Source organism: Apodemus sylvaticus, chromosome 7 (assembly GCF_947179515.1).
Source record: "Apodemus sylvaticus chromosome 7, mApoSyl1.1, whole genome shotgun sequence".
NCBI classification, from domain to species: domain Eukaryota; kingdom Metazoa; phylum Chordata; class Mammalia; order Rodentia; family Muridae; genus Apodemus; species Apodemus sylvaticus.
Window position 1 is genome coordinate 63,414,193 of NC_067478.1, and position 62,013 is coordinate 63,476,205.

Sequence of the window (62,013 nt, forward strand, 5' to 3'; positions counted from 1 at the left end):
TCACTCTGTAGACCAGGCTGGCCTCAAACTCAGAAAGCCGCCTGCCTCTGCCTCCCAAGTGCTGGGATTACAGGCGTGTGCTACCACCGCCTGGCTGATTTGTTTGTCTGTTTGTTTGTTTGCTTTTTTGTTTTTTGTTTTTTGTTTTTGTTTTTGGTAGGGCCTCTCTTCTCTCTGCTGCTGTGCTGTGTGCTTCAGGCTACTTGGCCCGTGAACTTTCAGACAGCTCTGTCTCTACCTCCCATCTCGCATAGGAATTCTGGGATTATCCTACATCAGTGTGTCTAAGGATGTGCTCTTCCTTGCTGAGCCAACTCCCCACCCCTTTTGCTTTTTGATGTAGTTTCATTGTGTTGCCCAAGCCGGGCTCAGCTCTCCTTTCACTTAAGCCTGTCCAGTAGCTGGGGCTCCCGGCATGCTCCCCTGTACCTAGTCTTGCCATTTTGTGTGTGCGCTGATGAGGTGCCAGGCATTGTGCTAGTCAGTTTGTATGCATCATTTGACTCTCATGTCCTTGGATAAAACCATCCCTTTGTTACTGATGAAGAAACCGAAGCTTCAAAGCATGACTCTTCAACATCTTGTCATTTGTAAGCAGTGTTCAGATTCCGCTGAACATTGAGGTTCTGGCTTCTCTCTTAACAGTTTGAATAGCTTCTATTCCATGCCAGCTTCTCCTCCCTGGGCCCTGGGGTGGGCTGTCCTGAGAGTCCAATTGTTCAGTCACTCCATTCCTACAGTAAGTGCCCTGCTAGTAAGGTACTCAGGAAGCCCCAGTTCTGCATTCTCATGGGATGGGAGGAGTTGCAGGTGGAGGCACAGAGGTGGATCTCTCTCTCTCTCTCTCTCTCTCTCTCTCTCTCTCTGGTCTACAGAAGTACTGGGGCTTAAGCCAAGCCAGCTTGAGTGAAGAAGACTTGGGAAGGAGTGGGCAGCTATTTTTGCAATAGAGAAGCTAGGCCACAGGCCAAGCACCCAGCAGGCCCAAGCTCCTCAGGGCAGAGTCTTCCTCCTAAGCCCTCCACGTGAAAGGTTGGATTGTTTGTTTTGTTCTGTTTGAGATTTATTTTTATTTGTGTATGTTGGGAGTGGGGAGCTACATGAACACGTGTCCAGGAATGAGGTGCTCTCGAAGGCCAGACGAAGCTATCCGCTCCTCTGGAGCTGGATTTACAGGTGGCTATAAGCGGCCTGATGTGGGTATTAGGAGCTGAACTCAAATCCTCTGAAAGAACTGAAAGTGCTCTTAAATGGTGCAAGTCCATCTCCAGACCCCAAGCAAGGGGCCATTACTGCCCCCTGGCAGGAGAGGAAATTAAGTCTAGGAGAGCAGGCTAGATGCCGGGTGCTGAGGTGGACTGTTCTGAAGCAGGCTTTGAGAAACCTAGAAGGCGCTAAAGCTTCGGAATCTAAAGCACAGGGTCATGTGTGGGGCAGCTTGTCAGAAGGAAGGGTGTAGTAGCTAGAGATACCAGGGAAATTTCTGGGCTCTGAAGGCAGCCTAGGCACTGTGAGAATATGGCTGGGCTAATGCTAGAAGGACTGCACAGGATCTCTGGCTCAGTGGGAAGAGGGCTTGCCTAGCATGCGTGGAGCACTACGTTCAGTCTCCACTGCCTTATTAAACCGAGTGCCTTGATGCAATCCTGTAATCATAGAATACTGGGGAGGTGGAGGCTGAAGAATCAGAAGTTCAAGGTTGCCCTTCACTACCTACAGAGTTTGAGGCCAGCCTATGCTATATGAGATCTTGTCAAGTCAGTTGTGTTAGATGGTGTTTTGCTGGGGCAGACGTGTAAAGGAACTTTTCGCTGAAGTGAACACAGATGAAAGGCTAAGGCAGACTCATGAAGGAACGTTTTGCTGAAGCAGACACAAGTGAAGGGATATTTTGCTAAAGCAAGCACGTGAAAGGACAGGCGCTAAAGGATTCTTCGCTAATGACATGCATGTATTAGTTCACCTTACAGGAGTTGTTCAGCTCCACTTGTTGAGACTGGGAGAAACACACCAAAAAACTTCTGGGGTTGTGCTGTGGCTTCCTGCTGCTTCCTCAGACTCAAGCTGATTGGCAGAGTGGTGTCAGCTGAGACAGACTCACATGGAGTTTTGCTAAGTCAGACTCACGTGCCGAGGGAAGACCCGTGGGGGACACTCGATGTTTGGAGGGAGTATAAGTAGGACTCGATGGCCTGTGAGAGGAGCTTGCTTGACTCGCTTGCAGAGCTGAACACTTCTTGCTCTCACATCTTCGCTTTGAAAGAGGCACAGCTGAGAACTTTCCCTGGTGTTCCTGTTGACCCTGGTCACTCCCACTGGCTCCTGCTCATTTGGCGGAAGCCTGGCTCTTCCTGCTAGGTGGTGCCATCTTGAGAGCTCACCCCAGAGACATGGGTGCAGGACTGCTGGCAGGCGACCAACTTAGCTATCATCCCGGCCCAGATGCGGGCATTTGAGTTGGCCCACCCCTACATCTACCCATCTATGAACCACTGGAGCATGGCTGGTCTTGCAGATCCAAAGCTGAAGATCTCCATTACACAGGGCAACAACAGGATGTCCAAGAGGAGTTCTAGTGAGGGTCCAGTAGCAGAAGCCAGAGGCCTCACTTTATAATAAACATTTAGGGGCTGGAGAGATGGCTCAGTGGTTAAGAGCACTGACTGCTCTTCCAAAGGTCCTGAGTTCAAATCCCGGCAACCACATGGTGGCTCACAACCATCTGTAATGGGATCTGATGCCCTTTTCTGGGGTGTCTGAAGACAGCTACAATGTACTTACATATAATAAATAAATAAATCTTAAAAAAATAAAATAAACATTTAGGAGTAAAGATGTTTGGATAGAAAGATATACTGTGAGACACTGCAGCTTCCACTATGAGATTTTTGTATTTTTTTAAATTTCTTTTTAAAGTTTCTTTTCAGGAGGGGTTTGCAAGGGCAGAAGGTAGATAATGGAGGAACAAGGTGACTAAGATTATGGGGCATGATGTAAAATTCACACAGAGTAAAGTTAAATAAAGAAAGAAACCCTTATAATCCATCTGTGTGACAGAGACCCAAAGAGGTTTGACCAAGGATGTAAGTAGCTCATAGTAGAGCCAGACTAGAAAGACCTCACCAAAGCACTGGGCAGTGGTGGTGGTGCACGCCTTTCATCCCAGCACTCAGGAGGCAGAGGCAGATGGATCTTTGAATTTGAGGCTAGCCCGGTCTACAGAGGGTGTTCTAGAGCAGCTGGAGCTACACAGAGAAACCCTGTCTCAGAAAGAAAAATAAAATGAAAGAAGAAGGAAGGAAGGAAGGATTATCACCCCTCCTTGACATAGGCACTGAGATTGGCTGAATCTCCTTCAGTGGACCCAAGGGATTAAGGCTCACCTGAGGTTATCCGTGGTTCTAATCAGACCCACCTAAACTTCTTTCTCACTTTGGACCCCAAGGGTTTTCCTCCCCATTCTCAGGGGTACAGCCTGCCCATGAGTACTCCAAAGCCATTGGATTGGACCACTACGACTCTTCAACTTCAAGTATCCAGAAGAAAGCCAAGCAGGGCCTCTCTTCCTCTTGTTCCTAGCCCACTGGGGCTTGCACACCTGTGGAGTTCCTAGTACCTAGAAGGCAACATGATCTGTAAAAGATTCCTGATATCTCCTTTTGAACACTGGAAAAAGTATCTCAATCATTCAAGTACCCTAAGGGTTTAGAAATGCAGAGATGGGGGAAGGGGTGCTGCCTGGGAGTTAAAATATATCAAGAGCAAAAGGGGATAAGAAGGAATTCAGGTAGCGTCAGGCAGCCTGGTTTCAGGAAGAGCAATGACTTTGAACCCCAGAGATCCAGTGCGGGGTGGCTTCTACCTCCCCCTTCCCAACTTAGGACCAGCTAATACCTTCCCTTTCTGCCCTAGGATTCAAGATAGTCCCTCACAAATCTAACTTATTCTGCCCATTACATTTTTAGGAACATAGATCTCCCTTACCCAATACACCCCCTCCAACCCACCCTCAAAAATTAACCGTCACCTCCCTCCAGAGCTTTCTGGGCAACCACAGTTTGCTTTGGCCCTGGCTCCCCCTTCCCACAAGTACCCTTCAACCCCTTTTCAACCTCCTTCATGGGCTCTGCTGCGTGTCAGAGTTCTCTCCTTTGCCGGACCTGCTGTGCCGCTGCACCCCCACCCCACCCCCGTTCCTTTTTATTTTTTTTCCCACAAGTAGTCTAGGGCAGAGATACAGGCAAGAGAAACTGTGGTCGGCTGGGCCCACAAGGTGGTATAAAGACAAAGGTGGTGTGCCAGTGGGCTTTAAATGGTGCCTGACCTGGAATAGGACTACTGTCATGTATCCCAAACAAAAGAAACCTGTCAGGGCAGGGAAGAAACATTAATCCTGTGTTCACTAGCTGTGTTGTCCTTGGCAGGTCTCCTGCACTCTCTAAGCCATGAGTTACAGAATCAATAACAGTTGTCTTTCATAAACTGAGCTGTCGGTGAGAGCCATCAGTCAGTGGTCAGTCCTAGGGCAGACTCCCCCACTTCTCTCTGCTGGCCATGCTGGCTGTGTTTCTTCACCCAGGGGCTAGCTGTGCATACATCCCTCCTGCATCCAGAGTCCTACCTCTTCCCTCCTGGACACCCCCACCCCCCAACCCCCGCCCCAGGGCTAGGTTACATTGTAGCATTCTAGGAGGGCCTCGCTCCAAGATTTGAGCCAATCCTGAGAACCAAATGGAATGCTGGAAGTGGAGCCTCAGATCTTCTCAAGACATCCCGTGGAAGAGAGAAATGCACATCCGCACCTCCCGACGCCTGCTCTGCCCCACCCCATCCTCTGAGAGGTTAGTGTCCCACCCCCTCTTCTTAAGTTCTGGCCTGGCCTGCCTTCTTCACAAGGAGCGAATGTTATTTAAAAGATCGGGAGATTTGCCTTAAATAGGCATGGTGTGTAATGCCAGGGCTGAGGGTGAGGAGTGGGAGGAGGCAGCTCTGGTGGAGGAGAGAGTGTCCCCAGGGCTGTGAACAGCCTTTTTATACAGAGCACAGCCCCACGGTTTGAGTCGATAGCATGATCTTTAAACCCAGGGATGGAAAAAAGTATAGAGGGCAAAGCAGACAGTGCTATGGCGCCCTGACACCAGTTCCTAGAGCTTTGATCCTGCCCTTGGGCTGCCTGCCCCCTGTCTGTGCTCCCTGTCCCAGCTTGTAACTGGATGCTTGCCTCACTCTGAATCTCCCTCAGGTGAGCTGGTACTCTGCTTACTGAACCCAACGCCAGTGAGGGAGGGCCACCCTGGGGGTGTGGCAGGCATCTGCTGGGATGCTGAGAGGCGAAGGGGCAAGGGGGTGAGGAACGAAAGGTGGGTTGGCCTGTACAGCTGCACATGCGCAGCTAGCCCCTGGGATTCTTTCACAGCGCAGCCCCACTGTTCCGATCTCGGCTTACTGAGACTCCATAATGCACCAATGGGAGTCTTAACTGGGTGTGGTGATATACACCATTGATCCAAGCACTTGGGAGGCAGAGGCAGGTAGATTTCTGTGGGCTTAAGGCCATCCTGGTCTACATAGTAACTTGTAGGCCTACCAGGGAGACATAGTGAGACCCAATCCAATAAACAAGAAAGAAAGGAAGGAAGGAAGGAAGGAAGGAAGGAAGAAAGAAAGAAAGAAAGAAAGAAAGAAAGAAAGAAAGAAAGAAAGAAAGAAAGAAAGAAAGGAAGAAAGGAAGGAAAGAAGGGAGGGGGGATGGCATGGTGTCCTAGCAAACACCTAAGATAGAAAAATAGCATCTTGGGGGTGCTGGAAAAATGGCTCAGTGGTTAAGAGCACCGACTCAGCCCACCAGTGGTGGTGCACGCTTTTAATTCCAGCACTTGGGAGGCAGAGGCAGGCAAATTTCTGAGTTCGAGGCCATCCTGGTCTACAGAGTGAGTTCCAGGTCAGCCAGGACTATACAGAGAAACCCTGTCTTGAAGAACCCCCCCCCCCAAAAAAGCACTGACTCTTCTTCCTGTCATGAGTTCAATTCCCAGCAGCCACATGGTGGCTCACAACCATCTGTAATGGGATCCAAAGCCCTCTTCTGGTGTGTCTGAAGACAGCTACAATATACTCATATACATAAAATAAATCTTTAAAAAAAGAAAGAAAGAAAAACAGCATCTTACCCTAGAGACAACACCAGGGGACAGGAACCTACTCTGTATTAGGTCCTTTTTGTGGGTGCTCATCCCGGCTCTGCCATTTACGACCTTGTCCCTATGGACTACCCAGCCTCAAGCTGTAAACTAGGTCAGAGTCTCTACTCAGTGGTGTTCTGGTGGGAAAGTGGCCAGAGGAAAAAGGGACTTTAATATATAGGACCTCCCATTTGTTGGGGGAACAGGGGTGGGGGAGAGCAACTGGCCCTGCTGGAGGCATGTGGGAGGGAAGGTTTTGTGGGGGATGGCTTTTCTTTACTTCAGGCTGCTGTTAATTCTTTCTGTTATTCCCGAAGCCACCCGCCCGAGCCCGAGTGGTGTTTGAGAAGGGAAGCTGATATAGGTGGGGTAGGAAGTGCCTAGGAAGTGTAACCCTTGTAGTAATGAGGCCAATAGGAACCGGTCTGGTGGATGGGTTTGCCTCCGGCTGGGTTGTCCCAATCTGGCCCTCCTTCAGCCTTTCAGGAGTCTATGTAGTCCTAGCTGGCCTTGAACTTTCACAGACTTATCTGACTCTGCTTCCAAAATGCTGAAGTTAAAGGGTACACTCGCAGTGCCTGCCCTGGTAGCACACGCCTGTAATCCCAGCACTCTGGGAGGCAGAAGCAGGCGGATTTCTGAGTTCGAGGCCAGCCAGGTCTACAGAGTGAGTTCCAGGACAGCCAGGGTTATACAGAGAAACCCTGTCTTGAAAAAAACAAACAAACAAACAAAACAAAACAAAAAAAATCCCAAACATGAATTCCTGTGCACACACCCAGTGGAGGCTTCTGAATTAAAAAAAAAAGAAAAAAGAAAAAAGAAACAAAACTTTTGTAGCTCAACATTGACTCTGCCCCCAGCTCCTGAGGCAAGGGTGTGCCCACTCAGACTGGAGACTTTGGGACAAAGGATTTGCAGGCTTCACACTAGTGTTGGATGACTCCTTGGTGCCCTCTAGTGGTATAAGTGCTTAGAGTAGGAGGGCCTGGCTACAATCTTGGACCAGTGGGGATGAGTAAGATATACCAGGGTCTTACCAGGCATAGCATCCTAAATAGCTGATTGCACCATCCATGCAGGAGCTAGGATTATACTCCCATAGTCCATGAAACGTTCAGAGTGTCTCCCTTATTTATTTATTGATTGATTGATTGGTATTGTTTTTTATGTTATTTTATTTTTGACACATGCTTTCTCTGTAACTGCCCTGGCTGTCCTGGAACCTGCTTTGTAGTCCAGGCTGGTCTGGAACTCGCAGAGATCCACCTGCCTCTGCCTCCTGAGTACTGGGGTTAAATGTGTGTATCACCATTGCCTAGTTATTTTTTTGTTGTTTGTGGTTTTTTTGTTTGTTTGTTGATTTTTTTTGTTTTTGTTTTTTGTTTTTTGAGACTGGATTTCTCTGTATCACCCTATCTATCCTGAAACTTACTCTGTAGAACAGGCTAGACCCAAACTCAGATATCCACCTACCTCTGAGTCCCAAGTGCTGGGATTAAAGCCGTGCCCAGCTGGAGTGTTCACTTTTTAAAATGGTTGAGCTGACAGCTATGAAAATACAAAACGGCCTAAGGCAGTTAGTTCTCTTGGGACCAGGAGATCAGCCCCATCCTGTGGCAATTTATTTGTTTGTTTGTTTGTGTTTTCAAGACAGGGTTTCTCTGTGTAGCCCTGGCTGTCCTGGAACTCACTCTGTAGACCAGGCTGGTCTCCAACTCAGAAATTTGCCTGCCTCTGCCTCTCAAGTGCTGGGATTAAAGGTGTGCGCCACCACCGCCCAGCCTGTGGTGATTTATAAAAGGTTAGCCACTTCAGATGCAGATCCCAGGGTCACCAAGGCAAGGGAGCAAGCAGACAAAAGTGGGGCTCCCTCTCTGCCAGAGGTTCTTTTGAGAAGCACCAGGGACTGTGGCAAGCGAATCTCCTGCTTGCTTCCTGACTGACTTGCCTTGTGAGTTTTCATGCCACCCTCTTAAGGACAGGTCTGCTTGAAAGCAGACCATCCCCCAGCTAGGCACATAGCTCAGTTGGCATTTAGCAGCCCCGGTGTTCCATCCCTAGACTGCATACGCTCAGCATGGTGGTGTACCCTGTAATCCCACCACTCCAGAGGGGGGTGCAGAGGGATCAGAAGCTCAAGGGGTGGGGGGAAGCTGGAGAGATGGCTCAGCCATTAAGAGCACTGACTGTTCTTCCAGAAGTATGTAATAGGATCCGATGTCCTCTTCTGGTGTGTCTGAAAACAACAACAACAGAGTACATAAAATAAATCTTAAAAAACAAACAAACAGAAGTTCAAGGGGATCCTACATAGGGAGTTTGAGGCTAGCCCCAAACTCTGAGATCCACCTGCCTCTGCCTCCCAAGTGCTGGGATTAAAGCCAAGCCCAAGATGGGCATGGTGGCGCATGCCTGTAATCCCAGCACTTGGGAGGCAGAGGCAGGTAGATCTCTGAGTTCGAGGCCAGCCTGGTCTACAGAGTGAGTTCCAGGACAGCCAGGGCTATACAGAGAAACCCTGTCTTGAAAAAAACAAAAAACAAAAAAAGAAAAGAAGTGGCTCTTTTTTTTCTCTCTCTCTTTCGTTCCTTCTTCCCGCCCGCTGCGCCTTTCCCTATCTTAAATAAAGTCCCACGCGGAACTGTTTAAAAAAAAAAGAAAAGAAAAGAAAAGAAGAAGTGGACTGGAGAGATGGCTCAGCCATTAAGAGCACTGGCTGCTCTTCCAGAGGCCCTGAGTGCAATTCTCAGCAACTACATGGTGGCTCACAACCATCTGTAATGGGATCTGATGCCTCCTCCTCCTTCTCCTTCTTTCTTCTTCTTCTCCTCCTCTTCCTTCTTCTCATCCTCCTGGTGTGTCTGAAGACAGCTATAGTGTAGTTACATTTGTAAAATAAATAAATCTTTAAGAAAGGATTCTCTCTCATCCACCTGACATTGTCTAGCCCTCCTATTGGAGAGTGGGACTGGGAAACCTGCTAGTAGGATAGAGACAGATAGGAGAGGTGTCCCCTAGAGGCAGCAGCATTCTTAGCAAGTGTAAGCTCAGATTGCATTCCTCCACCCTTTCATTCATTTATTCCCCTGCTGTTGTCCTACTCCGAATTCTACAGTCACTTTGTGCTGCTGAGAGGCTGGTGCTCTACCTCTGTCCTGAGATGCTTTCAGACGAAGGAAACAGTCCTGTGGCTGAGGACAGCCCAGTGCATGTGCTCAGACTCAGACCATTCTGCCTAGAAAGCTGAAATGGAGCATAGTGCTTGAGCCAAGGCTGGAATGGCTAGTCTGGCTGTTCAGTCTAAAAGCAAGTCCAGACCAGAGAGAGCATCCAGGACACAGGCTCCCTCTGTGATAACAACTCTTGATTTTCAACTTGACTCCATCAGGAATTAACTAAAACCCAAGTGGCTGGGTACACCTGTGACAGATTTTTTTTTCCTTCCTAAGTTTGATTATTTGAAGTGGAAGGCTCACTTTTAACTTGGATCTTTTAAGGTAGTAAGATCCACCTTAATCGGGGCCATACCTTCTGCTGGCAGCCTATGTAAAGGATATGGAAGAAGGAAACTTCTTTGTCTGCTCTCTTTCTGGCAAGACCATGCCTTCGCTGGCATTAGAGTCTACTTCAAGATCCCGGCATATACTGAAAAGCAGCTGAGGCATGCAACTTCATATACCGAACAACTACAGGATTATTGGGCCTTCTATTGTTGGATTAGCTGAACTTCAGCCTGTAAGCCATTCTAATAAATACTCTTCATACATATTCATATTCATATACATATACATATTCATTCTCTCAGTTCTGTTCCTGTAGAGGGCCCTGGACTCTTTTTCTGGTTGTGAAGCATTGTTATGGTTTCTGGGGCCGTCTTCCACTTTGTACCACTGTAGTAGCTCTCCTTCAGCACCCTGAGGTGGGCTGGACTATGTAAGCCTTGTGTACTGTGGGATCGACAGTGCAGAGCCTAGCGCCGAACACATGAGGGATGGCTGATCAATATTTATTAAAAAAGAAACGATGATCTCCCAAGACGGACAGGTAGTGCGGTTATCATCTGGGTCAGAGGAACACTGGGGATGCGTTTGCCTCTGTGTGGCTTTTGCTTGCTCTCCTCCTTCCCCCATTCTAAACCAGTCCTCGCTCACACTGGCTTTCTCTGTTTAAAATCCTGAAGCTGCCCAAGGCTTAGCTGGATTTGCTTTCTAGACCCACATCCTTGAGATGATGCTGTGGGAAAGAGGCAGAAAGGAGGGTCCTCAAGATTGGGGAAGGGGTCTTCTGGAAGCATCCATGAAGGTGACAGGATTACCAGGGTGTAAGGCACCTAGATAGGCTGTCCGCCCTTCTCCCTATACACCATAGATTTTGTGTGTGTGTGTGTGTGTGTGTGTGACTGACTGACTGTTGCGTGTGGGTGTTGGTCACTGCATGTGTCAGCATCCACTGAAGTCCCGTGCTGTGGTCTTCAGTGCAGACAGTCTTGATTCCTGACCCAGGTGAGGTTTTACTAGAGCCCCCAAGGATATACATTCCAGGACAGATCAGATTAGATGCCCCCAAAATACAGAGCTGCTAGGTTTCTGCATCCCTGCCTCGGGGCATGGATATCCATCGGCAGGTCCCCAGGGAGCACACCTGCCTTTGTTGTCCAGGCCTTCCAGGAGCAGCTTTACAACAAGAGTACTCAAGGAGAGGACCTCCGGGCACGCAGGTGCTCTAGGCAGATGTCTTCTCCTGATGTGACTTCTTGGAAGCAAGGAAACTCACTTCAGGGTGAGAGGGATAGCTCTATGGTTAAGAGTGTGTACTGCTTGTTCTAAGATATTTGATCACACTATGAACCCCGAGATTGTGTTATTTACTGGAAAAAAATGTTTTTAGTTGTAGTGTAGCTCAGCCTTAGCACACACTTTTATTTATTTATTAAAAATTTATTTAAGCCAGGCAGTGGTGGCGCACGCCTTTAATCACAGCACTTGGGAGGCAGAGGCAGGCAGATTCTGAGTTGGAGGCCAGCCTGGTCTACAGAGTGAGTTCCAGGACAGCCAGGGCTATACAGAGAAACCCTGTCTCAAAAAAAAAACAAAAAAAAACAAAAAAAAAAAACAAAAAAAACAGCAACAACAAAAAAAAGATTTATTTATTTTATGTATATAAGTGCACTGTAGCTGTACAGATGGTTGTGAGCCATCATGTCCTTGGTGGGAATTGAACTCAGAACCTCGACTTGTTCTGGGCCCCACTCACTCCAGTCTCACTAGCTCCGGCCCCAAGATTTGTTTTTTATTATATGTAAGTACACTGTAGCTGTCTTTAGACACACCAGAAAAGGGTGTCAGATTTCATTACAGATGGTTGTAAGCCACCATGTGGTTGCTGGGAATTGAACTCAGGACCTTTGGAAGAGCAGTCAGTGCTCTAACATGCTGAGCCATCTCTCCAGCTCTAGCACACACACTTAATCCAACAACTTTATGTTTGAATATTGTAAACAGGATTAAATAAATTCAACCACAGTCAAGAGGCAGAACAAGCAAGCAAGCAGTTGACAGGAAGTCAACATAGGATTATTAGGAAAAAAAACAGAGACTAAGAGGGCATCAAGAAGATGGATAGAGAATAGGAAGTAGAAGGGAGGGACATTCAGTTTGAAGGAGACTGAGACAGCGTGAGGGAGGAGATTCCTGGCTGGAGAGGAAGATCAGCTGGGTGCTTTCTCTGCCTCTCTGAGCTAGTAGGCTTCTGTCCCAGCATCTGGCTCCTGAGTCCTCATTGGTAAAAATCAAATGATTGAGATTTAGGAAAAATAAAAGCTGGGCGGTGGTGGCACACACCTTTAATCCCAGCACTTGGGAGGCAGAGGCAAGCAAATTTCTGAGTTTGAGGCCAGCCTGGTCTACAGAGTGACTCCAGGCTACACAGAGAAACACTGTCTCTGAAAAAACAAACAAACAAATAAAAAATTAAATAAAAATAAATAAATAAATGTTGGCACACAACGTGGTACCAATTTGAAACCCTTTGCGACCAGGATGTACCAGCAAGGGGGGGGGGGGTCTGTGCCTTCCGGCACTGAGGAAATTTCCTCAGTTGCCTAAACAGCTCACCCCTCTCCCAAAGAGTCCCCTATTGAACTGTATGGACTGATGGAGTGACCACAACTTCTGGCTAACACGTGGTTTCCTGATGCTTCATCAACCACTGATGGAACCAAAACTAACAGAAAATGGCAGACTCTGGACCAGAAAAAAACATTTTAAACGCTATATTCAGTAGATCTCTCAAAGGTTTGGCCAGGTAGTGGTGCGCACGCCTTTAATCCCAGCACTTGGGAGGCAGAGGCAGGCGGATTTCTGAGTTGGAGGCCAGCCTGGTCTACAGAGTGAGTTCCAGGACAGCCAAGGCTACACAGAGAAACCCTGTCTCATAATAATAATAATAATAAGGCTGGGTGGTGGTGGCGCAAGCCTGTAATCCCAGCACTCTGGGAGGCAGAGGCAGGTAGATCTCTGAGTTCGAGGCCAGCCTGGTCTACAGAGTGAGTTCCAGGACAGCCAGGGCTACACAGAGAAACCCTGTCTCGAAAAAACCAAATAATAATAATAATAACAACAACAATAATAATAATAAATTCCCCTAGGAAAGATATAAGCTGCCAAAAAATAACCCCTGAGAGGTAGGGTGGGAGCAGGGTTTTGCTTTTATCTTTCCAGGAGAATAAAAGCATCTACTTAAGGAATCTTGAGATCACTAGACAAATAAAACATGACGGAAAAAGAAAATGTCCCAAGAAAAAGGGTAAACTGGCCAAGTGGAATCACCCACCTCCAGCTGACTGCTCTGAAATAACTCGGAGCCCCAGACTAGCACCGGTACCACTGCCACCATCTTGCCCGAGTAGCTGCCCCTTCCCACTCGATAGCCCCCCAAGGCGGTGTTGGCAGTGGGGTGTGAACCCTGCCAAAGCTCAACGCGGTCGGGGGAAGGGAGCGGGACAGCCCCGCCGGCACTACTTTTTTCCTGCCATGCAGCTGGCCTATGGAGGATTCCCAAAGCTTGTCTCTGTGCTGCCCTCTACAGACCTAAGTGGCAAATGGTTTTTATGTGGTCCCCATTCAATTAAAAACTAAAGCTGGCTTTGGGGTTGGAGCGTGCTCTCTCCTTCTCTAAACCCACTCATGCTTGTTAAAGGAAAATCCAAAATCTCTGTCTCAGAAGAGCCACCTGGTATGGGACAGAGGAAAACAAGAAATAATGGACTGACTATTCTTTTGCCACTAATCTCTTAATCTTTTGATTTTCATTTGACTCTTTAAAACTTTTCAGCCGGGCAGTGGTGGTGCACGCCTGTAATCCCAGCACTCTGGGAGGCAGAGGCAGAGGCAGGTAGATTTCTGAGTTCGAGGCCAGAGTGAGTTCCAGGACAGCCAGGGCTACACAGAGAAACCCTGTCTCAAAAAAAAACCCCAAAACAAAAACCTTTTCCTTTTTTTTTTGAGACAGGGTTTCTCTGTGTAGCCTTGGCTGTCCTGGAACTCACTCTGTAGACCAGGCTGGCCTCCAACTCAGAAATCCACCTGCCTCTGCCTCCCAAGTGCTGGGATTACAGGCGTGCGCCACCACTGCCCGGCAAAACTTTTTTCTTTTTTTAAATTTTTTTTTATTGAATATTGTCTTCATTTACATTGCCAATGGTAAAACCTTTCCCAATATCTCCCCTCCCCTAAAAACTTTTCTTAAGGTATAAATATTACCTCAATTTCTATAAGATTACTTTTTTTAAAAAAAAAGATTTATTTATTTTTATATGTAAGTACACTGTAGCTCATTTCAGACACACCAGAAGAGGGCATCCGATCTCATTACAGATGGTTGTGAGCCACCAGGTGGTTGCTAGGATTTGAACTCAGGACCTTTGGAAGAATAGTCAGTGCTCTTAACCACTGAGCCATCTCTCCAGGCCCCAATCTATAAGATTATTATGTATATATAAATTTTCTGCCATCACAGAGTACTAACTTTAGAAGTAGTCTTCATCGAGCTTTCTGTAGATGTTTTCAGGTTTGAGTCTGAAGCAACTAGGAACAAAATTTGTGTATCTCACATGTGGTCCTCAAACCTTTTATTTTTATTTTTTTATTTTTGGTTTTTTTTTGAGACAGGGTTTCTCTGTGTAGCCCTGGCTGTCCTGGAACTCACTCTGTAGGCCAGGCTGGCCTCGAACTCAGAAATCCGCCTGCCTCTGCCTCCCAAGTGCTGGGATTAAAGGCGTGCGCCACCACTACCTGGCCAAACCTTTGAGAGATCTACTGAATATAGCGTTTAAAATGTTTATGTTTTCTATCATTCCTAACAGTAATCTTCACGGTTTCTGAGAGGATGGGGCCCTGCAATGAAATCCACCTGGATTGTGGGAACACTAACTGTTGGACAGAACTGCCCCATGCCTCTTCTACCACCAGGCTCTGTGCTGACAGTGGACACCTCTGGGTTGACTGCTGTGTTCTCCCTAGCCAGGACTGCCACTAAGCTGACAAACACCACCCAAAGATCAGCTTTGAACTACAAACTGCTCAGGACATTCAAATTGCCGGGCGGTGGTGGAGCACGCCTGTAATCTCAGCACTCTGGGAGCCAGAGGCAGGCGGATTTCTGAGTTTTAAGGCCAGCCTGGTCTACAGAGTGAGCTCCAGGACATCCAGGGCTATACCCTGTCTCTGAAAAAAACCAAAAAAATAAATAAATAAAAAATAAAGGACATTCAAATTGCTGAGCTCATATGAGACTGACACAGACATTGAATGGAACTTTAATGTCAAAAATACTTACACCTAAGACTGCCAAATACAGCCATGCTGGACTTGGTGGAAAGCTTGGCAGAAACAACTTCATTATTTTAAATATTTTTTTTTACTGTATTAGAGTTAAAAATCTTTCCTTTTTATTTAGACAAAAGGGGAGAGATGTTGCAGAATATTTGATCACAGTATGAACTCTGAGATTGCATTGTTTGCTAGGAAAAAAAAAACCTCTGTTTCTAGTTGTGGTGTGGCTCAGCCTTAGCACACACCTGGAATCCAAGAGCTTTCTGTTTGAATATTGTAAACAGGATTAAATAAAGTCAACCTTAGGTCAAAAGGCAGAGCACACAACCAATTGACAGAAGATGAACATAAGATTCCTAAGGAAAAAAGCATTGAGAGTAACAGAGTCAGGACAGATAGAGAGACACACAGGAGGTAGAAAGGAGGGGCATTCCATTTGAAGGAGGTTTTTTGAGACAGTGTGTGAGAGGGTGTTCTTGATGAGTCTGAGGAGGAAGGTCAGCTGGGTGTTTCCTCTCTGGGCTAGCAGGCTTTCACCCCAGCATCTAGCTCCCAAACAATTGAGATTTTGTAAAAAAAACAAAACAACAACAACAACAACAACAAAAAAAAACCCAATTGCTATTGGTAAGGCCCTGAGTTCCATGTCCAGAACCCAGGTCAGGTGCCTCATAGCCATCTGTCACTCTGGTTTCAGGGAGAGCTGATATCTCTGGTCTTACTGGCATCCTGGACCTGGCATTACAGTGACTCTATCTATAACCAGCTTGACATAGGTCCTGGGAAGCCGACTGCAATCCTCTGCAAGAGCACACTAGCCTGTTAGCCACCAAGCCATCTCTCCAGCCCCTCCACCATGGTCGTCGATGGCCCCTTCCCTATCAGAACTCAGGGGGAGCTGGAACCTAGGCCTGCTCTAGAGCAGCTCTGTCTTAACTTGTGGGTGACAGTTACTCTCCTGGGTGATCCATTGTTTGTCTCCACCTTCAGAAAACTCAGTTTTCCAAATGACAGTTGCTACAAAGAGAACCTCCTCACATCAGGTTGCCGTGATCTGGGCCCTTGAGGTGACTGGACAAGCATCTCTGTGTGCACTCCCTCCATGAGGGAGAGAGACCAGGCAGGAGGCAGTTACACAGTTCACAGTTTTATTTGGCTTCAATAAATACAACTGAGAGCATCTATCTCAGTGTCCTAAACATGACCTCTCCCCCCAAAACAGCCCATTCTGCAGTGTCTGTTCTCAGTCGGGCTCAGAATGATGTTTACTTGGGGCTGTGGTAGGCTGAGCTCAGCTGTGAAGGTAATTAAACTTCTATCTTGGGCTTGTGTCTGGCCTAAATCCCCTCTAGGCTCCTGCCATAGTTTGGATGGTTTTCCTTATAGGTTTCTGTGCGGGAAGCTTTGTCCCTAGTGTCGCAGTGTTAAGATGATGTAACTCCTAAGAGATGGATTTCATGGGAGGTAACTAAAGCAAGGGGGTCCTGTCTTCATGGATGGATTGATGCTGTTCCCCAGAAGCACTATCTTCTGTTGCTTGTCTCACATGATCCTGCCTGCACGTGTGCCCGCCACGTGGTGCCAGCTACCGTCAAACCCCAGCAAAGCTGAGCCTGGGCTGGTTCCATGCTCTTAATCTTATAGAACTATGAGCTTATATTAATTAAAAATAAATAATTTTTTCAGAAAGTACTCAGCCTTACATATTTTGTTATAATAACACAAAGAAAATTAGAACTGATCGTGGTAGCAAGATTGCTCTTCAGGTAGAAGTGCCGGCCACCAAGCGCTGTGACCTGAATTGAACCCCCAGAACACGCATGGGGAAAGAGAAAACCAACTTCCTCAAGTTGTCCTCTGATCTTCACATGTACTGTGCAAGCACATGCACACAACATAAATAAATGCAGACAAATAAATAAGACAGGCCCTGATGGGGGAGGGGCTGCAGCCAGCTCTGCCTCTCCAGTCTGCAGCTAAGAACTCTGTGCCTGTTGTGTTCCAGACTTGTAGAGAGCTTTGTCTTCTGGTAACCATTACCATTTCTAGTTTCTAACCCTGGAAGTCATTTCTCCAGGGAAACAGGTGAAACTGAGGCAAAGCTAGTTAAGTAGATGGGAAACGGTGTCCCTTGACTGTACCAGAGCTAAATGAGGGACAAAATACGGGCCTCTTCCCAGTTAATTCCTAGGGCCTTGACCCAAGAAAAAGCTAAAAGCTTGTCTTCTCTTTCAGCTGAGGTTAGAGGTTTGGGTCCATGTTCTCCAGATCTGAGTTTGCCTCCTCCTCGTCCTGGGACTCCTAGGTCAGAACCAGAAAGCCGGTCACAGGTTTGTGCCAATCCTCAGGGCCACAGCCTGAGGACCAATACCTCTTTCCTTCTGCCTCCACCCGAAAGGAGTCAGTAAAGATTCACTGCTAGGCCCCCTCTCAGTCTGCCCACACCTGGGAGGTCCATCTTTAGGTGACTCCTTACCAGACTGAGGCCCCTGCCCTGCCGCAGGGTGGCATAGAAACGCAGCACTCGGGAGTCACATCGAACCATCGTGGGGTCAAAGTCCAGCACGCGGAGACCCTGGAGGCTACGGGCCCGAGAGAGGGCCACATAGGCTTGACCACTGGCAAACACACGCCCCAGAGAGATCTCCACACAGTCCAGAGACATGCCCTGGGTGATAGAGGGACAGCTAAAGCCAGCTTTGCCTGAAGTTTCTCACATTCAAATGACTTTCACCAACCCAGCTACTGTACCCGGATAGCCTCGCCTATCCAGAGTATTTTTTTTAAAGATTTATTTATTCATTATGTCTACAGTGTTCTGCCTGCATGTATGCCTACCAGGCCTGTAGAGGGCACCAGATATGATTATAGATGGTTATGAACCACCATGTGGTTGCTGGGAATTGAACTTAGGACCTCTGGAAGAGCAGCCAGTGCTCTTAACCTGAGCCATCTCTCCAGCCCCTATTCAGAGTCTTAAACATCGGAGAGCTTGAGGGACAGAGTGTGAGAAAGAGCTCAGAAAATGGCCAGACAGGTACAGAGCTAAACTCCGCCTCTCCCCTCGCTGTGACTCCTGGGAAGCTTTCTCAGCACCATTTTTTCTGCCTGTATATCACCAACTATTACCAATTGTTATCTACACTTCATACAGTTGCTAACCTGTTCTGGTCACAGTCAGGAAATGGCAGAGGAGGGTCTAGAAAGGGAGAGAACATACAGTAGGAAGTACGTTAAAGAACTAAAGAAGAGTGTAGGGCGGGGGCGTGGCCTGGCTGGGAGCATGCTTGTGGAACAGGTGGGAAGCCCTGGGTTCAGACTGAACCGCAGCATCCACATAAGCCTGGCACTGTGGTGCATACGCGTAATAACAGCTTGCGGGAGACAGAGGTAGGAAGATCAAGGCTGACGTCCTCTACAGCTACGTAATGATGAGTTTGAGGCCCACCTGGACTCAGCATAGCCTGCCCACTCTGTCCCTATTTTTGCTCACCCTTGCACTGGAGAGTCACCTGGCTTTTGTGGATGGACATCGCCCAGGCCAATTGTAGAGGAAGCTGCTGCCGGCTGAGGTACTGGCCCCCAGTTACCTGTACTGTCCAGCGGTCAGTACGGATGACCTCAGTGACGCCACACAGGAACCGTACCCGGGGAAGCCCTGAGGAAGGCATGGAAAAGCCCCGCCTTTTAGCCTACGAACGGTTTGTCCTGTTGTGAGATAACCCCAAGCTGAATGACCCCTCCCTTCACTGCCACTCACCTCTCCCTTCTGACTCAAACCCAACTATTACCCCTCGGGCACCATTCACCAGGCCCCGAGACACTGCCAAGTTCTTCACCAGCATGACCTGCGGAGGAGGAAGTGCAGGGATGGAGCGGGACCCTCCCCGGGCCTGACTCCTCCAGCAGTTTAGGGTTCAGAGAGAGGGTAGGGGCTTCTTAGCCCAAGCACCACTGTGGTGACTGTGACTTCTGTGACAAGTTACCTTATTTTCCTGTTAATATCTTGGTCTTATCTTGTGTCAAAGGGGCTTAGTAGTCATCAAATTGCCCAGAAAGAGCCGGGCAGGGGTGGCACACACCTTTAATCCCAGCACTTGGGAGGCAGAGGCAGACGGGTTTCTGAATTCGAGGCCAGTCTGGTCTACAGAGTGAGTTCCAGGACAGCCAGGGCTACACAGAGAAACCCTGTCTGGGGGGCAGGGGCAACACAAACACTGCCCAGAAAGAAGGTGGTAAAGCCAAGAGTGTAACCTGCATCACAGGACTTTGAAAAGAGTTAGACCTAGCTGGGTTTCTAAACCAGCACTCAGGAAGCAGAGGCACATGGATCTCCAGAGTTCAAGGCCACCCTAGTCAACATAACAAGTCCTGCCGGGTCAACATACTTATCCTGCTTTAAAAACAGCGGTGGGGAATTAAGGGATTATGTCTGTCTAGAAGACCACAACATTTGAGGGATGACACTAGCACCTCCCACGCCTGTCTCTTTCAACCACAATGCCTGCATTTCCCACATGTGCCCAATGGACCCTGAGGAGAGTCTACCATTCTTGGCCATCCCCACAAAGGAGGAGTCAGAGTTGCCCATCTAGGTATACTACTATAGGGGTAGTATACCTCATATCATGGGGGATGTTACTATGGGGAGACATTTCACCTAGGAACTGAGCTTCAATAAAGAAGAGACTTGTCCAAAGTGGTGTTGCTTGACAGGGTTCTCGATGTTAAAAGAAGAAAAGAAGGGAAAAGCTGAAGACAGGAAAGGGGGCAGGGAATGGTCACAGGGGTCACAAGGGGCCTTGGTAGAGTGTTACTAATCGGGAACCCCACACACACCCATTTCCCACTCACCTGAGCCCCCAGTTTTAGCTGAAGGACACGGCTCACAGGACACTGGGCATCCAGAATCTGGCTTAGCTCAGGGTCACTGTCTACAGCCTCAAAGCTGTGTACATCACCTGGGAAAGCAAGAGTTGAGAAAACAAGTTATATATTGACTTGTGACTCATCTTCCACAAAGGTTATTAGATCAAGATGGCTATGGGGGATGAACTGGAGACAGACAACTCAGCTTTTGGGTTATAGTTTCATCTGTCAATGTACATAGAGCTTGGGCCCAGTTTGGTAGGGATGTGTGTGTGTGTGTGTGTGTTGTGGGGGAATTGTCACACCTGTTTGATGGCCCCTCCCGGCTGGTTTTGTCAAGCCCACGGGTTCTATTTACCTGGCAGTTCCCTCAGCCGCTTCTTGTTGGTAAGGGCCACATCATCCTGATGGGTGCATAGTCTTGTGGCTACGATTCCATCTCGTCCCACCTTATGGGCAGCTGTGGCCCTGAGCTGGCGGGTCACTTCATCTGAACATCTGTGGGGGCTGCAGTGTCAGACCAGAGAACCCTGGACACCAGAAAAGGTGGGGGCAGTATGGCCTGCTGCACAGGCCAAGTCTTGGGACCCCAAAGGGACACTAGGGAGAGATTTGCTGCTACCTAACCCCCAGCCAGTCTACTTGTCCCTCAGATGTGAGTATGGAGATAAGGATGCTGAACTCTGAATACAGGCAGACTTCCTGTTGTGTCTGCCTGAGGAACTGGCCACCTCGGAACTCAGTGTTCCTGAAGAAGCAGGAGATCATGAGTGACCTCGGCCAGAGGTTTGCAGGCCTGGGATAGGATGCTGGCGTTGATACACCAGAATACCGTCCTGTCATCAGATTGGCCTTTAGGGTACAATCTTCTAGCCACTTGCCTACTGCTTCGGCTGAAATAGCTAGCCCAAGTATTTTTTTCTTCTTTTTCTTTTTCTTGTGTATGTGTGTATCTGTGTACTACTACAAGTTAGAAGTCAAGGCTGAGTCTTCCTTGGTTACTTTTAGACTTTGTTTATTTCTTTGTTTGTTGTTTTTCGAGACAGATTCTCACTATGTAGCCCTGGCTGTCCTGGAACTATGTAAACCAGGTTGACCTTGAACTCACAGAGATCCACTTGCCTCTGCCTCCAGGGTGCTGATTTAAAGGCATGTGCCACTACACCTGGCACTTTTTACCTTTTTATCTCTTTGTTTGGTTTTGAGACATTCTCTTACTGAACTTGGAGCTTCTCACCAGACCAGAAAACCCAAGAATTCTCCAGTTTTGACCTCCCCAGTACAGGGATTTGCAGGCATCTGCTGTTACCCTCAGCTTTTTACACGGGCACTGGGGAATCCTCGTGCTGGTGTAACAAGCACTTCCCTGACCAGCTAGCCTGTGTTTCTATGTGAGGTATGGTATAAGGAGTGAGATAGTGTCTTCCTAAACAGCCCAGGGTACCCTCACACTCACTATCCTACACCTCAGCCTCTTGAGTCCTGTGGTTGCTGTTGTGTGCCACGTGCCCAGTGCCATAGCATGTATTAATTGATTGATTGACTGACTGATTGATTGGCATTATAACATTCTTGACTATACTCTATCCTAAGTTGTCCCAAACCTTGTTTTCCTGTACAGACTGCTCAATTCTGAGGACACACATCTCTCTCTCTCCCCTGGACTAGGTGTGGTTACCAAAAGCCTGCAAATCTTAGGACTGAGGAGGTAGGGGTAAGAGGATCAGGAGCTTAAGGTCATCCAAATTCCTGACCAGCCTCAGCTACATGAGGCTTGCCACCCCCCAAACATAATAATGTAGACCCATGCATACATCCTCATCCTACGGCGCCTTTTCCAGTACCCACCTGCCTAACCTCACAGCCTGCAGCAGAGAGATGAAGGTCTGATCCGCTTGCCTCCACACCTCAGTCAGCTCCAGAGTCACCGGCACACACCTCCTCCAGCTCTTGGCCTGGTGGGGAAAGGGTAGGGGTGAGTTGGGGAGCAGGGAAGGCTCCTCCACAAGCATAGGATCAGAATCAGGGCGTAGGTCCCTCACAAGCACGGTGTGGGTCAGGGTTACGGTGTGACCAGTACCTGAAAGCAGAATCGAGGCTGCTGGGAGCCTTTGGTCACTGGTGGCAACTGCAGGAAGTCCCCACAGATGATGAGCTGGATCCCTCCAAATGGCTTCTTCTGTTGCCGGATGGCTCTGGATGGGAGCAGATGCTGGGTGGGAAAACCCCGTGGGGAAATAACCAGACTCGGACCTCAGGGACTGCCCTTGCTGTACATACTGACCTGGCCACAGCTTCCAATTTGTCAAAGAAGTCTGCCTCTACCATGGAGATCTCATCAATGACCAAACGCTGGCAGTTCAGCCAGCCCTGTCGCACACCTGGCCGATGGGCCAGGGCCACACACTGGGCCAGGGGAGCCTGGCCTGAGCCGATGCCTGTGAGTGACACTATTCAGTGTGTGCTGAAATCCCAGCCCCCCTCCTTTGCCACAGGTCTGGCTTTCTCTTAACCCAAGCCCAGGGGCTCACACTAACCTGCAAAGGCATGAAGGGTGGTGCCCCCAATGTGGCAGGCTGCCACCCCAGTGCTGGCAGTGGCCACAGTGCCAGTAGGGGGCAGGGACCGCAGGATATGTTTCAGCAGGTAGGACTTTCCTGTCCCTGGGTAGTAGTAGGCAAAGTCAGAGCTGCCTGCTCCCCCTGGCACCCTAGGGCTGGCCACCACCTTATTCTTCCTGTTACCTGCACTCCCAGTAAAGAAAAGGCTCTGGCCTTTCAGGACCATCCTCAGCACAGCAGCCTGCTCTTCAGAAAGCTTCGGTTTGGTGGAGGGCATTCGTAGCTTCTTCACGGGCAGGGGCCACCTGGGAGCTTCCTGGGAGGAACAGGGCTGGCTCAGAACCTCCTGCCATGCTGCTTGGTCTGTATGCATTGCCAAACAGCCCCTTGCTTTGCCTGTGACTTCACTTGGAACTTTGAGCAGGTCTGGGTCATCTGAACTTAGTCCCGACAGATACTAGCCTCCATTTCTGGCTTTTCACCAGTTCAATGTCAGGCATCTTGGATTGGTTATCACACCTGATTGAATCTAAAAGCTCTGTCAGACCCACCTATGGTTTTCTCCATTGGGTTATTGCCTGTCCCTTTCTATTCTTTCCAAAAGTTCCTCTCTTCTGGGACTTTTTGTTTTGTTTTGTTTTTGTTTTTTTGTTTTTTTGAGACAGGGTTTCTCTGTGTAGCCCTGGCTGTCCTGGAACTCACTCTATAGACCAGGCTGGCCTCGAACTCAGAAATTCGCCTGCCTCTGCCTCCCAAGTTCTTATGGAACTTAATACCTGTTCTTCCTTCTTAAGTGTCCTTGCCTTGTCTCCACCGCTGCTGTTTCTTTGGATGTGGCCTGGATCCTAGTTTCCTGTTCTCAGTTTATCTAATCTTGGGGATTACTGGTGGGGAAGCATGGTTGATTTACACCTCACTGTCACCATACTAAAGTGATGTACGATGGGCATTTCAAATCACCAGCTGTCCTCCTTAATACTACCGACTATCTTCCCCAACCTTAGGCCTCTTGGGTTTCTCCTTACCTCAATAATAGCTCGCTCATTCCCTTTCTGGTTCTTACCGTACTAGGCTGGGATTCCATTGGCCGCTTTTCCAGAGCAGAATCTAGAGCCTTGGTGGCCGCGGCTCGCCGCAGTTCCTCTGGCTGCACCGGACTGATGGTGACAAAGTCTCGGGGCCGAGGACCGAGCAATTGTGCGCGGGCGGAGGCGGGTCCTGGTCCAGGGGCGACCGCCAACTTCAGGCGCAGCGTGCGCAGGAAGCGGCGCAAGCGCTCCGGGGGACAGTCGGAGAGCAGCAGCTGCACTGAGCCAGCCCCAGGGACGCCATCGGCGGGGAGCCGCAACGTGCTGCGCCCAGCTGCGGCGAAGCGGGTGAAGAGGCGCACAGCGCGCAGAGGAAAACAGCGTGGCCGCCCTGCGGGTCCCGGTGCCTGCAGTCGCAGCATTAACTCGCGACGTTCGTTTCGACCTAGGTTCAGCTCTGCGGTGCGCAGGGCCTGGCGCTTGCGAGGTTGCCCTCCAGGACTCAGCTCCTCCACGGCTACCCTGCACCGGAGCTCCGTGTCGTCACATTCGTCGGTCGCCGCCTCTGTGCTAGAAGGCATCTCCAGTGCCTCTGCAGGCGCGCAGAGACGGAAGCACACAAGTCACAGAAAGTCAGGATGTAACGGGGTATGGCTGCCGTGACAGAAAATCCTGTCCAGACCTCTTAGGGTCAACAGGTTGTCACTGGTAACAGAAGATGCCCCCAAGATATTCCAAGTACTCTGGAGCGAGGAGAAACGTCCTCTGCTGCAGTTCTCGGAGCAGTGGAAGGCGGCGTCAAATGCACTTAGGACTGGCGAGCAATTGTCCTGCAATGGCCACATTAGAAAAGTGTTCCTACTCAGAAAAGAATCTTGTTGAGGAGACCCTCCCATGCCAACTAGGGACTCGTCAGGGACTTCTACCCAGGAAGCAGAACAATAATCACACGTTGGGCGATGGGAAGGAGACTAGCTGGAAGTGAAAACAGCCTGAGACAGACACAACCCCTTCATAAACCAATTAGTAGGTATCAGGGTCAGTGTGATTCCAGTGCTTTGGAAAAGGTGAATTATTAGGGAATGTATGGAACCTCCCGGCCCAGGAATCTATTGTCCCTCCATCTGACCCCACGAATCTGTACCTCTCCCAGCGAGGATCACTAAAATAATCACGTTCTTTGCCTCGCATCTCAAGGATCCGATATACTCGTTGCCTACGGATGAAAAAACCGATCGGAACCGACCGGCAGCAAAGCTTCAGCATTAAGAACATTCAAATACTAGGAATAGAAAAATCACCCTATCACCGGCCTGGTCTTTAAATTCTCTAGCCAATCAAGGGTCAGGGTGGGGGCGTGTCCATGGGCGGGCGTTTCTTCGGCTTTCCTACTCTCTGAGGACCCGGTTGTACAGTTAACCAGAACCAGGCTTTTTGAGTTGGGGCTGCGTGCGTTTAGAGTTCCACGAGTAGGCGTGGTGGGGTAGGGAAAGGGCTGCGGCTCCGCGGCGCGTGGCCGACTCACCCAAGGCGGCTCTGAAGATTTGAGAACGCTGTGTGCTCTTCTCACTCCCACCGCCACCACGTGACTGTGCTTGGCCTTGGGGGAGAATCTACCTAGTCCTTTGCACACCCTGTTCCCACCCACAGAACCACTGTCTCTTATTCGGGCCTTTCCCTGGTCTAGCCAAGTCCGCTTCCCTGTTCCCTAATTCTTTTCCCTTCCCTTCCTGCCCACCCTACACTTGTCTCTTCTATCCAGCTGAGACCAGTGTCAGATGTCCAGTGGTTATAAAGGAAGCCAATGAGCCCTTGTTCTCAGCGAATCTTTACTCCTCTGGTTGCTTTGACTACTCAGAGAATTTATTCTTTTTAGTTGGGGCCTTGTTACATTGTGTAGGCTGGTCTTAAATTCCTGGCCTTCAGGGATCTTATTCCAAGCTATTCAGACCCCTAAATAGCTGTGACTACAGGTACCTGACAAGATCCAGCTTTGAAAACTTACTTTTAATTATTATTTTTCCTTCACTGAAGTTTGAAATTATATATCTTCTGGGTGGGTCCAGCCACCTCATTTTATAGATTATGATAGCCACTACAGACTAAATTCTCTCTTTTTCTTCTTTTCTTCCTTCTTCCCCCCTCTCTCCTTTCTTCCTGTCTGTCTGTCTGTCTGTCTCTCTCTCTCTCTCTCTCTCTCTCTTTCTCCTCCCCCTTACCCCTCCAAGATATCATGTATCCAAGGCTGGCCTCAAATATCTCTAAGTTGCTACTTACAGGGACATAACATTGAGTTTCTGATCTTTCTGCCTCCACCTAAATGTTACAATTCCATGCATCTAGCACTGTGGCCAGTCAGTTATGAAGATCAGAGTGTACAACCCTCAGATTTCTCAGATTTGATATTCAAAATAAGAATTATAAGAATTGTTTTACTTTGTGTATATGAAAGTTTTGTCTACATATGCACCACTTGTGTGCCTGCTGAATCCCTTGGAACTGATGCTCGTGAACCTCCATGTGGGGTCTGGGACGCGAGGGTTCTCTGCAAGCCCCACATGTGTGCTTTACTGCTGGGTCGTCTCTCTAACCCTGAAAATGTTCTCACTGGAACTGGGGAAATGGCTCAGAGGCTAAGAGCATTTGCTCTCAGCCCTCACAGTGGCTCACAACCTTGTGTTCCAGGACACACAACAACTTCTGGTACCCATTCAAGCATGTAGGCAAAACTCTCATGAACATATAGGTGTGTGCGCATATACATATATGTTTAAATAAATATTAAAAATTTAAAAACTATTCACCTCACATAAAAACTCTGTACTTACTAAGAATTTGCAATTCTTTATTCTCAGTCCCTGGTACCTAACATTTTATTATGAAAATATTCAGGCAAATACAATACAGAAAGGTTAAAAGAATTTTACTGTAGGACCTAAGCGATCATTCAGCAGTTAAGGCACCTGCCACCACTCCTGCCAACCTAAATTTGATCCTACAGACCCATTTGGTAGATGGATAGAACCTACTCTTCTAAGTTGTGTTCTGACACACATTTGTACCTTGTCTCTGTGTTTCTGTCTCTCTCTCTCTCTCTCTCTCTCTCTCTCTCACACACACACACACACACACACACACACACACACACACATACACACACACACACACACACACACACACACACACACACACACACACACACACGTTTTGTTTTTTTTTTTTCAAGACAGGATTTCTCTGTGTAGCCTTGGCTGTCCTGGAACTCACTCTGTAGGCTAGCCTCACCTGGAACTCAGAGATTTGCCTGTCTCTCTGCCTCTAGCTTCTTTTGGGTTTTTGAGACAGGGTCTTGCTAGACAGTTCAGGCTGGCCTAGGACATGCTATGATATACGTCTTGTACTAGCAATTCTCCTGCCTATGCTTTCTAAGAGCTGGGAATACATGATGCCAACATGCCCGGTTATGGAGTATGTGTGTATGTGTGTGTGTGTGTATGTGTGAAATTTTGGGTTTTTTATTGGAATGATTAGATTGATTCATTTTATTTTGTGTGGGAGGGTTTTGTTTGCATGTATGAATATTCACCATGTGTGTGCCAAGGTCAGCAGAGGACTTTGGATCGCCTGGAACTAGTTACAGATGGTTGTGAGCCACGTTGTGGGTGCTTAGGATGGAATCCAGGTCCTCTGTAAGAGTCATCTCTCAGCCAGGAAGGGATGGTACATGCTTTTAATCCCAACACTCAGGAAGGCAGAGGCAGGCAGATCTCAGAGGCTGAGGCTGGTCTTCCTCCAGGTAGCCAGGGCTACCCAGAGAAACTGTCTTTTAAAACAAACAAACAAACAAACAAAAACCAGCCATCTCTCCAGTTTAAGCATCTAAGTTCTCTGACTTATATTTTAATTTATTTTAAATATGCACATGGGCAAGGAGTTCTAAACTACAGAGTATGCACTATTTGATATTATTCGAATGTGTTAGACATTTTTCCCACCTAAGCTTTTGTAAGAGCAACAAGTGTGAGTCCTTGTAGAAAAAGAAAGCTAGAGCTCAACTTGACCACTCTGGCGTTTTAACAGTTGTTGGGCCCTCTCCTCCTCCCTGCCTGTCTGCCCTACCTCTGCTGTTCTGTCGTTTGGGTCTTGATTGGCCCATGCAGAGGGGCGGAGCCAGACTGAGATCTCACAACTGCCATCCAACTTCTTTCTTTGCTGCTTCGGGTTGTGTGCACATGCCACTCTGCTTGCTGCAGCAGCCATGAAGCCAAATTTGAGGGAGACATAAAGCTGTTTTTGGATTTCTTTTTCTAAACCCAAATCCTAGATTGGAGGCAGACATTTGGAGGGAAGACTTTCTTATAAATTTTGTTTTGTAAAACTCTTTCCAGGTCTTACCCGTTCTGCCCGAAAGGCCCCAGTGCACACAAAAGAAATAACTGTAACTTTATAGCAAAGGGCAGAATCATGTGACTGTAAAGAGCCCTACCGCTCCACCTTAGGGTCCTTTCTCTCCAAGTTTTTGCCCTCCTTCTTCCGCAATCTGAATCTTGCAAAGAAGGTGTGGTTAGGAGTGATGGATGAGGAAAGATTTTTTGATTTTGCACCTTCCAGAGCACAAGTGAGGCACTGTGGCTTAGGCCTGTGGTGGAAGCCAGCCTAGGCCACACTGTGACCCCCACCCCCACACATAAACAGTCCTAGACTCACTTCCAACTGCTTCCTCACCTCGCTTGGTGCTCAGTCCCCTCTCACTCCCTCATCTTCTTTCGCCCCTTTTTTTATTCAATATATTTTTTATTTACATTTCAAATGATTTCCCCTTTTCTAGACCCCCCACTCCCCGAAAGTCCCCTCAGCCCCCTTCCCTCCCCCTGTTTTCCCACCCAACCCTTCCCACTTCCCTGTTCTGGTTTTGCCCTATACTGCTTCACTGAGTCTTTCCAGAACAAGGGGCCACTCCTCCGTTCTTCTTGTACCTCATTTGATGTGTGGATTATGTTTTGGGTATTCCAGTTTTCTAGGTTAACACCCACTTATTAGTGAGTGCATACCATGATTCATCTTTTGAGTCTGGGTTACCTCACTTAGTATGATGTTCTCCAGCTCCATCCATTTGCCTAAGAATTTCATGAATTCATTGTTTCTAATGGCTGAATAGTACTCCGTTGTGTATATATACCACATTTTTTGCATCCACTCTTCTATTGAAGGATACCTGGGTTCTTTCCAGCTTCTGGCTATTATAAATAGGGCTGCTATGAACATAGTGGAACGTGTATCCTTATTACATGCTGGGGAATCTTCTGGGTATATGCCCAGGAGTGGTATAGCAGGATCTTTTGGAAGTGAGGTGCCCAGTTTTCGGAGGAACCGCCAGACTGATTTCCAGAGTGGTTGTACCAATTTGCAACCCCACCAGCAGTGGAGGAGTGTTCCTCTTTCTCCACATCCTTGCCAACACCTGCTGTCTCCTAAATTTTTAATCTTAGCCATTCTGACTGGTATAAGGTGAAATCTCAGGGTTGTTTTGATTTGCATTTCCCTAATAACTAATGAAGTTGAGCATTTTTTAAGATGCTTCTCCGCCATCCGAAGTTCTTCAGGTGAAAATTCTTTGTTTAACTCTGTACTTCATTTTTTAATAGGGTTATTTGGTTTTCTGGAGTCTAACTTCTTGAGTTCTTTATATATATATATATTGGATATTAGCCCTCTATCTGATGTAGGGTTGGTGAAGATCTTTTCCCAATTTGTTGGTTGCCGATTTGCCCTTTTGATGGTGTCCTTTGCCTTACAGAAACTTTGTAATTTTATGAGGTCCCATTTGTCAATTCTTGATCTTAATGCATACCCTATTGGTGTTCTGTTCAGGAACTTTCCCCCTGTAACAATGTCCTCAAGGGTCTTCCCCAGTTTCTTTTCTATTAGCTTCAGAGTGTCTGGCTTTATGTGGAGGTCCTTGATCCATTTGGAGTTGAGCTTAGTACAAGGAGACAAGGATGGATCAATTCCCATTCTTCTGCATGCAAACCGGTAGCCAGCATCAAACTAAATGGAGAGAAACTTGAAGCAATCCCACTAAAATCAGGGACTAGACAGGGCTGCCCCCTTTCTCCTTATCTTTTCAATATTGTGCTTGAGGTACTAGCTCGGGCAATTAGACAACATAAGGAGGTCAAAGGGATACAAATTGGTAAGGAAGAAGTCAAACTATCATTATTTTCAGATGATATGATAGTCTACCTAAGTGACCCAAAAAACTCCACTAGAGAGTTCCTACAGCTGATAAACAACTTCAGCAAAGTGGCAGGTTATAAAATCAACTCAAGCAAATCAGTAGCCTTCCTATACTCAAAGGATAAGCAGGCTGAGAAAGAAATTAGGGAAATGACCCCCTTCACAATAGCCACAAACAGTATAAAGTACCTTGGGGTGACTCTTACCAAACATGTGAAAGATCTGTATGACAAGAACTTCAAGACTATGAAGAAGGAAATGGAAGAAGACCTCAAAAAATGGAAAAACCTCCCATGCTCATGGATTGGCAGGATTAATATAGTTAAAATGGCCATTTTGCCAAAAGCAATATATAGATTCAACGCAATACCCATCAAAATCCCAGCTTAATTCTTCACAGAGTTAGAAAGAGCAATCCTCAAATTCATCTGGAATAACAAAAAACCCAGGATAGCTAAAACTATTCTCAACAATAAAAGAAATTCTGGGGGTATCAGTATCCCTGACCTCAAGCAATACTACAGAGCAATAGTGTTAAAAACTGCATGGTATCGGTACAGTGACAGGCAGGCGGATCAATGGAACAGGATTGAAGATCCAGAAATGAACCCACACACCTATGACCACTTGATCCTCGACAAAGGGGCGGAAAACATCCAATGGAAAAAAGATAGCCTTTTCAACAAATGGTGCTGGTTCAACTCCCTCACCTTCTATCTGCTGCCCCCATCATTTGGGGATCCAGTTGAAAACACCCTGTCTTTGATTCCTTCCCCACCTACCACTAAAATTCTATCTTCCTCCAAAATGTATAGAGTCTGTAATGTCCTCCCATTCTCATTCCACACCTCCTGGTTAGCATGTGTCACTTTGACTTAGTTAGGGTTTTACTGCTGTCAACAGACACCAGGACCAAGGCAACTCTTATAAGGACAACATTTAATTGGGGCTGGATTATAGATTCAGAGGTTCAGTCCATCATCTTCAAGGCAAGAATATGACAGCATCCAGGCAGGCACAGTGCAGTAGGAGTTGACAGTTCTACATCTGAAGGCTGCTAACAGAATACTCACTTCCAGGCAGCTAGAATGAGGGTCTTTTTTGTGTGTGTGTTTTGTTTTTTTGTTTTTTTCAAGACAGGGTTTCTTTGTATAGCCCTGGCTGTCCTGGAACTCACTCTGTAGACGAGGGTGGCCTTGAACTCAGAAATGTGCCTGCCTCTGCCTCTCAGAGTGTTGGGATTAAAGGCATGCGCTACCACCACCCTGCTTAGAAAGAGGGTCTTAAAGCCCATGCCCACAGTGACACGCCTACTCCAACAAGGCCACAACTCCAAATAGAGCTATTCACTTGGCCAAGCATATTCAAACCATGACACACTTCTACCTTAAATCACAGCAATAGATGGCTAGTCACCTGGAAGCTGGCTTCCATTCTAAGTCTTTCTCCAAACAGCAAGAAATGGGGTTGGTTTGGTTGGTTGGTTGGTTTTTAGAGACAGGGTTTCTCTGAGTAGCGTGGTTGGCTGTCCTTGAACTTACTCTGTAGATCAGGCTGACCTCAAGCTCATAGAAATCTGCCTGTCTCCTGAGCTGTGCAAGTGGGATTTTGAGTTGTTTATCTTCCCGTCCAAGGAACTCTATGCAGGATGGAATTGTTTCAGTCTTGGAGGAAACTGTTATACCACACTGTGGCTCTGGAACATTGTTTTCTATATCCTTCAAAAAAATTAATTTATTTTATGCCCAAGGGTGTTTGTCCTGCAGGTATGTGCGTGCTCTGCTTACATTCCTGGTTCCCGAGGAAGTCAGAAGAGGACCTCAGATCCTCTGTGGTTGGAGTTAGACGGTTGTGAGCCTCGATGTGGGTGCTGAGATTCAAAGCTGTGTCCTCTGGAAAAGCCACAAGTGTTCCTAACCAGTTGGCCATCTCACAACTCCTCTCCACCCTTTCGGTGTAAGGACCAGGTCCAGGCACGAGGGGCAGTGTGTTCCACCCTCTTCCATGTTGAACTAAAAGGACCCGGGAGCCCAAAGGCCAGCAGAGGGCAGTGAAAGAGAAGTTTGATCAACTGGAGTAGCTGAGGTTATGGCAGCCAGAGTCAAAACAGGTCATCATGAATCCATCCCACGAGTGCAAAATTCTGGGTTCTGTAGCATGCAGCACACCTGACTAGAAAAGGTCGTGTGTGCGCTCGCGTGTGCTGCTGGAGGTTTGGATGTGGCAGTCACCCTCCGAACCTGTTTCTTCAAAATAAAAATAAAAGTACATGGTAGAACTTAAAGGCTTTCTTCACTTTCTAGCAACGTGGTCAGGTCAGGGCCGAAGGGAGGGAGTTAGGGTGATGGAGTCAGCTCACAACACGAGAACCAGAGAGAGGTTGAGCGAAGGAAAGGAGAGCAAAGAGTTCGGGATATCAGAGACCCTCTATAAAGGAACCGAGTCCAGATTCTTGATTCTGATCATAAATTCCAAGCTCACGGCCCGGCCCCACCCTGAAGTTCCACAGACCGAAGACCATCGCCACTACTCCAACTTCGGGGAAGAAAGAGGACGAACCTCTTTGTGCACTCATTTCTGAACTGCCTTGGCAGCTGGATCCAGTCTTGCAACCCAGGCCCACTGGGTTAGCCAACCTCAAAGGCATCAGCTACCCACCGCCTCCCGGGCTTGCTTGGTCAGCCGCGCCCCCGCCCCGCCCCCGCCCTGCCCCACCCCGCCAGCATCCCTCGCCTCCGCCTCTGGGCCGGAAGCCCCCTCCCTCTCCGTATCCCCCACCTCCCCAGTCTCTACCCCCTCCCAGTCCCTCTCCCTGCTTTGGTCCGGGAAACCTCTGTCCGCCCTCTTCCTGCTACTTCAGCTCCGCCCAGGTTCTTCCGTCCATTCCCGTAGCTGAAGACCGGCCCCGCCCAGGATCCGCCCTGGCCCCGCCCCTGCACCCCCACCCGGCCACGCTCCTCACCGAGCTGCGGGAGAGGGGGTGGCTTGGAGGCTGCTGCACCCTTCCCTGGCCCCGCCCCCAGCCCCCGGAAGCCCCTCCCCGGCTTCAGCCCCGCCCCCCGAAGTTTCTTGGGCCCCGGGCGCCCGGCGGGACAGAAGACAGCAAGCCGCCGCCCGGCTGCGCGTAGATGGAGCAAGCAGAGCCCGCGCAACGCGGGCAGCAGTAAGCGGCGAAGCCGCCGGACCTCACAAACTCGCCATGGAGGAAGAGGTGAGGGCGAGGGCTGGGCTAGACGGACGACAAGAGTGCTGGGCTTGGTTCCTGCACGCCCTACTTTCACGGGTCTCTCCCTCTATACAGTCCTTCTCTTCCTTCAAGCAGAACCTGGACCGATGGGGTAGTGGCAGGGTGGAGGTCTGCATCCTTAGTTTATGTTTTGGGCTTTTCTCACCAACTGGAAACAGTGCCTGTCATGAGTCCCATTGGATTGATGGGGAGACTGAGACTCTGGAGAGTTGGGTGACTTGCTGAAAGTAGACTGGGTTGCTGTGCTTGAATCCCGTTACATCCTTTCTTGGCTTTCTTTGCCTGCCTCAGCCAGGTCTGCTTCTGAGGGGTGTGTTAGGGGAGGGAAGTTCTTCAAGGTCCCGGGCCACTGTCTCAAGGAATCTGAGACTGTAACGGAGGCTGATGGCAGGAACGAAGAAATTGCTTTTGTCTTCCTTGTGTAAATATCTCAGAGTCCCCAGTGCTCTTGAGCTGTGTCTATCTGAGGATGTTAGTTGAAGGGTCAGGTCAACTGAGTCTCCCAGTAGCAAGGGCTGGATCAGCAACGCCCCTTGAGCCTCTTCTGCCCTCTGCATACATTCTGGGAGCATCCTCATCAAAGGATCCAGTATACAGCAGTTATTTATTGCATGAGAAAAAAGAAGACGTTCTTATGCCTTGAAGGGTGGGGAAGAAAGATGAAGCCTTCCCTCCTGGAGCCACCCAGGCCAGCCGGGGAGCCTTCAGTGAGCTCAGACATCCCTGTTCCTGTCAGTGCCCACTTGCGTATTTCCTGGAGCCACTGCAAGGCTGTCTGTTCCCTCTAGGCTAGACCCTGAGTTCTGTGGGGTGGTAGATAAGTCACTTCCCCTCTCAGCCTGTGTTTCCTCTTCTATAAAATATAGGGCCTAGCCTCCTCCCCTAGTCCTAATTGTGGTCCCTGCACTCAGAGTAGGTACAGGTAGGGGGTAGAGTCAGGCCGCTATGTTTTGCTGTGGTTTCTTTTCTTGCTGTTACGGGTGGGGTGGCTGCCTGCCCTCAGTTCCACTCCTGCAGTGGCTGTGCTCTCTATCCACCGCCCCTCCCTCCCCGTGCTCCCAGAGGATGTGGGTCAGGATTACTCCATCTCCTGATCTGCTCTGGTCCCCAGTTAAAGGAAGTTCTGCCGGGGCTTCCTGGGCTCAGCAAAGTCAGCCCTGTTCTCCCTCTAGTCCCTGATCTCTAATACGGTTACTTTGTGACTCCCAGATATCAAAAACTCCTGAAGTATCTGGGTCATTAAAGGGTAGTCCATGTTCTTTCCTCCCTCAAACTCCCAGGTCTCACCCACACAGTGAGGGGCTCTCTGTGCTCGTCTTCCCTTTGGTACCCTTGACTCTTGTTGCTTCCTGCTTGTGGAGTTCACGTGTTCACCTGTGTCTCTGTATCCATCCATCTCTAAAACACCTCTTAATTATGGTCACTTATCTGCCCTTGACCTCAGGCTACCTCATCTCCCTTTCACATAATTGTCTTCAGCCTTCCTGCTTTGCGCTTCCTGGATGCCAGCCACCCCGGGGCCAGCCTCCCTCAGCCTCTGTATAGGATACAGGAGGTTGGTGCCTGTCAGGCTGAGGCTTGGTGAAGAGCTCACTTGGGCTCGAGCACCTGCCTATCTGTGTTTTCTGGTCCTCATTTTCCCAGTTATAAAATGAGAAGGGGAATCTAGAAATCTGATAATGTGTATTCAAAAGCTTTGAAAACCAAACATACCAATGGAGGTGTTGTTACTGTCTGTGGAGTAAGGTTGGAAACCTAACCTGCCCACTGCCCTCCTCACCCTCACTGAGACAGGCATGGCAGGGTCCTGTGGCAGCTCTGGTTTTATGACACTGGGCTAGGTTCTTGTTCTTACTGTTGTGGTTTTTCTTTCTGTGGTAAAGGGGTTAAGAATGTGAAGTCTTGCCGGGCAGTGGTGGCACACACCTTTAATCTCAGCACTTGGGAGGCAGAGGCAGGCAGGTTTCTGAGTTCAAGGCCAGCCTGAACTACAGAGTGAGTTCCAGGACAGGCAGGGATACACAGAAAAAACCTGTCTCGGAAAACAAAAAACAAACAAAAAGAACGTGAAGTCTTTTTTTCCCCCTTTTAATTGTATATATATGGGTGTTTTGTCTGTGAAGCACTTGCCTACGGAGACCAGAAGAGGGCATCAGATAGCCTGGAACTGGAGTTAACCATGTTGGTGAGCTGCTGTGTGTAGGTGCCAGAAATTGAACCCAGGTCCTCTGGAAGAGTAGCTAGTGATTCTAACTCTGAGCCAGCTCCCAGCACCATGGGAATAGGAAGACTCTGGTACCTTTTTGCCTTTAATTCTCCGCAGACACCTACCTTCCTAAATTGCTTCTTCACCAACCCCAGGCCCTTGTCCCAGCAGAAGGCTAGGACGGGGGAATCCCTCAGGGTAAGGGCCATGAATTTCCCAACAGATTCAAGAGTCCCCTCAACCAGGAGATACCCACCTAACCCTCCTGAAGCTTCTCACAGACAGGCTGTCTGTCTTTATTAGCCTGGAAGATCCTTTGAGCCAGGGCCTAAATTATTTCCTCTCTGTGTACTTTTTATTTTTATTTTTATTTATTTTATTTTATTTTATTTTTGGTTTTTTCGAGACAGGTTTTCTCTGAGTATCCCTGGCTGTCCTGGAACTCTGTAGACCAGGCTGGCCTCGAACTCAGAAATCTGCCTGCCTCTGCCTCCCAAGTGCTGGGATTAAAGGGGTGCACCATCACCTGGCTGTGTACTTTTTAAATTTGAGACAAAGTCTTATATATAGTCCTGGCTGGTGGCCTAGTACTCCCTATGTAGACCAGATTGGCCTTGAACTCAGAGAGTTGGCTTCTTCTGTTGGTTTTTGTCAGTTGTAACTCTGTTGTAGCTTTTCTTTCTTTCTTTCTTTCTTTCTTTCTTTCTTTCTTTCTTTCTTTCTTTCTTTTCTTTTCTTTTCTTTTCTTTTTTTTTTTTTTTTTGGTTTTTTTCGAGTGACGATTTCTCTGTATATCCCTGGCTGTCTTGGAACTCACTCTGTAGACCAGGCTGGCCTCGAACTCAGAAATCCGCCTGCCTCTGCCTCCCAGAGTGCTGGGATTACAGGCGTGCACCACCACCGCCCAGCTGTAGCTTTTCATCCAATCATTTTCTGCACAAGGTCAGTGTGACCTGTCTCTTTTCCCCTTGTTTTTTAAAAGAATAGCCATGAGACAGTCTGGTGTCAGTCCTAGGTAAGCAGGCCGATGCCACTGGGTACTTCAGGAACTGCTTGCCCTGAAGTAGGCTAAGGAAGGCCTGCTGAGGATGACTGGGAGGGAAACAGTGGTCAGCTGGTCAGTAAGAGAGGAGCGGGAGAAACTGGGCTGAGCAAGACAAAACCTTCCCTGTGAACCCTGCCAAGGGGAGGGGTGCCTTGTTAAAACTTACTGGGGTGTAGCCAGCCCCCTGATGGGAGGAGGTTTTAGGGGCAGGGATTGAGTGGGGTGGAGCCTAGGGGCAAGTTCCAGGACCCTGGTGTTCAGCCAGGCCTCCCATAGGATGGCTAGACTTTGCTTCACACCATCTGTAACGCCTCAGCTGTCCCCTCCGCTATCCCAAAATGCCCTCCTGCTCAGTCCCTTCCCGGTCCCACCCACCCTTACAGACCTTAGTCTAGCTTCCCTAACTGATTTAGGCTTGGTGTTTGCTGGGCACTGGTGTTTGAAGGTGACAGCAATCAGGGCCTAAGTCCCAGCCTCGGCTCCTAGAGGCTCCAGATGATGTGAAGCTGTATGTGTCAGGCACTGGAAGTGACAGGTGGGGGAGATCAGGGGGATGTGAGGTCCTTTTAAATTGTGGGCTGGTGGGTTGGACACCCTGGCATCAGAACAAGAACTTGGTGCTCAGAGGTGGGAAATGTTAACAGCAGCTTTGTTCAGAAGACTCTGAGAGCTCAGGACTTAGAGGTGGCCAGCAGTGCTGGTATTGCTGATGGAAGTGTTTGTGTGTGCAGTATGGGGGCATAGGGGTTCCTGTTCCATAGTTTTCTCCTTCTAGTCCTGGACCCTGTGACAGACTTAGGTTCCTTGGCATCCCACAGCCTCTGAGACCCTAGCACATTCCTATCAGCTAGGGAGAGGCAATTGGGTATATGATTAAATGAGGGATCTTCCATGTTCTTGTCAAAGAGCCCTGAAGTTCTTCCCTCTTCCTCTGGTGGGGTAGCTGTGACTGTCCTGCATCCTCACTTCCTCATTCCTCCATCCAGGAAGATCATTTGGAACCAGCCTACTTCCCCATTTCTCCTGCTATCCACAAGTTAGAGAGAAGACCAGGAGAGACATGCTGCATTCTTGGAGGTCTGAGGCCGGCAGCTCAGCAGCTCTCCATCTAAATTGAGAATCATAAGAGCAGGAGAGGAGGTCCCTGAGACTCAAAGGGGGGGTGGGCAGTGGTCGGCAGGGACAACAGTAACAGGAGCGACAGCTGCCAATTACTAAGCTCAAGGTATCCTAGGAACTGTTCATGTGCCTTATCTTCATTTAGTAACAAGTGTGTGTCAAGCCCTTGACTGTGTGCCAGGTAGCTCACAACAAAACCCCTCATCCTCAGGGAGTCCTATAAATACTTGATCTTAGTCAAAAGGCAGAAAAGAAATGGATTCCTATTTCTTACAGGAACTGTTAGCATCTCCATTTCCCAGTGAACAAACTGAGACATAGAGAGAGCTGATGTTATTTGCCTCTGGGCCATGTAACTTGGGCTCCAAAGCCTGTGGTCCCGGGGAAGCAGTATGTGTTCCGGGAGATGGAAAGGCCACAGAGAGAAGCGATCTGGATCCTCGCTGCCGTGACAGAAAAGCCAGGCCCTGCCCAGCTCCTGACAGATCACCACACTTATATCTGCCTGGGCTTGTCCTTCCAAAGACATCTGTGGCCACAGGGTATCTCTGGGGAGAGGCGTGCCTCTTCACTGGGGCCCCTTTTTGGAGCTCTATGTAAATTATAACGTAGCTGAAATTAGTCAGTGTTGATTTCCTTCTCGTGTCCTCTAAATTCTGATGCTGTCTTGATCCTTTCTCCACCACCCTCCGTCATTCTCAGTTCCCCAGTACCTTCAGCACCGTGGTTAGCAAATAGGGCATATTTAAAATTTCCTTTTTACGTTATGTCCTCAGCTCTCATTAGGTATTAGAGAGGAGGGTTAAGTGCTGAGTACTCAGGTGAATCTGACTCCATCCGCTAGGCATGTAGACAAGTGTGTACCCAGCCATCTGACAGGTCGTGGATGGGGCATGAGATGTGAGTGACAGGCCCAGAGGCTGCAGCGTGCCCTCCTTGTGCAGAATGGTCTAAACTCATTCCTATACCAGCCTGAGATCAAGAAACAGTTCTCCAGGCACTCATCAGAGGAAGTAGGCACCCCACGACATGGGGATGAGATCTCAGGAGTCCCTGCTTCAAGAGAGGGAGCTGGATTGGGTTTTCAGGGAAAGTCTTGGGTTGGGTGTGGGAGGGTAGAGAGTCCAGTTGCCTTATAGCCTTCCTGATGCTCCCATCCTCACAGGCCTCGCCTAAACATCCTCTGTTCTGGGAGGTCTTTCTTGGCCACCGAACCACAGACTAGGTTCCCAGTGTCCTCTTATATACCAGTGCCTGCTTGTGGCCTTTTCTTAATTTTTTCATTGCACTTACATGCATGTGTGTGCACTAGAGTGTGTATGCATGTACATATGTGTGTATATGGACATCAGAAGATAGGCTATGAGAGTTGGTTATTTTTGTCCACCATGTGGGTTCCGAGGACCATTTCTGGATGAGGTACTGCATCTGTGCCTTCATAGGCTTTGCAGTAAAGTATGAGTTTCTGGGTATTTATTTGTTTAGCTGCTCTGTCTTCCCCAATGTGAGAGTAGGCTGTGCTGCTTTTGTTCTCCTGTGACATGTGACATTATATGGGCTCAATACATTTGTTAACCAGTTTAATAAACACCAAAGGGCACAGGAGTGGGAAGGAAATGGGTTCAGAGAAACCTGCTTTAAATTTTGATTCTGTCTCTCTAACAGTGTGACTCTAGTAAGTCACCCTTTTTCTGCGTTTCAGTTTACTGTGGCTTGTGGCTACAGGTGTCTCCATCTTGGATAGCAATTGTAAAAGTTAAGTGGACCTGTGAGTGACATACAATGCAGCAGCTCAGTATAAGAAGGTGGTTGCTACTATTGCTGTTTATATATAGAGATCTGCTTTGAGGGTTCCTGGGAAACCAAATGTAGGATGGTACACTAGCTGCATTCCCTATGTGATGTGTGGACCCTATAGTGTCATGGCCACAGCCCTCATGATGTGTTCTGGCCCTGTCTTACAGAGTAAGGAGGGGAGCGAGAAGCCTCGTGGAGCACGGACTGCAGACAAGGCTGGCTGGATCAAGAAGAGCAGTGGGGGGCTTCTGGGTTTATGGAAAGACCGCTACTTGCTTCTCTGCCAAGCCCAGCTGCTGGTCTACGAGAACGAGGTGAGGACTTGCTTGGCCCTGGCAGCAGTGGCAAAGCGAGACAGGCGGGCCAGGCCAGCAGGAGCCGCTAAGACGGTGGCTGGAAGACTCATCCACTTTTAGTTTTGTTTGTTCCTTTGGCTCCTTGTTTGTTTGGTTTAAACTATGGTAGCCTTGGCTTACCTGGACCTTGCTCTGTAGACTAGGCTGACTGGCCACAAATTCATAGAAACCTGCTTGCCTCTGTCTCCTGAATGCTGGGATTAAAGGCGTGCACCACCACGCTGGCCCCCACTTCACTGACATGCTGTGCCACCCTGGACAAGTGTCTCATCTCCTCCGGTCTCTATGTGTAGTATGGGGATGATACTTCTAGGGGAAAAGTGAGGGTTCCTGGGTAAGGGTTCTGTGCCATCCATGCATACAGTATTTGAATCTCCTCAGCTACCTACCTGTATGCGGGAACTTCCTGGTTTGGGCCAAGGTTTCATGGAAGAAGTATTTGAGAAAACTGAAGGTGTTTCAGTCAGCATTGGCACTAAAAATACCAATTAACCCTCCTTAACTGCCATACTCTTTTGTTGTTGTTGTTGTTTTGTTTTTTCAAGACAGGGTTTCTCTTTGTAGCCCTGGCTGTCCTGGAACTCACTCTGTAGACCAGGCTGGCCTGGAACTCAGAAATCTGTCTGCCCCTAACCTCCATACTTTTTTGAAACTTTATTTTTATTTTATGTGTATGAACATTTGCATATATGTATGTATGCACTGTGTATATAGTACTGACAGAGGCCAAAAGAGGGCCTCAGATTCCCTGGAACTGAAATTACAGGTGCTTGTGATATATATGGGTGCTGGAAACCAAACGGCTCCTTCGCAAGACTAGCAAATGCTCTTAACTGCTGAGCCATCTATCTAGACCCTAATTATTTATTCTATCTGCCTGCCTGCCTGCCTGCCTATCTATCATCTATCTATCTATCTATCTATCTGTCTATCTATCTATCTATCTATCTTTATTACTTATTTATTTATTATCTATTTATTTAATTTTGAAACAAGGTCTCCCTATTCATTCCGACCTGGCTTGGAACCCCCTATGTAGCCCAGGCTGGCCTCCCAGAGACCCACCTGCTTCTGCTTCCTGAGTGCCAAAACTGAAGGCACACACTACCATGATGGGGCCTATGTTAGTTACATTTTAATGAAAGGATGGTGAGGGCGGGGTGGGAGGGTGGGGTGGGGGTAGGGACAGTGATGCTGACTTCACCGTCTCACAGGGAATGGAGGACTCGGTCTAGAGCCAAGCCCAGTACTCTTTCCACCATGAGACACCCGCAAGTAAACCTCAAGTTTTACTTTTGGTTGAAAAAAACCTTAAATGTTAATTACATGATGGGAGTGGTAGTGCTCACCTTTAATCGCAGCACTTGCAGAGGCAGGAGGATATCGGACTTTGGAATTGCCAGGGTGCCTTCAGCTTTTCCCTCCTCTCACACTGAGCTGACACTTGTTAAACACTTGCCTGTTTATATACATGTGTATGTGCACAACACGTGTGTGTAAGAGTCTATCTGTGAGTGAGTGCTCCTATGTGACAAGTGCATGAGTGGAGGTTGGCAAACAGTCCTGGGTATCAGTCCTCACCCTCTACCTTGTTTGAGGCAGGCTGTCTCTCTGTGTACTCGAGGCTGGCTGGATCATGTGCCTTCTGGGGGTCTCCTGTCTCTGCTCCCCATCGTACAGTAGAAATGCTTGGATTACAGACACATGACCATGTATTCCGCTTTCTATGTGAGTTCTGGGGCTCAGCGTGTCAGGCTGTGCAGCAAGTGCTTTTCCTCACAGCACCATCGCCCCAGCCCGAGATGACAGACACTTCTGCTCTCCTCATGCCTCCCACAATCCCCACACCTTCCCACTTAGACCCTCGGCCCCTTCCCACTTTCAACAGGCTTAGCATTTGGACAACTAGGAACAGTAAGATTGCTAGCTTTATACCTATAATCCCAACACTCAGAAGGCTGAGACAGGAGCATTACTTGGAGTTTGAGGCCAGTCTTGACTACAGTGTAAGACCTTGTCTCAAAAAAAAAATTAAAAAAATTTTAAAAAGCTACAGCTGTTAGTTAAGGAAGCATCAGAAATGCCCTTATATGAAGCCTTGAAGGGAAGGTGGCTTTTCCTCTTGGTGCTGGGGTTCAGGCTACCAGAGGGCCTACCCACCGAGAAGGTGGCAATACTGCATGCCTTTGGCAGATGAAATCCATGAAGATGTAAGGCTTGCATCTTGCTTATCAACCTCTCTCAGCCCCCATTAAGGCATCTTGGCAAATTCCCAAGTGCCTTGGGCCAAGAAAGCCTATAAACCGAGTTGCCTTTGAAAAGCACTTCGACTGTCCTGGGTAAGTCCCCAGGAGTCAGGATGGAGATGCTGTGGAAGAACAGCAAGGAATGACAATGTGCAGTCAGCCACCCAGATGTTCTGTACTTACCAAATTAGTATGTGCCACAGCTGGGAAGGCGGCAGCTAAGGGATATTTTTATTAGGAAAAAAAAGTGTGTATGTGTGTGTATGTGTGTGAGAGAAAGATAGGGCTTTTCCAGTGCCAGCTGCTGTAGGGGTTGAATGACTGGCTCTCAGCTGTCAGCCCACCAGACACTGCCATCCATGTCCTAGGCTGCCTCTCCACATCTGGCCACAGCTGGGAAGCAGGGAGGGTTTCACATTCCCTAAACATGAAAAATCCAAATCACACTTTAAAAAAAAAATCATATTAAAAAGTTAACTGTTCCCAGAACCTAGCACCCAGGGACGGGAGCTTGGCCCGGAGAGGAACTGAGGAGTTGCTTATTGGTTCAATTCCTCTTCCTGATGTGAGGAGCTAGGCGAGTGCAGACGGCTCTTGGCTGTTTCTCTGTTGTCAGAGGCTGATGTTCCAAAGAATGCTGCCCCCGCCCAGTGCCTCCCCCTTTATCCTTTCCCCTGAACTGCAGAAGGCCCTGGATGATTCAGCAGTTGGAGTGTTGAGTTGTCCCAAGCCAGGCAGCCTTGGGGAGCTGGGTGGTAAAGATGGACTGAGTGTGTTCCTAAGAGAGAGCCCTCGGCTGGTCCACTGGGAAGCCTGGCGATGGGTGGTGCTGCTGCTGTGGCCTCTCCCAGAAGCCCAGGGAGACTGGAGGTCTCACTCTAGGCTGGCCACCGTTCTAGCAGACTGGTCCTATGTTCATTTTTATTTTAAAGGCAGGGTTTGTGTAGCTGGAGTTGGCCTCGTACTAGCTAAGGATGTCCTTGAGTTTCTAATTCTCTTGCCTCCTCACCACTCCCCCCCCCCCCAAGTGCTGGGATTCTAAGTGTGCGACACTATGTTGGCAAGTTGTTATTGTCAACTTGACAGAGGCTAGAGTCATTTTGGAAGAAGGAACCTCAGTTGAGAAAGAGCCACCACCAGACTAGCCTATGGGCAAGCCTGTGGTTCGTTTGCTTGCTTGCTTATTGACAGGGTGGGTCATCCCTCAGTGGGTGGTGCCACTCTCCCGGCTGGTGGCCCCTGGTGCTATGGAAAAGCAGAGTAGATTGTGGAGAGCAAGCCAGGGAGCAGTGTTCCTCCATCAGCTCCTAGGTCCAGCTTCTTGTTCCTGCCCGGATGTCCCTGAATGATGGACTTCAAGCTGTAAGATGAAACCAACCCTTTTCCCCCCAAGTTGGGTCACAGTGTTTATCACATGATAAACCAAGATAGCTGCCAAGCCTGATGGCCTGGATTCAGTCCTCAGGACCCACATGGTAAGAAGGAGAGAAGTGACTCTCAAACTGTCAGCCTTAAGATGGCCACCATGCCTGGTTTTCGTGGTGTTGAGGATTGAACCCAGAACTTTGTATATTCTAAGCGAGTGTTCTGAGCACCAGAGTTGTAGCGCCAGTCCCTGTAGTCCTCTCTTGAGACCTGCTTCCTGTAGAGTGCCACCCAGGGAGCCTAAAGGAGACATACGCACTGAGAATAGCGCAGAACCGACCAGGCATGAGATGGGCAGGACTCTGTGCTCTCTTGTGCCAGGGCTCAGCATTCCTGCATCTAACATTGTATTTGTACCTGGTGGTGCTTGCCCCCAGCAGTGGGTAAGACACAAGAGCACCAAGATTTAGGGGCTCATGGCAGATAGCAGGGAGCTTATTTACTTGTGCGATGGAGGGACATGTTCCATACTGTTATTGTGGCAGTTGGAGGACAAATTGAGGGGGTCAGCTCTCTTCTTCCACTGTGTGGGTCCTGGGCACTGAGCTCAGGTCATCAAGCTGGGCACTTAGCACATCTACCTACTAAGCCATCTTGCTGGCTCCCTGCTTTCCTTTTTAGTTCTTTTTTAAAAAAGATTTATTTATTTTATTTATATAAGTACACTGTAGCTGTCTTCAGACACACCAGAAGAGGGTGTCAGATCCCATCACAGATGGTTGTGAGCCACAATGTAGATGCTGGGAATTGAACTCAGGTCCTCTGGAAGAGCAGCCAGTGCTCTGAACCGCTGAGCCATTATCTGCAGCCCTTATGTATTTAAACACACACACACACACACACACACACACACACACACACACACACACAAACACAATTTTACTTCAATCATACCCCGCTTCCCCAATTATCTGTATATCTCCCTCCAGCTCCCGTTGAACTCTTTCTTCCTAAGAAGTCCTTCATTTAGCCAGGAAGTGGTGGTGTACATCTTTAATCCCAGCACTCAGCAGGCAGATCTCTATAAGTTTGAGGCCAGCCTGGTCTACAGAATCAGTTCCAGGACAGCCAAGACTACACGGGCACTCTGTCCCAAAACAACAACAAAGGGTCTTCATTTACTTCCATTTATTTGGAATTTGTTTGGGTTTTTTTTTTTTTTTGGAGTTTGTATGTTTTTGTTATGAGACAGTGTCTCACTGTGTAGCTCTAGCTGTTCTGGAACTCACTATGTAGACCAGGCTGGCCTTAAACTCAAGAGATTCACCTACCCCTACCTCACAAATGCTGACACTAAAGGCATGCACCACCACTGCCCAGCAAAACAAATCTTAAAAAACAATAACAATAGCAACAACAACAATAAAACCTTGTCAAAGACCATGCTTGGGAAGTCAGGTCCTAATTGAGAATTTACCACAATTGTTTTGCTAAGTGAACATGTTGTCAAACTGCCTTAGAGATATATGCTTATGACCATAGCTTAGTGTTGCTCTCAGCTTTGGTCAGGGAATCACTTTTTCAATTTCTTTTTTCTTTTTCTTTAAAGTTTAATTATTTCATGTATGTGAGTACATTGTCACTGTCTTCAGACACACCAGAAGAGGGCATCGGATCTTCATTACAGATGGTTGTGAGCTACCATGTGGTTGCTGGGAATTGAACTCAGGACCTCTGGAAGAGCAGTCAGTGCTCTTAACTGATGAGCCATCTCTCCAGCCCGGGGAATTTCTGTTTACAGTGTCAAATGTCAATGCAGAGTCAAAACTGATCAAAGTGTTGAGAATAAGTAAGTTTGAGTGCTCAACCCGACACAGGACATAGATATCAATCCCTTTAAGGATCAGAGAACGTCATGAGAGTGGCAGAGGATGAAGGGGTGCTGTGAAACACTTCTTCTGGCCATGAGATGACCGTTGCAACCATAGACTCACAACAGCGATGCCTGCTAGGCCCACCAACAGTCTATCATGGATGGGGTAGAGGATCATGAGGCCCCACCCAACCCTGAGGAGCTAGGCCTGTCAATGGTGGCTGGGCAAGGAGAATTCATATTCCTGGGTGGTGTGACTGTTGTTAATATATTCTTGCTTAAGTAAATAACACCTTACTTTGCCCATGTAAGCAACCCTAGTTAAATGTAGTCGGACACAAATACACACACACACACACACACACACACACACACAACATACTGGGTATGGTGGTGCACATCTTCAGTTTTATCACTTGAGAGAGGCAGAGGCAGGGGGATCTCTGAGTTTGAGACTCAGCCTTGGTCTGAGTTCCAAGCCAGCCATTGGCTACACACAGAGAGACCCTATCTCAAAAACCAAAAGCCAAAACAGAACAAAAATTGTGCATGAATTATCTTATGTGCATGACTGTTCCCCTACATGTATGTTTGCGCCTGGTGTCTGTGGAGTTCAGAAGTCATCAAATCTCCTGGAACTGGAATTATGGATTGTTATGAGCCACCATATAGATGCTGGGAACTGAACCCAGGTTCTCTGCAAGAGCAACAATTGTTCTTAACAGCTGAGCCATCTCTCCAGACCCTGACAGGTTTATAATACCAGATATGAATTCTCTTCTGTAGAACAGGCTTCAAATTCAGTCAGAAAGAAGTTGCTTATACCCCTAACAGCCGTGACACTGTTACACCAATGATCACATCTTGCCTGGCTGTACCTTCCAGTGCTGTGAAAACTGGCCGGCTGGGGGGGGCAGCCTCATGCTCAGTTCCATGATTCTCTGTCCTTTGGCCAAAGTGTTTGGTGTCTTTAACAGGTTTGGATGTTCTTAAAGGTCTCGAGGCTGCTGGGATTGAGTCTGTCTGGCATAAACTAATGGTACTCAGGGGTTTACTTACACCAGGGTCACCTGGAGTAATAGTTAAAAAATGCAAATTGCCCACAGCACTCTGGGAAGCAGAGGCAGGTAGATCTGTGAGTTCAAGGTTCATCTGGCCTACAGACCAAGTCCCAAGGCAGCCATGGCTACACGGAGAAACACTGACTTGAAGAAAAAGCACACTGTCAAAGTCCATGCTCCCCAAGTTTATGATTGGTGTTCATAAAGTTGCATTTCTAGCAGGTTATCAGGTAGCACTAATGCACCAGCAGATCCTTTTGTAGACATTTCCATGACCTTATGGTAAATGGTAAGGAACATCAGGGGCACCAGATCCTACACTGGGAGGGCCTTTGGCACAGAGCCACCAATTAAGAAGGCATCAGTCAGCCCTGTGTGGTGGCACACTCTTTCAGTCCCACTGCTTAGGGAGCCAGCCTGGGCTACATAGCAAATTCCAGGTCATCTATGGCTACATACACCACCCCCCCCCCACACACACACATTCTGCTTCCCAGGAAGTTGTACCAACTGGGTCACCTCCAGAAGAGGAACCAGTTGACCACTATTAAGGTAGAGAGCTTATTCCAGGCAGCTTGCTGAGAGGTGTCCTACGCCCCAAACCTTCTAGAGTCAGGGCTGGCAGGCAGGAAGTTTAGAAGGCAGCCTGGAGTTGTGTGACAGAAGATTTTCTGGGGAGACAAACCACACTCATGTACTCACCCCAGATAGGGGACCCATGGCAGACCAAAGTACGGATACCAACAAAGTCCAGCTTGGTTGAGTTTTATTGGGGTTACAAGAATATGGGTGAGAGGTTGTTTACAGAAGCAGAAATGACTCAAAGATAGCTGCATTACCCAGGCCACCCCAGCATGGGTACCAGCTCAGAAGGCTGGGACCTGGAGCACACCACACAGCCACTAGGCAGCTCAGCAGGTTGAAGAGCGTCCTCTCTAGGTGTCCCCAGTTAGGTTAAACCTGAATCTGGTCAGTTCCAGGGAGTTCCTGAAGCTGGTTTGTTGTTATTTTCCTCCCTGCAGGATGGAATGTTTCGATCTGGGAGGAGTCGACTACCTGACAACTGGCTAGTGGTAGGGACCAGACACTGTGTGGCCCTGAGCCTACACAGTGAGAGAACTAGAGAGACAAGCTGAGCAGGGGGATGCCCTTATGCTCTGGTCCTCTCTGCTGTGCATGGCCTTCAGCCTCAGCTGAGGGGCCCCTCTACCCAGCCAGCAGTCAAGAAGAGGAGGTATCAAGTGAGGGAGCCAGCTCAGGCTCACCGGGCTGAAGGTGGGACATGTGAGCCCACACGTGTCCGGTTCATACTCTTCATGGAAAGCTCGTCTTATCATGTCTGTAGCATCCTGTATTCTTCTAGGCTGCCTTGTCCACAGATCTCTGCCTGGCCACTGACCCTGCACAGACCCTCAGGCATCCTTTTCTAAGTCTTCCTAGCCTCTGTTTCTGGATCTGGTCCCAGGCACTGGATCCAACCCTTAGGCCCAAACCCACCCCCATTTGGTATCCTCTTTCTTACCAGGACGGTAAACTTCGTGGATACCTGCAGCCAGCCCAAGCTGACACCATTTCCTTGCCGGGGTCTGAATACCACCTCTTGGTGATGCAGTGTTCTTGCTGAGTAGGGTCAGAGTCTGGAATGCATATTCAGTGGTTGCGGTTCCCTGCGGAGCTGGCCCTCACCAGCCCACTTCTTTTGTATCTCTTCTTCCAGGATGAGCAGAAATGTGTAGAGACGGTGGAACTCGGGAGCTATGAGAAGTGCCAGGACCTCCGCACTGTCCTCAAGCGGAAACACCGCTTTATCCTGCTGCGATCGCCAGGGAACAAGGTAGATACGATTCTGAAAGCTGCCTCCCTGGAAGCCGGGATCTGTGGGGAAAATGCAGGCTGGGCTTGGATGGAGGACAGCTGTGAATGAGGCCTCTACCTCCTCAGGCCCCTGACTGAGTCTGGCCTCCCCTCCATCCTTCCCTCTGGGCTTCTCTTGGGCCCAGAGCAGGGAGGCCCCTTGCCTGGCTCTCCTCCCTGTGTGGTTTCCTTGCTTGCCAGAGACTCTGTCCTTTGGGTGCAGGTGTGCCCACTTACAGTTTTTAGTTTATTCTTATTTTATGTGTATGAGTGTTTGCCTGTATACCACAAGCATGCCTGGTGCCTGCAGAGGCCAAATCCCCTGGAGCTAGAGTTGCAGATTGGTGGTAAGCTACCCTGTGGGTGCTGGGAATCAAACCCGGGTCCTCTGCAAGAACAGCCAAGGGCTCTTTTCCACGGAGCACCTCTCCAGCCCTTGTACCACTTTTCCCTGGAGGAAGTCTGTCAGCTGGGTGTTGACATGTGCAGTTTCATGGATGTCAAGGAGTTCAGATGTGATCCTGGTCAAAGTACACAGTACCGGCTCCTGCCACACTTTGCCTGAACCTCTCCACATCACGGGGAGTCTATATAGTGAAGCTGGGTGAGGGAAGCTGGCCTGGGCTGGGCCTACTGGAACCATGCTGTCTCTCTCCCAGTTTTAAAGTTAGGAGCCAAGTCTTCAGTGGTCACTGCGGTTCTGGATGCTGGAAGAGATTACAGTCCTTTAATCCTTAGTCTGTGCTACCCAAATGTATATGTCCCCAAGACAGGAGCACAAGGCTGGGCTCAGGTTCATCTGATATCTGTGGCACAGGGAACTTTGAGGACAAGAGAATGAATGGTCTGTCTGTCAGGCCCTGTAAGCCTTTCCTTATCCTAGAGACCTGTTGCCCCTCTGAGCAGGTACAAAGTTTGCATCTGTGTTTAAGAGGTGCAGAGTACGTGGAACATAAAGGTCAGCCTTTGTATGCCATGCATGTACACTGTCCTGTGTACAGATACTGCTTGGCCTGTCAGGGTCACTGTGTGTATGTCTTCTGTGATGTGGGATGACAGGCGACGTTGCTTTGTCCTTTACCATGTCGCCTACTTTGTCAGCTCTGAGAATCAGCTAGTCATGTGCTAGGTGGGTCGCCCAGCTTGGGTCGGACAGCCCCTTCAGAGAAGCCTGTTTATACAGCTGCCCTCTCAGCTTCTGTGGTAACAGCCTCCCCTCCACCCCACACACACACCCTTTAGCCCTTCCAAGAGTTGAGATTGGTTCTGGGTGACTGGAAACATGGGCTGGAGCCAGTGGTGATGGCCACAGAGACGAAAGCTACAACCAGGCTTCTGCTCAAGGGCCGTTGACCCTCATCGTACCACACTTGGTGGGGCTCCCCAGAGGCCCTGCAAATCCTCTGCCTGTGCCTGCTTTTCCCATCGCCTTGGGTGTTCCCCAACTTCCTTGTGGCCTCTAGCTGGCCAGGAGGTCATGTGACCCTGGCTGTCTGGTCCTGAGGCTGCCTTTTTTTCTCTCTAATCAAATAAACAAAGACTCCAGTGTCTTGTGTGCCCCACTCCCCCCTGCTGCTATATCCCCACGCCCCTGTCCATGAGGTCACAGACGGTGACTGCCAGGAAGCAGGGTGGCCACTGCTGGGCCCTGCTGCCCTGCTGGTCTCAGCCAGCTTGGCCCTTTCCTCTTTCCGGCCTCCTCTTCCCCTCCCCCCTTTCCTCTCTGCCTCTCTGCCCTTCCCCCCTTCCCAGGCCTTGGCTGCCTGGTCTGCAGCCATTCTTATTACCATGGACTCTCCTGTGAAGCCTATGTTCTTAGAGCTTCTTCAGAGGGCTTGTGGCAAGGAGCTGAGGCCTGAGCCCACCAGGCATAGCTTCTTGGTGTTCATTCTGATTGTTCCTGTGGATTCATCCCTGTGACTGTCGAGCTCATTGAGGAAGGATTACACAGACTAGAACTGGATCCACACACACTTGTGTTCTAGTGTGTAGTAGAACTGGATCCCCACAAACTTGTGTTCTCGCATCCTGGTGAACCCATTGGTTAGTTCAGTAGGTTTTTCCTGAGGCCATATCTCTCCCAGGAAGCCAATACCTGGCCAGTAGAGAAGGGGAAACCGAGTCTAGCAGTTCTCTTCCCAGCCCTCTGAGGCCACAGTTATGAAGAGAGAACTCAGCACCTGAGGCGTCCCTGTCCAGTCCTGCAGCTACTGAAGTTCCCTGTGTGTTTCTCAGCTCTGAAATGCCAGTCTGTACCAAGGAGGCGGCCCCACTGACTCAGAACCCCTAACAGGTGTGGCTTCAGGGGTCACAGGGCTGGCCTAGCCACCTAGCACATCACAGGCTTGAGTGGCCTTTGTAGCCCCCCCCCCCCAGTATGTAGTTCGGTCTCTCCCTGAGCCCCTGCACCCCTGAAGGTTAGGCCAAGAGGAGGTTGCCAAGGTGCCCTAGGGGTTTTGACTTAACTGCCGGTCCGCTGCCAGGATCTAATTTAGCCTGGTCATGCAAATGAGCTTTTGGCTGCCGCTGGCATGGAGGGCGACCTGGGGTCCTGTATGAGGAGGAGGTAGTGTTGCCAGAAGGAAGTTATGTAATGAGGATGCTAAGGGGGCCAGGCCAAGTGCACTGTACTATGGTATTACATAACTGACTGGCGGAGTGGCAGGAGGCGCTATCTAATACCAAGGTGGGGGATGGGCAAGCTGGCCACACCAACAGAACTAGGGCGTCTTGAGGTCAGAGAGTAGGCAGTGGCCCAGGAACAGGGTGAGGGAAGGAATCTAGGGCCAGTTCATTCATGTATCGTCTCATTCACTCACTAGCTATTGAACACCTACTGTGTGCCTTAGTTTTGATCATGTTTAATTGCTCCATAGTAAAACATGTTATCCCATTTTTACAGATCAGAAAAGTAAGACTGTGCAGGTGAAGACTGGGTTACTATGCGCTATGGTCAGCCCCAGATTTAGTTTTTTAGGTACTTTATTTTTTATCTTTTAAGACACTCTAATACTTACAAGCTGGCCTCAAATTCTGATTCTCCTGCCTCTGTCTCTACCTCCTAATGGCTGGGACTACAGGCATGCACAGTATCACCTGGTCTGTGTGCTGTGTGCTGGGGGTTGAGGGCGGGGCGTGGTGCTTGCTCTGCAAGCTCTCCACCAATAACTAAGCTACATCCATCCCCAGCCCTAGAGAAATCTTTTGAAAACCCTTTTTTCCTGGAGATATGGCCCAGTAGTAAAGTGCTTTCTAGGTACGTACAAGAATTCAGATCCCCAATAACCCTGTGAAAAGCAGGTGGTGTGATGCTCTGCCTGTGATCCCACTGCGCGGGAGGCAGAGACATGGACCCTAGAGCAAGCCAGTTAGTACCTAAGGCAGAGAGTGAACAGGGAAGACTCAGGATCTCAGGCCTCACGCCAACCTTAGACACACACACTCACACTCACACACACACACATTCAAACACACACACACATACTCCAACACCCATGTAAGCGTGTAGTACACATGCCATGTATGTGTACATATATAAGAAAAAAAAAGAACTATCTACGATCAAACACACAGACTAAAACAAAACAAAACTGCGTCTCACTATGCAGCCACAGCCCTTGGCCGGCCTGGAACTCTATGTAGACCAGAGTAGCTTCAAATTTAGAGATCTGCCTGCCTCTGTGTCTGCCTTTTGAGTGCTGGGATTAAAGACATGCACCACTATTCCTGACTAATATTTTGTTCACTATTTTGAGCAAATAGTTCAGAGGCATTACATTCACTCTTCAGGTGGTCCATCTCCACCACCCTTCTTCGGAAGTCTTAAAAACGTATAAAGCTCAACCCGAATCCATTAAATTCTGGCTCCCATTTTTCCTCTTTGGGCCCTGGGCAGTCCCCACTCTACCTTCTGGCTCTGGTTTTGGCTTTTCCAGGTGCCATGTGGGGGACAGGGGTAGTCAGTCGCTGGCTTCTTGTGTCTATTACACGTGATTTTATTTATTTATCTTAGCCTGAGACAGAGTCTTATGAAGCAGAACCATACCAGGACCCTTTCTACAGGGCAAGGCTGGTTCCCTCCAAGCCTCTGGAAGCTGCAGGCTGGAGGGCCCTCTCTTGATGTGCACCCTCCCCACTTACAGCCCAATGCCAGAATGCTCTGGGGCATTTAGCTACACTTTGGAATCTGGGTTGGGATGCTTCCTAAAGACCCCAAATGTGAGTTCTAAAAATATCTGCCATCCTCCCTGCCTGTCTCTCACAGGTCAGTGACATCAAATTCCAGGCCCCCAGTGGGGAAGAAAAGGAATCCTGGATCAAAGCTCTCAACGAAGGGATCAGCCGAGGCAAGAACAAGGCTTTTGATGAGGTATGGGGTGTGGTCCTCTGGATGGTCCTTCGTTTCTGACCCAGCAGTCGAGGAGAAGACTGTACCCACCTCTCTCCAAACTACCCCTCAGTTCTGTCATCGATCCAAACATAGGGACATACTTCATTTAATCTCCTGAACGACCTTCAAAGTGGGTGCTAGTGTCTGGTTTCTACCAGTGAAACCGAGGCATGAGTAAATGAAGTGAAGTTTGTTTGTTTGGTTGGTTGGTTGGTTGGTTTTGGGGTTTTTTGTTGTTTTGTTTTGTTTTGAGATGGCCTCACTATGTAGCCCCTGAAAAGCTAAGACAGAAAGAAGGCCATCTTGTACATTCTGGCTTGGATCTCACTGGCCTGGATTTCACTATGTAGTGAAAGATGACCTTGAACTTCTAACTCTCCTGCCTCCATCCATTTCACAAATGCTAGAATTACAAGCCTGCGCCGCCAAGCCTGGTTTTATGAGGTGCTATAGATTGAAGCAGGACTTCCTGCCTGCTAGACAAGCACTGTCCCAGCTGAGCCACATTCCCATCCTTTAAGTAATTTGTTTTAAATTAAAAAGCACATGGGCTGGGAGCGGAACTGTGGTAGAGCCTCTGCGCAGGGGCTCGGGCTCGGTCACCCACACTGAAGGGGAGCAGAAAGCACATAGACCATCCCTGGCCACACTGTCTACCCTTCCAGAACAGCCTCAGTGGGTAAACAGCGGTAGTGTGGCAAACTTCCAGCTGGGGATGAGCTTAGTGCCCATGAGGGCCTTTTTAATTTTTTTATTTTTTGAGACAGGGTTTCTCTGTGTAGCCCTGACAGTCCTGGAACTCACTCTGTAGACCAGGCTAGCCTTGTACTCAGAGATCCACCTGCTTCTGCCCCCTGAGTGCTGGGGTTAAAGGCGTGGGCCACCACTATCCAGCCCGTGAGCTCCTTCTTCACTTGGCTTTACAAAGCCTGAGCCATTCAGGGTTTCCCTGACTGTCTGCAATGACCTTCCATCCCTAAGGCTCCTGTGCTGTAGTGGTAACTATGGAAACACTGACTTAAAAGGTAAGGCTTACAGCCTGGTCTACAGAGTGAGTTCCAGGACAGCCGCCAGGGCTATACAGAGAAACCCTGTCTTGAAAAAATCAAATCCAAAAAACCAACCCCCCCCCCCAAAAAAAAGTGAGGCTTAGAGTGAGTGGGTAGGTTATCCTGTGGGGCTAGGGTCTTCTAGGAAGGATCTGCCTTAGACATCACGTGTCCATAGCTGTTTGGGTTACAGTGTATTTTAAGGACAACTTGGATGACAGGAGATGAGAATTGAGCAGAGCCTGTGAGTCCTGTGCTCACCCAAGTCACTGAATCATGGTCAGACTTTCACCTTATGGGAAAAGTTCCTATGTGGAAGAAGAAATGGTGCTCCACGTCACGGATGCTAGAAAGGCCACAGAAGCCATGGCCTCAGAGGCAGTTTTGGCTGGTTCTTCTGCTCCTCAGCGGATCACAGGGACAGGCAGTTCCAGAGTTCAAAGACCAGCTCTCCCATGTGTTGAGACCACCTTTCCTGACTATGAACAGATGCTATCCTCCACAGAGTCAGGCCCAGCCACAGCGGCCCTGCCCTTTCCTGGCCTGGGCATGGCCTTGGGAGAGTAAGAGAGGCCAGGGCAAGACCTAATGTACACTAGGTACCAGAGGATCACGGTCTGGCATCTCCTCCTGCTCCACTGCTCCAGCTGAGCCCCAAACAGCCTCAGGGCTGCTCATGTTTGGGCAGGAGGGCTGAGCTGAAGAGAATAGCTGTGGAGGACAAGGACACTTCATACCCAGTAGAAGGAGCACCTATGACAGTGTAGACAGAGAACAGAGGGAGCACCTATAACAGTGTAGACAGAGAACAGAGGGAGCACCTATAACAGTGTAGACAGAATAGAGGGAGTACCCATGATAGTGGGCAGGGAGAGAGAGAGAGAACAGAGGGAGCACCTATAACAGTGTAGACAGAGAACAGAGGGAACACCTATGACAGTGTAGACAGAATAGAGGGAGCACCTGTGACAGTGCAGACAGAACAGAGGGAGCACCCATGATAGTGGGCAGGGAGAGAGAGAACAGAGGGAGCACCTATAACAGTATAGACAGAGAGCAGAGGGAGCACCTGTGACAGTGCAGACAGAACAGAGGAGTACCCATGACAGTGCAGACAGAACAGGGAGCACCTATGACAGTATAAACAGGGAGGAGAGGTCCCAGTACAGAGGAACGTGGAGGGGGGTGCTGACCCTGCTGAATGTGAGGGGCCGACCTTGACTCGGAGTCTGCCTGGGCACAGTGGGTGTTTCCTACTCTTCCTAGATCTGGCAGGGACTCACCTGCTTCTACCTCCTTCCCAGGTAAAAGTAGATAAGACCTGTGCCCTAGAGCATGTGACACGGAACCGGGTGCGTGGGGGCCAGCGTCGACGGCCACCAACAAGAATTCATTTAAAGGAGGTAAGGCCTTCCTTCTGCCTTAGTAATGGGAAGTCAGCTAAGCCTGGTATTCCAGGCCCTAAGGGTGGCCATCAACATTCGGGGCTAGCCTGGAGTTGAGGCTTGCTAAGTGGGATGTGTAGAGGAAGGACAATAAAGATGTCTAGGCCCTTTTTCTACAAATGAAAAAGGTGGTTCACACGGGCACCTTGAACAGCAGAGAAACAGGCTTGGGAGGGTAGTGCCTGTGACTTAGAGATCAGCTTCCAACAGGCAAATGGTCCTGTTCCTCCTAGTTAGCTGTCATTAGTTTGGTAGTAGAACAAGTCCAGGGCACGAGGGACCATGGCGGAGTAACTGGGTCTTAAGCTGACACTAGCTTAAAACCCAACAGCGCCGGTTTCAGCCGACAAGTGGGAGTGAGAGGGACTCTTGCTGGGGGAATTGGTGTGAGCCGAGGCACCAGGCATAATAAGAGCTTAGGTGTGCGAGGGGCTCAAGTGGTGTGTGGATTAGGCTGGGAAGAAGTAGGAGAAATTATGGCGCCTACGATGCAGGGTTAGGGATGTGTTTGAAGAAATGTTTCAGGGATCAACCCAAGATCTTAGTAAGGTGGATTTGGGTTGAAATGAAGGAAGAGGGGGTCCCAGACTCTGCCAGCGGTTGACAGGGAAGAGAACTGGATGGTGATGCACAGTAGGAAGCGAAAGGCCTCACAGGGCTTCATGCATGCAGGCAGTGTGGGAGAAGGTATGAGGGGGACAAGGGGTAAAGAGTGGGCGGTCACACTTGCAGCATATTTTCAAATCACGGTTGTCACGGGGTATAGAGCCTCAGGGACCCCCTAAGTAGGAACCATTGACAGGAAGAACACTGGGTGGTTTGAAGGTTTGTTCTTGATATTAGACAGCCTGTTCTTATCTGTCAGCTGAGAGAGGAGTTCCAGAGAGATAACTGAGAAAGGGTTCTCCGGGTGGAGGAGGTGGGGTAGGTTGAAGACCAGCCTTGGAAAAGAGACACTCTGTGGGGAGTTAGGGGAGGGACCTGCCTCAGTAACTGTTCTAGATGTTGGGTGAACATAAAAGGGTGTGAAGGTCCCAGCCAGGACTCCACCCACCCCGTCCCCATAACCATCTGAGGCTCCCTGGGAAGGTCCCCATACTGTGAGGAAGATCCAAGAATCAGGCAAAGTCAAGGGGAAAGGCGGGTCAGAGTCTTTAGGCAAGCAGTAGGTGAAGTAGCAATATGGGGGAACCTATAATTGACCCAGTGGCCATCCAAGATGACATCTGGATACTACCCCACCCCAGGTAGCCAGTGCAGCTTCTGATGGGCTCTCACGGCTGGACCTCGATGTCCCCGACAGTGGACCACCAGTGTTTGCTCCTCTCAGTGATATCAGTGAAGACCAGCCCCAGGAGCCACCTCGGGCTCTCATGCCTCCCGTCAAGCCTTCCCCAGTACCAGAGGCCTCTGGAGCTGAGGACAGCAAGGAGACGACGTCTGCAGGAGAGAGAGCCCTAACCCCTGACTCAGCAAGCTCTGAGGCCGATCCTGAGAACCAAGAGGATGCAGAGACCCCAGCGAAGGAGGACAGTGACTTTAAGAGGCTCCCCAACAGCACCTTGTCTGAGAAACTGAAGGTGAGCTGGGAGAACCCCAGCCCAGAGGAGCCTCCTGCTCCCGAGAGTGCACAGTTGTCCCCTTCGGAGACTCCAGAGGCTGCCCCCAGGGAGAGCAAAAAGCCCCCTGCACCCCCTCCCAAGATCCTGTCAGAGAAGATGAAGGCCTGTATGAGCGGGGTGGATGCTTCTGGTCCATCCCAGAGTTCTGAGGCCCCTGAGGCCGCTTCCCCAGACCCAACACAGGTGTCTGTGAATGGCGTGGAGGATGATCCTGAGTCTGCCATACAGGCCACCGGCATCCCTGGACCTGCCCCAGAGGATGCGGCAGCATCCCCGGCACCGCCCCGCTGGGACTTGCCATCCCAGTTTCATCCTCGCTCCTCTTCCCTTGGGGACCTACTCAGAGACAGCCCTCAGCATCCACGACTGCCCAAGGAAAAGTTGTATCGGGCCCAGCTGGAAGTCAAGGTGGCTTCAAAACAGACAGAGAAATTGTTGAACCAGGTGCTGGGCAGCGAACCGCCACCGGTGTGTGCCGAGTCCTTGCTCAGCCAAGCCGTAGAGCAACTAAGGCAGGCCACCCAGGTCCTGCAGGAAATGAGGGATCTGGGAGAGCTGAACCAAGACACCCCTGGGCTAGTGCAGAAACGGAAGGAGCTGGTGACCCTCTACAGGAGAAGTGCACCCTAGGCCTGTCAAGGCCCAGGCACAAACTCACCTACTGCCCAAGGACCCGCATCTGTCACTACCCAACTTTGCTAAGAAATGAGCTACAGCTCAGGCTGTAGACGCACCACTGGGTACATCAAGTCTGGCCGGGACTTGAGGCTCCCGATGTCCTTTCTACTCCACTCTGGCCTGGGGCTACCTGTCTGGCTCCCTGTTCTGGCCTCTTGTCTAAGTTCTGGGCTTGGGATGCGGAGTCCTGTGGTCTGTGTGGTTGGTGAAGACTGCCCCAGGGCTTTGGCACCATGCTTGGAGTTTCCAGGATGGCACCATCTCTATTCTCACCCCCAACAGTTTACATTCCTGACTTCCGGGTAGAGCACAGCTCAGCTGCCTGAGGCTCCCATCTTTGGTCTTCAGGCAGATTCCCACCAAACACACCCACTTATCTATAGGTAGGTGTAGGGGCCTTGGGTCCAGGCTGTAGTGAAATGTGACATCTATCAGCTGAGTGAAATGTGGCCTTTAGCTGCAGCCTGAAGTAGGGTAAGGGTCTGGGTGAAGGAGCTATTTACTCTGTTGGTTGCCCTCTCTGCAAACTGAGGGTCTTCTCCGCAGCATCTCTACCCCTTTGGAGAGCTGTGATTGGATGCTCAGATCTAAAGAGAACCCAGGCTTCCTGGTACAGTCCCAGCTCCTGGGCCAGCTTCTGTCCAGCCTTGCATATTCCTAAAGATGAGAACCCTAGAGTGGTCTGTGTTAACATCTGAAAAACTTGTATGAAATCATCATTAATCAACCTCTAGAGGCCCCGCCCCCACCCCAGCCTTCTGTGCCTCCCAGATGGGATTTATCTGAGTCTCTGTGGGTCTTCCTCAGCTGGAGCAGCTCTGACATCCTCCCCTTTCCTTCACATGCTGGAGTCTGTGACTACAATCCACCTATCAGGCCCCTGGTGGGCTGCCCCTCCCTTACTTAGTGAGAGGAGTGTTTTCTCTCCTCCCTTTGCCTCCTCCCTTCCCTGTCGCTTCTGGCTCTCGGAGCTGCCCTTGCGTCTCCAGCACACTGCAGCAGCCCGCAGGACTGAGTCTGGAAGCTCGCTGGGGGAAGGAGAGGTCACATAGGATCTGCCTTGAGGATTCTGCATGTGCACTTTGTTTACTGGAAGAGAAGGGAGGGTCACAGCAACACGATGACATTTCCACTTACCCTGTTCCCAGCTGCCAGTTTTGCCAACCAAGATCTGCCAATCAGTGCAGGTTGATGCCTTCATTATTATACTGCCCCTTTCTAGCCAGGTAGTGGGCAGGGGCAGGTAGACAGCAGTGCCTTGGCTCGAGAGCCCTCACCCCCCCCCCCCACCTGTCAGCTTCAAACCACATTCCTTGGGCTCCTATGTCAGCCTGCCTTTCCCTCCATCTCCTGTGCAAGAGCAAGAATGTCCTCAGGTGACCAGTCCCAATCCCCTGTCATCTTCCCTTGGGGACAATCATCCTGTACAGTAGCAAGGGTGCTGTACCTCTGCCAAGCCACCTGCTTCCAGGAATTAGAGCCTGTCTGCTGTCACATGACTAGTCGGGCAAGTAGTTCTGGGGCTAATGGGCCTTAATGGTCAATGCCATTGGTTCCCTGCTGGTGGGGTGGGGTGGGGACTGCACAGGACCACCTCCCTGCATCCAAGGTCTTCTGCTTATGATCCATCTTTCTTGAAATTTGGCAATAAAATCTCACTTTATGGACCTTCCCTGCCCCAAGCCTGTATGTTGCTATGAGAGCTAGCCTGAGGCTGAGGCTGGGCGCCAGTGAGTAAAGGACTTGTGGCAGTTGGTCAATGGTACACCAGCCTTCCAAACTCAGTCCCAAAAGGTAGTTCTCATGGTCCTTTAAACATGTAAATATGTACTTTTAAAAAGTCAATTTAGGCAGGGCAGTGGTGGCACTCAGGAGGCAGAGGCAGGGGGATCTCTTGAGTTCCAGGCCAGCCTAGATTGGAATATACAGAGATAATAATAGCAGATGTAAAGTCAGTATGATATTTGTTGGGGATCTTTCTTTCTTTCCTTCTCTCTCTCTCTCTCTCTCTCTTTCTCTCTCTTCCAAGACAGGGCCTTACCATGTAGTCCTGGTTGTCATAGAACTCATATAGACCTATACACACAGAGAGCTATATAGACCAGGGTGGATTTAAACTCACAGAGGTCTTCCTACCTCTGTTTTCCAAGTTGTGGAATTGAAGGCATGCACCATTACACCCAGTACTCATTTATTTTTTATGGTGTAGCCTTAGCTATCCACACATTCATAGCAGTTATGTCTCCGCCTCCGGAGTGCTGGAATTGAACACATGCTCCACCACTGCCCGGCTTTTTTGTGGTTTTGTTATTTTTTGTTTTGTTTGAAAGTTTCACCATATAGTTCTGGGTGTCCTGGAACTGCCTATGTAGACCATGCTAGCCTGAAACTCAGAGATCGACTATCTTCTTCATCCCCATTTTAAACTTGAGACAAAAAAGAATCTTGATATAAGGCACAACCTGGTTTTAAACTCGGATCCTCCTGCCTCAGCCTTTCCAGCACTAAGGATATAGATATGTACCACTGTTGTTGTGCCATAACCCCTTAGGCTTTTAAAATTAACGCAGCCTGACCTTTAACTCTAGCTTAAGATGAATTTAAAGCTCTGGTCTTTACGAGTCCACTTCAGAAGTGTTGGGGTTACAAAAATGTGTGCCTAGATGACAGCCAGCTCTCTCCTATTAGTAATAAACCTCTTTTGAGTTTGGGGTTTTGTCATGTTTAAGTTGGCACCTGATGTAGTAGCATAGTCCTTTGATCCCAGCACTTGGGAAGTGGAAGCAGGCAGATCTCTGAGTTTGAGGCTAGCCTGGTCTACAGAGTGAGTTCCAGGACTTCCGGAAACCCTGTCTCAAACAAACAAAAAGTGAAAGAAATGAAATTCCCAGCTGGAAGACTACATAGTCCTAACAGCTTTTCTCAGGGTATCCTGTCTGGAAATCCAGATCCTTGACATCCTGTGCCTCGGTGAAGATGTTCTTCAATCTGGGGATTGAACCCATGGCCTTGAACATGCTGTAAGTTTTCTTTCCACCATGCAGTTCCTCCCCTAGCATCATTGTTTATTGTAATCACCTGAGCAACAAGTCTGATTTTTTTTTTTTACCCCCACTGTGTAAATGTTTTTCTTTGATTGCTTTGTTTTTTTCCTTTTGTAAGTAACAAGTACTCTGGGAGGTATGGCAGAACAAGTGTAGTGTGTTGTATTTCATTGCATGGTCCCCCCAGTGTCTACGGACAGGTGTTTACATCAGTGATTCCAAAATGGTGGTTGTAGCTGTTTAACTGTCAGAGATTGGGCCTGGCTAGGGATGAACCTGGCTCACTGCAATCAAAACCCCATTGACAGGAATGTTCAGGAAAGCCCTGGGCTAGAGCTAAGGTCAGGCTGTCAGGATTGAAGTCCCACCCAGGAACTTGTCTGTGAGGCTCAACTCTAAGGGGGGGGGTCCTCATTTTCCCCACCCACAAAAGGAGATTGCAGTGATCTCCCCCTTGTGTGGGAAAGCACCACTGTGCTTGCCAAAGGTTGGCTTCTGTCTTCCTCTGCGAGTCTGCTGGATAGGCTCTGTGGCCAACATAACAGGAAGCACCTGACCTTGGATGTATGAACTGTGGCCGTGACCCTTGTGAATTTCCCTGTCACCAGCCTGGCATGTGACAGCCACATTTATAGGAGAGGAGTCTCCTTATTGGTGGGAGTTTCTGTTTAACCCTGACCCAGGAACTAGCTTACTGGGATGTGTTGGTGGACGGGCTAAGGAAGGATGTGGTAAGAACTTTCTTTCCCTCTGGTCTTGGGGCTGGAGGCCCACAGAGAAGGTGAGCCTTCCTGTAGAACACACTCTGCAGTCACCTCAGGCATCTCAAGGCCTGTGGGTAGTTTGGCAAACCATGACTTGGTTGCTTTCACATAGAACTCAGCAACAAGACGCGGTCCTGGTGAGCAGGGGCATTCTTCCTGTCCCCTCTTCATGTCCACTCATGCTTGGGCTCTGGAAGCACCCTGTGTGTCTGCGGCCACTGTGTTTTTTAGCTTCTCTCTCTCTCATGCTCAGTCAATCGGGCTATTAAAAAAAAAAAAACATAAAAAATTCACTCTAGCCAAGGGCAATAGTGGCACACAACTTTAATCCTAGCATTTGGGTTGCAGGCACAGGTAGATCTCTGAGGCCAGCCTGGTCTACAGAACTACTAGGACAGTAGGACAGCCAGGACTACACAAACTTTTTATTGAAAAAAGACAAAACAACCAAACCAAACCAAAAAAAAAAAAAAAGAAGAAAAGAAAAAGAAAAAAACCCCTCAAAAACAAAATACCATGATTCTGGAGGAAACAGGGTCTAAAGAGAAAACAACAACAAACAAAAACAAAAAACCACAACGAATTAAGCTTTGGAAGTAAATATACTTGGATCCAATCCCCAGGAATGGGCAGAGGACCTGGTTCAACCACACAGAGCTTGCCTAGTATAAATGAAGCCCTTATTCCATCCCTGGCACTAAATAAAACCCAGCCAGGTAGCATACATACTCTCTAATCCCAGTGCTCAGGGGTGCTGTGTCTACTACAGAGTGCTTAGCAGACCCAGCACTGTAGCCTCACAGAGCACCTATGTTTGCTGAGCCTACTGAGTTGTTCTCATCATAGAAACCTCAAGAGAAAGACAGCATTCAACCAACTTCACAGCCTATGACATTAAGAATTTGCCTAGGAGACCAAAGTTACCATTAGGGCGAGGGGACAGGACTCTGGCAGAGCATAGCCTGAGCCCACCACTGAGGGCTTCCTTCTAGCTCTCTAGAGGGTCTGTGCTTCAGGTAGATGTTCAGCCCAGACATTTGGGCTTGGGCCATCCCTATTTTCCACATCTGGAGGATGCCCTAAGGCCCCGCCTGGCTCTTCACCAGCAGGCCACGGGCAGAGTGTGCTGTGGGCTCGAAGG

The 62,013-nt window shown here is 49.0% G+C and overlaps 2 protein-coding genes across 3 annotated transcripts; one reads left to right on the top strand and one right to left on the bottom strand.

Moving 5' to 3' along the window:
* Positions 1-16,147: 16,147 nt before the first annotated feature.
* On the bottom strand, positions 16,148-24,741 carry Pif1 (PIF1 5'-to-3' DNA helicase). Of its 2 annotated transcripts, XM_052188002.1 has the most exons (13): positions 24,619-24,741; positions 23,510-24,304; positions 22,630-22,762; positions 22,423-22,548; positions 22,170-22,323; positions 21,966-22,080; positions 21,734-21,840; positions 20,244-20,383; positions 19,871-19,977; positions 18,777-18,864; positions 18,529-18,674; positions 17,493-17,684; positions 16,148-17,317 (listed from the first exon to the last, which is right to left on the bottom strand). In XM_052188002.1, the coding sequence occupies exons 2-13, from the start codon at positions 24,053-24,055 to the stop codon at positions 17,258-17,260; spliced, it is 1,914 nt and encodes a 637-aa protein (XP_052043962.1). In that variant the 5' UTR covers positions 24,056-24,304; positions 24,619-24,741; the 3' UTR covers positions 16,148-17,257. The 2 variants fall into 2 exon arrangements, with proteins under 2 accessions (XP_052043962.1, XP_052043963.1); XM_052188003.1 differs by lacking the exon at positions 16,148-17,317 and having other exon boundaries at positions 17,500-17,684; positions 18,510-18,674.
* Positions 24,742-32,777: 8,036 nt separating this feature from the next.
* Positions 32,778-60,169, top strand: Plekho2 (pleckstrin homology domain containing O2). Its single transcript, XM_052188004.1, has 6 exons — positions 32,778-32,922; positions 39,293-39,439; positions 47,744-47,860; positions 52,145-52,249; positions 54,624-54,722; positions 56,012-60,169. Exons 1-6 carry the CDS (start codon positions 32,911-32,913, stop codon positions 57,014-57,016), a joined length of 1,485 nt encoding a protein of 494 aa, XP_052043964.1. The 5' UTR covers positions 32,778-32,910; the 3' UTR covers positions 57,017-60,169.
* The last annotated feature ends 1,844 nt before the right edge of the window (positions 60,170-62,013 follow it).

Bases quoted from the DNA above. Each gene is read 5' to 3' on its own strand.
- Pif1 (XM_052188002.1), bottom strand. From the start codon at position 24,055: ATGCCTTCTAGCACAGAGGCGGCGACCGACGAATGTGACGACACGGAG. The intron at 18,865-19,870 runs GTGAGTGGGAAA...CCTCCTCCGCAG, and splicing joins AGCTAAAACTGGGGGCTCAG to GTCATGCTGGTGAAGAACTT. The intron at 17,685-18,528 runs GTGACTCTCCAG...TCTATCACCCAG, and splicing joins TGTCCATCCACAAAAGCCAG to GGCATGTCTCTGGACTGTGT.
- Plekho2 (XM_052188004.1), top strand. The intron at 52,250-54,623 runs GTATGGGGTGTG...CCTCCTTCCCAG, and splicing joins AGAACAAGGCTTTTGATGAG to GTAAAAGTAGATAAGACCTG. The intron at 54,723-56,011 runs GTAAGGCCTTCC...ACCCCACCCCAG, and splicing joins CAAGAATTCATTTAAAGGAG to GTAGCCAGTGCAGCTTCTGA.